Below are 61,204 nucleotides of genomic sequence, written 5' to 3'. Positions count from 1 at the left end.
AATACACATATATTTTATACACGTAGACACATACAAATATATATTTATATAAAAGTATAATATATATATATGGAAACAAAAGATCAAAATCCAATTAATAAACCAACCTTTCAGGTTACTTGTCACCCACATTCTCCATCTGTAGTGTTATTTTAAGTAACCTTATTATCCCAACAGCATGAACTCTAGTGAATACTTAATTCTTCGATAAGCTCACTGTGAAAGTTCTTAACTTCTAACCAGCGGTCAGGAAGCGTCTCTCTTTCCTTTTCTTCCCCGCCACCTCCCCGTGCTGGTGTGTGTAAAAGTTGCCACGTGGTATTGGCTTTCTGATCCCAATATACTATTTACAGGATTCTTGTGATGGAACAAAACCTTCTACAAATAATAATCTATTTTTCTAGATGGCAAACATCTGGGCAGTATAAGTAAATGGGTAATTTATTAGTGTTTGAACAGCTTAAAGGAGGGTAACCAAAGGTAGCCCTGAACAGCTCAGCACTTCTGACGGCCACTTTCCGTCTCATTTGTGGTTTGTGACTGAGCACGGCACCACTCGTAAGCAGGAGAGGAGGCAGGGGTGAAAGGAGGAAGCGGAGTGGACAGAGCAGGCTTCGGCTGTCCCAGTGAAACACCCCTTCTTCCTTCCTGGTGTGTCTGTGAGACTTTGCATACCTGCGATGGGAGTTTGAGGCCAAGTGCTTTGAAGTGCATTGTGTTTTGGTGACGGCTCCGGGGGCTCTAGTGGGCTTATTGCAGTGGCGTGTTGTCATTTGTTTGTTCCACAGTCATAGTGGATCAAACTCAGACTGTGCTATGGGTAGAAATCATTAAACCTTTTGTTCCTCTCTCCCCCCCTTTTTTTCTGAGAAATACTGCTAAGGCCGTAACAGCAGATCGGTGTTCTGTTTGATGAGGGCTGTATTCTTCAGCGCTTTCCATTCACTTTACACTGCAGGCTGTGTGTAAAAAGACAACGCTGCAGGACAGAAGTTCCTTCAAGCTTCACACTCTTCAAGGAAAGATTTTCACGTATTCTGCCAGTTTTATAAACCAATGAAGAAATGCTGGAGAAATTGAGCCACAGGCGTTTTTGTGTCACAGCAACCATTATAGTAGTCTGGGGTAAAATAAAAATCAAGTTCACTCCGAAAGGCCTGTGTGTACTCAGTTAAAAACTTAGACCAGCGTATAATAAATTCTGATTTTTCTTGGCCCATTTCCCAACCTCTCAGCTAGGCCCACAAGCCCATGAACCACTGGTATTTTTGAGGAAAATTGGGAAATGGTCTTTATTAATTTTAATTTAAAATAAAATTTTGTTGTCTTTTTTTGCATGAATCTGATAATGAAGCAGTGCTGTATTTAAAAATTGGAATAAATTAGGTTAGACTAGGTCTTCCCCTATCCAGAGAAGGAAAATGAGGTGCAGTTAGCAGCCTGTTAGCTAACAAGCTAAATATTTAAACATTCAGTAGTATGTGAGGAGAGCAAAGCCTGGTGGTGGTTAACACAAGTTAGGGTACCTTTTCTTGCCTTTTTTTTTTCCCCCTTCCTTTTTAGACATTCTTGTCTACTGAGATTTTTTCCAGTCCCTGCTCTAGATAAGGGAAGCAGCATTTTAACCCTGTGGCACGAGGAGATGCCTTTCGCCCCTTGCGAGGGGAGATTGCCTTGCCCCATCTGCCCTCTCCACAGGGGCACAAAGCCGGGCCTACCTCCAGCCACTTCTTTCCTGTAACCTAGCAGAGGCAGGGCTCATCCCCCAGGTTGGCTTCTGCTCATTGGGGAGCACATTCCAACTTTTAGGATCTCTGGTTTGCCTTAGGCGGAGGTTCCCCTATGCAGCGTTTGTAATGGATATGCTGTTGGGGAGAAAGTAGAGCGAGCTCTTTCTGCTGGCTGGTCTGTCCAAAGTCCATTTATCATCAGTGCCCCGGTCTGGATCTCGCTACACGTGTGAAGGGGAATTGGTTTGAGCATGTGGAGAGCAATGGTGCTGGCTGCGGGGTCCCTTGCAAGCTCATGGTGTAAGGCAGTACTTCTCAGTCCCCTTTAACCACATAGACAAGCTAAGCATGAAAACAAGTTTGTTTTGAAACTGAAAACCTGACAAAGTAAGGGGAGAAAACTTGAAGAGGATAAATGGAAAGTGTTTCCTGGTTTAAAAAAAAAAAGAAAAGAGGGCAAACACGCTGACCCCTTTTCTGTGTCTGATCATCTTCATCTCTTCAGGAAAGATCCTTCTGGCATTGACAGCAAAGGGTCAGTTCGGAAGGTTTCTCACTGCCGTGTGTGAGCATTGTAGAAGGGACCCAGCTTTAATCCTCCTGGTCCTTACTGTAATATAAATGAATCTGTCAATCAGCAACTGTATTTGATGTTCGCATCTTTTCATGCCGGTTGAATTTTACAAGGGCAATCTGCCCTCCTGCATTGTTTGCCATCAGGGGTCTGCAGGAGATTAAATGGCTACATTTACACAATGGAAAAGGATGAGCAAAAGACAATGCTATTAGTGACCTCCTTTTGCTTACTGTCCTGCTCACTGGAAACTCACTCAGAGAGTACTGATGAAGGTTCAAATTCAAGCTGTGGCTGAGAGAAGCGGGTGTGTATGTCCTCCTCCTGTCCGCTGAGCTACTTGGTTATTTGGGGTGGGTGTCTCTTCCTCTCCATACTGGTACATGGCTTATGGAGAATTGCTTGTACTCTGTCTTCCTTTCCGCCAGTGAATACCTTTGATTTATCCAGACAACTTAAAAAAAAAAAAAAGAAGTTTATACAGGTGTGATTCAAAAAAGGCATTGCATCAAGCTGAATGAGATGAGGTTGGGGTATTTTTCGCTGGGTATTTATGGGCTATTTTACTTTCAACTTTATTCCAACAGAAAAATAATTCTTCTAGGATGAAGTGTCTCTCAATTAAACAATATAGTAATCCTGGGATCTGGGATCTGTATTTTATTCTGTTTTCACTCCTCAGTTTTGTATCTGTAGCATCTTTGACTTCACCTGGCTGTTTCCACAGTTACCAATAAAGAGTTAAATTCAAACAAGCAAGCTAGGAGGAGGATGCGTGTGCCAGTCAGGATTCTTAGCTAAATTGCTTTCATACTTTGTTTTTATAATATATTTGCTGCTTAGCCACATTTTGGCCTTTTTCCTTTTTCTAACAAAAATCATTATGTGGGATAGCTAGTAGATAGTTCCTACTTTCACAGTGACAACTCCATGCTAAAAATGTCCCTTGGCATAGGGATCGTTAACTGATGGCAATTTGTCTGCCTTTCTGAGTAGGTTTTTTTTCGGCACCAGCTATAGAATCTATGAAATAGGCTGTGGGGGGAAAAGTGTTTATCTTGTGTTGAAACTGAGGATGGACCAAATGCTTGAGGAAAAGAATGTATCAAATAATGAGCTATAGATAATACTAAATCTTTTCAAGATCCTGGAAGGAGACGTTTAGGCAGAATTGTGCGACAGTCAGCATGAGAAAATTGGCATTTTGTGAAATGCTACCGTAGAATATGTTTCAAACGTCACTATTTATGTATCCATTTATATAGATAGCATCAATTACATATTTTTAAATGTTGATGATGAGTCTAAAAACTACATGGATTACGAACATAAAACTTTCTTTTTCTGTGGCTTGAGCATGGAAAACAAGTCTTTTTTTTCTCAATCTGAAAGCTGTATTTGTTTGCTTAGAAGAATGAAGAATGGTATTTCGTCGGTAATATTCACAAAGATTTATTAATATTTTATTGTGGAGCTTTTAAATAGAGGGCTACACATACTAGTTCTTTTTTTTTCCCCCTGATATCTCTTTTAAAAGAGCATAGCAACACCATGCATTTGCATTTTCTGATCGCTAAAAATCCCCCCTACCACAAATGCGTATGTGAAATTGAGAACCTAATTAAAAGATTAACAGCATGTACAGTACTTTACCCAAAAGGCATGTGTTAATTTGTTAAAACACTAAAGATTTTTATGCTGTCTTTTTTGACGCTATCAAAATATTTTCAGTGGAACTGGTTGAACCTGGTCTCTTTATTATAAATTCTTCTGCAGAGTAAGACGACTTAATTTCATATCTAATTGCATAAGGAATTATAAATTATCTTTTCTAAGAGACCTATGACACTAAAACGCAGAATGAACAAATAAAACTGATTTGTTCTAGTACAAATGAAGATATATGGCAGTATTTTTATTACAGACACCATTTGTTTGGATTGAGTGTCTGAATATTTTACAATAAGATACAAAGTGCTCTTTGTTGAGCAGTCGTTCAAGCAATGCATCTTAAGGTGTTTTACAACTAATTGCCATGAAACGAAGAAACCCAAATCAACAAAAAACAGCCCCACCCACAAAATAAAACCCTATGCAGAATGGGATAAATCTGTTCCAAAGGAAATATGTTTTATGTGCATTCATAGAAGCAGCAGGATCTGCCTCTTGGATCAAACATGGAACTTTTCTTTTGTACCCAGGGGAAAGACCTGTTGATTTCAAAAGCGTGCTTTATCTCAGAAAAAGGTGACTTGCTGTATGTAAAATAGTAGTTTCCAGCTGTGTAAGAGATGCCACGGTCTAGACTAGAGCACACAGGCGAAGGATTACAAGTCTGGTTTCTAGTGGGGAAGCACAATTGATGTATAGGACAGTGTTCTGGAGGTGGGCATTTCCCTGATATAAAGGGAAATGAAGATCCTGCCGTGGCCCCGTTAGTGCCATGTAACCCGAGGGGATGCCATGGTGCTGCAGAGTTAGGATTTCCTTCCCTCCTGGGGACTTCTGGAGGAATCTTGAACAAATCCCCCTTCCTGCCCCTACAGCACATAGGTATTCCCCTTTGCAAACAACTGGGTATTTACCAGTAGAAAGCGATATATTACTTGAAGAATTGAATATTACCCTTATGGCAGAATTTAGTAGGAACTGGCAGTTATTAAAGATTTGTCTTTTGTAACTACTCTCCATGGCATTTTATTCTGTCATTGAAAGTTTAAAGTGGTTTATAGTAAATTTACCATTTTGTACTGAACTGTGTCATTGCTGGTGCCAAGGCTGTTAGAATGTTACTGAACGTCTATTTAACCAGATTAGATTAAACCCTATTACATTATTTAGTGCAAGTTTGTTGTTTGTAAAGGAACAAATTAATATTCTACTGATCTTTCGAGGGTTGAAGTAAAAAATTTATCACAAGGATTAGTTTGGTATTGTATAATAGAGACTTTTAAAATTTATTTATCCAGAAGTACTTCTATTATGAAATTTACTGATACAAAGCTGCTTCTGTAAGCTGATTGGTATTCCCAGCTACTAAAAGACCAGTGCCAAATTGTCTGTATCCCAACGTATGTATGCATTTATGACTTTTTTTAGAAAGGGGCCGAAAGGGTAGTATGTGACTTCATAAAAGCAAGTAGGAAAGAAGTGTAATAATTTTTAGCTAGAAAGCGTCCATGGTCTAGTTTGAGTGATAGGAGTGATGAGAGGAAAACTGCAGCATTTATGGTAAAATGTGTATTGCACTTTAAAAAAACATTTATGCCTGATAATCAAAAGTTATTTCAATAACAAGGTTAAGGAATATTTTTATTATCATAAAAAATGAGATTTTTTTCCCTTACCTTTCTGTAGCTCTGCAGTAAATTTTCATTTTGTAAGGACTTTTTGTACTTTACAATTTTTGAGCCTGTGGGGAGGGAGAAAGCAAAAAAGAAGAGAGACAGCCAAGAGAGCAAGTGTTTCTACGCTGTTTGTAATAGCGATGTCATGTCTCTGTGAGGGACAGCAGTGTGGGGTTGGTTTGGTTTTTTTTTTTGGTAGTGTAGTAAGCACCTGTGTCATCTCACTGAGGTACGGCAACTCCCCTGTCCCACTCTTCTCCTTCCCCTTCTTGTTGAAGCGAGGTTGGGATGGAGTTGCAGGTACAGCTGTAGTACTGACGTGGTACTGTGTGCCCCATGGTCGCAATGTGGATTTTGTGGAAGGAGGGGCTGTTACAGAACACAATTCGCATCAAACATCTTCAAGGCTCCTACTGAATTCTTCTCTTTTTTATCTGTGTCTCTTGTGCATGAACTCTGGTTTTGCATGTAAATGTGAGGGAGATGGAGAAATCTTAGCTGCAGATGGAAAAAAACCCCAGTGTCTTGATATTTTAAAAAATCCAGAATTAGAAGGAGATAAATTTATGTAGCCTTTGCACCATAATAATGTGGAAAGACCTGACACAAAGCCATAAGGCTTTTTTCACAGATTCAGTTGTCTGGAAATTGTGCAATGCTGTTTAAACGGAATGACTTTTAACAGATCGCAATAAATTTAAAAACAAAAAAAAATCATGTTTTCACCAAGGATTACATGATGGCAGTGCTAACTCCCATGTAATTAATAGACAGTGTGTACTTTGTTTTCCTTTGAGTGCTTAGCATTTTGTCTAGATTTTATCTGGCCGTGTATCCAGGAATTGGGTATGGATGCAAGCTGATGTTAACTGAACTGTATTTAGGACTATTAAAACCATTCTATGTGCTGTATGGCAAGATACGTAGCTAAATTTGCATTTGGAGCAATGTAGCTGTTGCATGCATATCCTGTAGTAGACAGGCAGCCCCCAGTCCACGTTTTTAGATACAAAATGTAATTGGTTTATGACAAAATAACTTCTTACATCAACATAGCATTTGTCTTTTACAATTTTCCCAGAGCAGTTGCGAGGTGCAGCTTGTAGCTTCACAGGAAGAAAGATGGAATATGTTCTAATTTTGGCATGGATCGTTGGTCCATTGAGTCAGGTCTTGTGTTGTAGCAACTTCTTTGTAGAGGAAGGCTGGTCCTGGTTTCCTCTGATCTCTGAATGTCTTTTCACATCCAGCTAACTGTGTGATGTAGTATTTAGGGGGAAGAAGATGCTGTCTGATAGAGGGAGTGAGGAGTTTAAATCTGGAAGCAAAAAGAGCCCCTTATTTCCGTGCTTGCTGGAGTAAGTATTTTATATAACATGCTTTATAGAAAAAGGGCTACGTTTGTACAGAAGGAGGTGCCAGAACGCTAATAGAAGTATAGTAGCTCATCTGATGGGTGGGACAGACTTCTGCATGCTATTCTGGAACAAAATTAACCCTGTGTGGGAGTATAATGCCTAGCATTGTTAATTCTTGACATTTTCATTTTCTTCCCCATACTTCTGGGGCTCTTGATGAGAGGAGCTTCAGCTTCTTTTTAAAAATTTGATTTGTAGAGATAAAAAATAAAATCTTAGAGTATTCCAACAGAAGCTTGTGAGCATGATCCTGTCTTTGGCATGAGAACATGGAATAGAAAAGAATCCAAGCATTTTGATTTGCTGGGAACAAAAAGAAGCTGATTGGTAACTTTGGGATACGGTATTGCTCTCTGAAGCACATTACTTTGCGGGTGTGCAGGCATGTGACAGTGTGATGGTACGTGGGTCTGTGTTGGTTTCAAACAAGCCCGGGGCCTCCTGTGGCCCTTTCGTTATTTCTGAGCCTTTGGCGCTGAGTGCCGGTGGGGGATGTGTGGAGATGGGGAAACGAGAGAACTAGATATTAGAATTCAGTAGCAGATTTAAATTAAGCAGAAACCTCAGTATGTTATAAACTTGTAAGGCTATATATACACTATGGCATGTGGCTGGACCATAGTCATGCTCAGCAAACCACTGAATATTATAGGACAGTTCATATGTTTTCTAATTCTTCCCAGAAAAAAGAGGATTTCAGTACTGAGTAATATCTTATTATCCCATTCCTACTATCGGCAGCACAGCAGTTTGAACTTGCAAAAATAGCAGATTAGATATTTCCCTGAAACTACATTTACTATTTAGTGTCTTACTGATGTTCTGGCAGAACAGCGTTGGGATTGACAGAAACTGGGGCTGAAAGTGACTTAAGGGAGCTAATGGAGTTTAGCAAAGGTTATGAAAACGCAGTGCTTTCCATTAGGCATCCTATGAAAGAGAAACGGGAAAGGAAGAGAGATGCCAAAGCAGGAACTATACACTGAACATGGCTTTATGAGCTGGGGGGAGTCTAGGCTGACAATTTCATTTGGGGCTTTGCTTCCTTAGTAGGAAGAGTTAAGAACAGAAGTGAAAAAGCTGGCAGTAGTAGAGATAATGTCCTGACCTCTTGAAACTTAAGTGTAAGGTGCATATCTCAGAGTCAAATATTCCTTGCAATGGTGGAAACTTAAATGCAGTGTTCTGGTACTACTGTAGTAAGGCCAAAAATGTAACTAGAAAGGTTTGTCTCAGTGTAAAGGCTAAGTGAAATGCAAAAGTTAAACGGGCATCCAGATGTAGAGTCCAAAATCTGCACACGCAATGCTATTAATGTTCATAATGGTTGGTGCTGTTAGCTTCAACAGGGGATTCTTTACAAGAAAATTAAGCCATGTTTTAAGTTACAGCAGTGTAAATAAAGTCAAATGCTTCTGAAGTCAGTGGAGTTTTCAGTTTCCAGTGATGCAAATGACAGAAGCTGAAACATGTTTTTTATTTCCAGATGTATCTCAAACTTGTTTTACGTGAAGAAGCAAATAATCTGTTGAGAGGCAGGTTGGGAGCATAGGTAACACAGCTTCAGATACATTTATCTATAGGATCAGTAACCACTGTTGATTGTTTGCAAAGAGCTTGTTTGGGGTGTTCCATCCACGTAATTTTTCAACTCTGTCCTAATACGGAAAAACAAACTCAATACAGCTATTCTGGAGTGAGTTATTTAGCTACAGAAGGGATAGGCCAAAGCCATTTTACTACAGAACATTTTTCTTTATATGAAAGCCATCCATTTGCAGGATATTTTTTGTTTAATAATCTTCAGAGTAATTTGATTATTTTTTATAATACATCATAGAAGCTTGGGTTTAGGTTCTTCCTTGCTTATGTGAATACCTGAGACACAGTGACTTAGACTGGGACAACAAAACAGAAATTACCTGTAGGAATCCTCCTACCTCTGCAGAATCATGGAGAAAGATGACCTGTGTCCGCAGAGGACAGAAGCGTGGGAGCTCTGAGACTGGAAGCGGGGAGGCATGTTTGTCTTAATATATGTAAGATTTGACCCGGTTTCAAGTACTTTTCTTAAGACCGGCGGAAGGAGAAGGCTGCAGAGAGTAGGGAGACACGTGAAGCCTGAGGTTAGGAGCCTTACAGTAGGCTACGGTGTTGCTTTAGTTGTGTGTGTCTGTGTGTGTGTGTTTGACTGAAGGTGGGGATGGCAAATACCCACCTTTTTGGCAAGGACTGAGAAGTTGGTCTTTAGCTTGACGAATATGTATATGTATGAAGGAAGGTTTTAAAAGAAGGGGAAAATATTTGTTAATTTGGACTATTTGTGGTTGAAATATCATAAACACTTGGATGTAATAAGAGAAATACAGTAACTTTTTGTTTTCAGAGAACTTGTTAGAAATATTACTTGAAATTAAGATTCATATATTTTTGCAGAGGAGCTTTCTTTGTGAGGTTTTCGTATAAAAGCAGGATTCCCTGCCTAACTGCATCCATAAATCAAGGTGGTGCCTTCTTTTCTTTGGAACTTGAGGTAAAGAGTTTTGTTTTTAAAGCGTAAGGTGGTTAGTACTTGTCTGTAGACTTTTAAATAGTGCACAAATGCACAAGATTTTTCTTTGATTAACTTTTTTTTTTTCATTTATTAACAAGGTGGTTATGTAGGAACATTCATCAGAAGCTTTAGAAATTGTGGGAGATTTATGATGTCATATGATGTCATTACAGCAATACGCTGCATTGTAAAACTTCAGAGCAACCACTGCTGTACCACCAGGGTGAATAATGAAGCATTCATTCACTCCTACCAAATCCCAACATCAAATATTCCACAGGCTCTCTTAAAACAGAAATTGTGCCTATAGGAACATGTAGTCAGAAGTTACGCTTGGGAGGGTGTGATTGGAGTACCTCAAAAGGAGCAGTAGATAATTCATTTCCCAGAAGTTGTTGTGTTAAGACTGCACAAAAGCTACAGAATCTCTGAGGTAAAAGCTCCTCAGAAGGAAGTGGCTGAAAAAATCTTGGCTAGCTCATGGGGAGCTTGTGAGAACAAGTACTGGAAGCCCAATTCTGCTCTGTTACACCATCCTACGTTTGGACTAGTGCCAAGGACGAGCGCTTTCCCCGCTGCGACTAGACTGGAGGGAGTACAACTCTGAGGGGTCAGAGCAACCAGTGACTCTACTCTAAACCACACATAAAATGAGTTTAGCAATCTTGGACTGTTGAACAATGATTCATTTTATAATATGACCACAAAATGTAGCTGAGTTGGTAATGATTGCTTCAAACAGCTCGAGAAACTGAATGAGCGAGGAGGAGTCGGGATTACCCTTAGCCCTACTAAGTGTCCTTGTTGGGCTGGAGGTCAAGGCTTCCCGGTATAGCTTTTGCCCGGGGCTGCACGGGCAGGCAGGGGAGAGCTCTGCCTGCAATAGAGACAGACAAAGGTCTCATTCTTCGGTGGTAAACGTGCTTTAACAGCCACCACTGTATACTAACACTTAAAATAAAATGAAAGGAAATGTTAAGTCTGCTGCATGTTACTTGTTCAGGATGTTAACAGCTGTATGGCAAATACATCTATAGTATAGGAGGGAGAGGGAGATACAAGGAAACTTTCACAGCCATCCTTTCATATCTGTAATTACATCCAGACTTAGCAGCAGTGTCATTTCATTTTGCAGAGGAGCAGGGCAGCCCTTGAAGTGAGATTTCTTGGTGTTCAGTCCCACACGGTAGAAAAGGTCCATTGTGCTCTGACCTGCTTTAAAACAAACCATACCAAACCATGCATGCATGCTCAGAGAGCCCCCCCCTTTATATAGACAACTACCATTTGTTGCAGGGGTTGCTATGGCAAACTGGGGCAGAAAATCCTATCTTGATGTTAAAGCGAAATACTTAGAAATTGTAAGGAGACAGATTTTGAGAATATAAATTAATTAAATGGCAGTAATTGCATTATTGCACTATCTTGCCAGGGAAATAGCTATTCCTGTGAGAGACTATTACTGTGTTAGGTCTTGGAGCAGAGTGTAATTTTTTGAAAGTGCTTTAGGTTTTCCAAATCTATCTTTCTGCTTTTATTTCATTCTAACTAGTGGTAAACGGCAGCTTACCTCTGCAAAGGTGGTCATCATCCTGCATGCTTGAGTTGTTGAAATTGTAAGAAGACTGAGTAAGCATTTACAGTTTGGGTTTAAATTGACAGAAGTAAATAACTTCAACCTCACCGATCTGGCCCAAGTAGCTGCTTGATAGCTTGCCCTGTTGGGATCAGTGCCTTTGGATCGGGACTGGAAACATTAGGCTTCCTCCAGCTAGGAGTCCTGCAGCCGTCTAATGTGCCTTTTGCTCCTTGACTGCTGGAGGTGCAAAGTGTCAGGCAGGTAGGAGACTTCTATTGTACATTTCTTCATTTGCAAGAAAAAGAACAAACTCAGGGCTGTTTTATGTTGCTTGCCTTATTTTTTTTCCCTTAATGCCTCTGACCTTACTGTAGTTGTGTCCTGCTTCAAATCTCCAATGAAAGGATGAAAAGTACACTTCAGAAACAGAACTGATAAACTGGATGCTGCCTAGCATATTTTTAGTCCAATTAGAAAAGCTGCTTGGAAATATTTTTTGCTTTTAATGCTGAAAACAGGCAGTTCTATATCTTTATATCTATAATAGTTATTCATTAGAGTATTTCCTTATATTTTTAAGTGGGATTATGTTATGGACCTTTGATAATGTTTGGGGAGAAATGAAGACTAAAATGCCCACTTCCCACATTTGAAAGAGAAATTCAGATTTAAAAGGAGAAAGAGATCAAACCACTACGTATAAGGAGAAATGAAAAATGTTTTTTGTAAATATGTTACCTCGGACCTTGAAGAGCCTTTTACTCCGTTGACCCGATGAGTGTAGTCCTTTCTGTAGTCCTTTCTGTACACCTTTAGTGTAGGTGTTCTCCAAGCATACTTTGGTCTTTGCTCAGTTATCTCAGCTGATCAATCAGCCTCTGGTTGGCTGGATGTGGGCACAGGTCAGCGACTCTGCTTTGATTATGCCAATATTGCCAGTCTTATGAATTGACCATCTGCTGTTTGCTTTTGTGTGCACATTAAGAATCGGGCAGCAAGAACATGGCAATAGCCTAGGATTAATACTTACATCAAAGTTCATGAACTCGTGGGTCTTCTCGGTTTCTCCACTGCCTATTTGTTTTCAAGAAGTCATCTTTGGGTGTGCTACTGGTACTGCTTGCTGCAGTTGGTTGTGCTTCTGTCAAATTTCCAGAGTTCATTTTAGTGCATTCAGGGTGTCGTTTTGTACATTCCCCTTGGGTTCCTGAGTAGGCAGTAGGCTGTCCGATGCATCCAAGGAATGGAACGGAATGTAAGAAAGCTTCTGCGTTACGGATTGAATTTGATATGTTTGGGAGAGGGACCAGCAGCTTCCCAAACGGGAATTAAAAAAAAAAAAAAAAAAAAGAGAAATGTAAAAATGTTTATAACTAGCTCAAGTCAGCATCCTCGTGTGGAACTGGCCAAGTCTAATTCAAGATGCTTTTCATGCCACCGTCTTTGCCAGCTACCTCTTAGACTAAGGCATTTGTAGTGATTCAAGAGTTCAACTCGGTGTTAGAAAAAGAAATATTCTTGTGGAATATCATTAAAAGCTGAGCCAAGTTTTTTCTCATTTAATATTACTTACTTGAATCCACTGTCTTTCCTAGTATTTTGTGCAGCTTTATTTTTTCTTGTTACGTTTATCATTATTCAGCTGAGAGGTTTTTCACTGCATTACCTGGGTTAAAATGATCTCATGTTCAAGGCTAAAATTAAGGAGTTTTGAAAACCTGGGTATTCCGGTTGTCACTAGTGGAGAGATTAGGTATAGATGACAGAGTGCTTTGAAAGGGAGCTTTGTATCCACTTATCAGCTTTTCTTATCCTCGTAAAAGTGACAAAGAATCAAATAATTTTAAAAATATAAAAAAGATTAATTGAAAACTACTTTTCCATACATGTTGCAGTCATTCCTTATGGGTAAACATATGCATAAAACATTGTAACTACACCCACAACATTCATTCTTATTAAATGAATATGCTTTTTTATACTAACTCTGCATGGTAAGTGAATAATTTCTATCTTAAATTCTACATTTTTCCTCTGTGGTTACAACCAAAATTATACAGATTGCCTGTGTGGAATTATATCCCGAACTACTTTCCCCCAAGGTATTTTAAAACTTTTTGACTAAATGATGTGCATTATTTTAATTACAGCACATAACAATTATCTAGAAGCTATTGGTTATTATGTCAGTCCGAGCTGCCACTTAAGTCCTTTTCCTCTCACAATTAACAAAATAATAATTGTTTCAAAGGCAGGCAGGGATATGAACCCCAATCAAATCCTAGCAGGCATGTCATTATCGTAGCAGGGAAAAGCAAAGGAGCAGGTCCCTCCCTGGGTGAAAGCATCAGGAAGAAACGGGTGGTTGTATTTGTTTTGGCAGGCTGAAGCTGTCGTGAGCCCGGAGTCCCAGCCAAAACCAAGTGAGCTTTGAGTTGACTTGAGCCATTTCTCAAATGTTTTTGTGAACTCTCGCTTTTTTTTTTCATTCCCCATATTGTTTTAATTATACCTCTCAGTGCTGGGAACATCACACCAGATCTTCCATGTTTCGGGATTATTTGTGAAAGGATTTCTCCTCAGCTAATAGCCATTATTTCAAAAAATCTTCATTGGTTGGGTTAAAATCTGAGCTCAGATGTGTGATCACATAAGGGAAAATTCCGTGGAGACTTGGAGTGGAATGAAGCCCCCTCCTTAATACTTTTGTCTAACATATGTCACTGTATTAAAAATAATTACTTTGGTTCCTTAGAGGGGAAGAGGAAGGTTTTTTTTAAAACTTGGAATTCTATATTGAGTAGGCAAATAAACTCCTGAGATTGCTTTCATTTGAAAAGGATATTTTAAATGGTACCTTTTACTTGAATGTTGGCCAGTTTAATTTAGATTATTGCTTCTGACAATTAACCTCGTGTTGGGCTGCACTTGTCTCATTAGCAATGTGGCGAGTGATGAACTTGGATTCATGAGGGCTCAGGCCTCACCTGGGAGACTCACCCGCCGAGGCTGCGCTGCTGCTCTGACAATTAACAAATCCACGTAAAAGCTGTCCATGGAGGGCTGGGGCTGGGGGATGAAACAAATATATTAGTAGTCTTATCAAATTCATTGAATAGTTTTGCCGGGAAAGAAAGTTAAACAGAGAGGAGGCATGGGCACGGGATTTAAAAATACGTCGTTTCGAGGTGATCTGGTTTTGATATTTTCCTGTTTCAACTTTTTCTAATTCGAGACAGAAATTCTTCTTCGAAATTTATCTGCTTTGAAAACAAGTTTTTACATAAAAGGGGAATAGAGTGATAGGGAGTAAGGATAGGGCTAAATAATTAAAGAATAAAATTCTTAAATTCTGTTTTAATGTAATGCTTCATCTGCCAGGAAATGATCAGTTGATTTGTTTTTCATTTAAGCAAAACCAGTTATGCAAGTTGTGGTTTCATGAACTGATTTCCCCCCCTTTTTCTGATTTTTATCCACTGAAGCAAAATATCTGTTACTTCTACAGTCTACTGATCTGTGTTACACAGGGAATATTCAGGAAAAAATGTCGTCTTTTGGTGGTGATTTTGTGAACAAAAGGATTGAAGATAATTTTCTGCAATAAAAATAATGACCTTACCAACTTTGTATAGTTGAAGGCTTCTAATCTAAACATCGTCAGAGAATGACTACTAGTGTTCAAACCCCCAGATGAAATACAAAGAATTTTCTGGCATTACTAGGAGAAAGAACTGGAAAAAGATTTTTTTTTTCCCCCAAAATTTTCTTCTTCTTATGGTTTTAATTTCTTAGTTATACCAACATGCTGCATACCTGTGTCTAAATGTACGTACATACATACGTATCAACTGTATAGAGTCCAGAATTAATACAGATAGACATATCTTTACATGCAGGAAGGGGGAAAAGTGTTAGTCCCTTAAAGTAAATGTTTTATTTTTTCCTTTTAATTTAAATTCACTTTGCATTTTGTTGTATCAGCCCCCTACAAATACTTTACTGCTTTTGCTGTGAAAATCAGTAAGGGGAGCATGATTTAAACTGACTGATCTGTTCTCTCCCATTATGTGGCTATGCATATAATATTTGCAGCCACTTAAAGGTATTATACATGTTATTTAGAAATAGTTATTCCACTGAATATTTAATAATGTATACATGAAAACTGATCCAGAAGAGACTATATGAAAAAAGATTTACTCTGGCAGTAAAGTGGGTCATTTTAGTGGAAAAATGAAATCTTTTTTTCTCCTCGACTGCAGGGAGAGATGGGTCTGTGCAGCCGGCCAGTTAAATGTGTAACCCAATATGTGCACAGTGAAGAAAGCTAACGCTGAGGTGCGAATGTGACTGGCAGAGATCGCCGTGCCTGCCTGCTGTGTTCCTTTCTCATCTACAAGGGTAGCTTCGCCCTGCCCTGGGAGCTTGCACCTTTGTGTTTTCTGAGCTGCTCTGTACTGCTGCTGTACGGGCTGAGTGAGCGCGCCTGGTGGTGGGTACCCTTGGGCACGGCTCTCGTGGAGCAGGCATCCCTTGCTCATCCCAGTAGACTAGACCCATGGCAGTCTCTAGTGATCTCCTCTTCCTCTTGTTTATAAATTCGGGTAACATGCATGGTAAGAAGATGGGGAAAAAAGTCATGACTCAAACTAAATAGAGTGAAAGTCGTCGTCTTGGGGGTAGGAGGAGGGGATATTAGAGGTTTGTGGTCTGGAGATTTATTCCTGTAGAGCTGGGAGGAGGCTGGCCGTCATTCAGAGACAGGAGCAGCGTGGTGTGGGCGGGAGGAGGAAGGCGACAGTGATGTGGCCCCGGGTGGGTGGGTGAGCAGGCGCTGACCAGCAGAGCTGCTTGCCACAAGGGATTCTCAGCCAGGGTTGAAAGCATCTTATGGACTGCGACAAGTCTGAGCTCTATTTTAGCAGGAAAGAAAACCTATCCATTTACTTGTAAAAATTAACACTATTTTCATTGTACAGGAGACCTAAAGGGCTGGCAACAAGGTTGAGACCATTTTCTGGCTGGGGCAGTTGTTGGTGGAGGGTTCTGCTGTCTCACTGAGGTCGAGGGAGGGTGTGTATCGTTCTTGCCCATCTGCCTGTCAAGTCTATCTGTCTGTCGTGAGATTCAGCACTGCAAATTCCCTTTCCCCTACTGGCAGAAAACACCTCAGCCATGATAATAGCATAATTTCGCAGTTCTACCAAGGTCGCTCTAAAGTTTTAGTTTTGACATTTCATTACATTTGCTAATTTTTTCCTTCAATATAAAAATTACTCAAAAGATGCTTCAGATATGACATTCCTCTTATTTAAACAGGGCACATGCAGGCACATGGACACAGCTAATGGAATACGAAGCCTTTCATACACTACATACCTGGATAAAAGCTGGCTTAAGTCCTTAATGTCTTGGTACCTCCATTTCATTGCTGTTTGTAAAGAGCTTACATTAGCACAGCCTAAAGACAGAGTATTTCCATTATAAACTGTTATCTTAGTTTCTATAAATTAACAGTGTTCTTCAGACATTTCCTGATGAGGGGCCTCCAGATTTTAAGTTCTCTTCTTTGGGCATGCAATGAAAAGCATTTCACCTTAGAGTAGGTAAAGGAGGTAACAGAGAGGCCAGTATCTTGGGCAACTAGCAGTAAAATTACTCCTAATTGTGAAGATTGGGTAGAACTTCATTTTCAGCATGACTTCATTGAACAAATTCTCAAATTTCATGAGAGCAACATGTTTAGTCTAGAACAGTGTATCTAAAGGAAGCCATTTCTCACAACATCTTATAGATTCATCCATAATTTATCCATTTTATTTAAGATTATTCTCCTAGATTACAATTTTAATTGTGTGGCTTTCACCTTTTACATCCACACCACAGTGGTGCCTGGTCACACTGACTGGGACCCTTATTGCATGAGCCCTTCAAATGAGTTATTTTGTGATAAACTGTAAACCAGGGCCATCACCTGGGGAACATAAGAGCTGTTTTAATGCTCCTCTGATTGGATTTTCATCCACCATAAACTCAAACGAGAAATGGAGAAAGGAGGGTATTTCTGAGGCAGTGGATTTTTCCAGGTGGACATGCATTACGATGGGTGTTTCATCCTCACCTAGAGTGCTGCCGATTAAAAAGGCAGGCAGAAAAGCAGAAAAGCCTCTACTCAGAGAGCTACAGACCTGAAGTGCTGGAGCATCCCATGTGGTCGGTGTGCTGCCTCACCTCTTTACTCCATATACTCTTTTTTTTTTCCTTCTTTTTTTTTTAACTGTTTAGGAAAAGAAGAAATTTCAAATGGTTTTGAAGTCTGAATTATTTTAGTATTTTAGGCATCTCAGATTTTTGGGATAATTCTTAGTAATAAAGTTTCTACTTACTCAGAAAGTCTGTATTTCTTTGCAATTTATACCTGTCTTAAGACCCGCAGTACGAAACAACCAATAATACTCCATGTCTCCAAATGAACAACAGACTTTGGGGGAGTAAAATAGACTTTCATTAAGATGCAGATACCCACAGTGCAACCCACGTCCCACCACCTGAGTGAGTGCCAAGAGCAGGGAATAGTTATTGGCTGTGGGAAATGACTGTGTCGGCAGAAACCAGATTGAGGCTTTTTCTCCAGGGTGACCTTTGAAATCAATCAGATTGTGAAAACGATAAACCTCCCAAAGCTGCCTCTTTGTGTTGCGCTTGCTGTGCTGGTAGTGCTCCCTCAGTGCTGAGGTTTACTCTGGTTCCCTGTGCGAGTAAGGAGAGGAGGATACATCTGGATTATTGGAGGGTCGTTCTGCCTATTCTTTCAGGAATGCATGTGCATGCAGTGTCTTCATCTTCCTACATAAGACTTCGGGAAGTACTGTTATTTGTATCTTATTATCTCCTTTACTATGATATTATTAGTTGAAATCCCCAGTCAATTACTGTGTATTTGTGGTACAGAGGAGAACACTGGCAGCAGTATAGGTTGTACCTTATGGTGAAATGCATCTTTGGTAGATTCCAGAGATTTTCCACTATTGTACTATGTTCTGAATAAGGCATCATCCCGATGTATCTTTATTTAACAATATTCCCCAGAACTGTCATCAGGCCTCCAGATTCCCTTTCTGCTTACGCTCATGTAGAAGCTGTGCATATGTGGGCCCGAGACACCTGGGGCTTTGGGAGATGATTAGAAATTACAGTCTTTCCTTCCTTTTTTCTTGAAATATCAACGTCAGGGATTTTCTATCTCTTTGCATTTGAACATGAGGCATAGTTTAGGAAAGAGAAATAAGTGGTGAGAGCACTGAGCTCTGGAGGAATGGAGTTCTACTACAGAAATTGGTTTAGTACAGGAGTGGTGGCATTAAACAACCATTTCTTTCACCAGAAGAGCCATCATTGGGGCTGTTATGATAACATATCTCTTAAGGTGTTTGCAGTGCCACAAGGAAAAAGAGGCCTGAGAGTGCTGGTGTGTTGCCTTCCAGCTTGGTGGGTTGTGAAGCACTGTGAGCTACTTACTGGAGGATGGATGTCAGGAGGTACTAGAGCTCTCCACCATCTCATGAGGGTATTTGCAGTGCCACCAATGCTTGAGACTTTTTTTGAGTCTTGCAGTGTCCGATGGTGTCCGTTAAACTCCTGTACTGGTTTTGTCTGGGATAGAGTTAAATTTTCTTCGTAGCAGCTCCACAGCTTCTCTATCCTGTGATTACACGAGAATCTTAGCTGCTCCATAAAGAAGCAGTAAATTCTGGAAATGCTTCAAAGCATGACGTGCGTACGCTGCAAACCTCCAGATCCAAAAGGTGAATAACTCTTCCCAGTCTTTGCCATGTGCATAGAAAATTATCATTCAAATTAAAAAAAATAGTTCTTTCTGTCTTTCTATCTTTCAATCTTTTGTTCGCAAACTGACTGACGTGAAGATGAAAATGCTAACAGGATCCAAAAAGGATCTGGTGGCTTTGTAAGGAAATAGGTTCAGTTCTAGGAAGATGTGGGCTAAGAAAACATATCTGGGTTCATCTCAGCATAATGTGGGCTCATCAGCGATACAAGGGAAAACTGTTTTTTCTGAGTCTGGTAATAGTTCCTGCTTGCTCTGAGTCATCTCCTCTAGTGGTGAACTACAGTCTTTTTTTTCCTCCTTTGTTTTCTGTTGATAGGAAATGTAGCATAGTTCAGTAACCAGCAAAGCTTTATTTAGCCTTGTCAGAAATGCAGAATTGTTTTGCTCTTCGTTGGAAGAAAAGAGGGAGATGAGGAACCTGAGAATTAGGTTATTGACTGAAATGAGTGTCAGTGAAGGAAAAATTTGTATTTAATTTAATTGAATGAGTGTGAATTTACAATGCTGCCCAAGTTAGGGACTAGGATTATTAAAATGTATTTTGAAAAGAAATATTGCAAACTTAAAGATACTATTCTCTGTCTCTCTCTAGTAGATCAATTTGTAAAGGAAGGGTAAGGTTTGATCCTTGGCCTTTTACCCGTTTGCGAGCTATGGGGGAGACTTGAGCCTAAAACAAACCCTCAGTCTTTGGTCTATTGCATATTCTTAAATATATGTGTGCATGCACATTTACATATGGATAATTTTGCTTCCTTGTGATTTTTTTAATGTAAAAATGCTAGAATACAAGTCTTAACCTCCTTTGTTAACTGCTTCGTGGTTGTCATTAAAGATACTAGGATGAAGACTATGGACATTGCTTTGTCTTGTATGGATTGGATATGCTCTTACAATAATGCAGCTACAGAGAGCAAAGGGCTTCTGAGTCAAATTGCAGAGGTAACAGCAATCATATCTTCACATATTGCATTCATGTTGAATTAGTGGAATTAGTTGTTGTTTGGGGTTTTCAGCAAAGTCCTCAATCCATCTCTTTCCTCAGCAATACATGCTTTTCTATTCTGCTAGTTAGATGCTGCAGTTAGATGCTAGTTAGATGCTACTAGTTCTTCAAATTGTTCATGTTGTTTTTTTTCATGGAAGTCAAGAACTGAATGTCTGGTGGGAGGAAAGAAAAGACAGAAGGCAAGCCAAAAGTAGTAATTTAGTGAAAAAACGTTCTGCTAGTCTTTGTACAGCATAAGGAAACCCCAAAAGACACAAATCTTAAAGAGATTAAGCTGTTAAACTACATAGGCCAGAGTATGAATCTGCATTCAGTTTAGGGGTTTGTTTGTGCAGCACAGCATGCTGTGTGTCCTTATTTTTCTTTGGACTTGAGACCCATGAATTTTCAAATCTACTTGTAGTTGACTCAACACAAAGATAGTTGGCTACTGTATGTCTGCAGTCTGAGCCAGACTTTCTGTGCTCTCTGTAGCTGTGTTACTGTGAGTAGGCAGGATATTCAGATTCATACAAGGCCAAACAATGTCTGTAGGCTTAATTCTAAGCCTATTAGCCTCTACAATGTCCTATTAGCAATGCTCTTTTATAACCTTTAAAATGTGTTTTATGTATTCAGTTGCAATGCCATGTTATTGTGCTTTTTTCCTGCTCAGTGGGCTGCCTTTCCGCGTGAAGCTTATAGGCGAGCATTGAAGCTGGGTGAACTGAAGGAGTCTGGGGCACTGGCATCTTTTTAAAAACAGATACAGATTTTTCCCCAAAGAAAGAAAACATCTTCTGCTTCTCCCTCTCTTCTCCATTTGAAAACATCACAATATAAAATCCAAGAAAGGCTTCTGGAGGGTGGGGACTAAAGGCTGTCCGCTCAGATGCCTTGTCCTCCTTGCTGGAGGACGAGTGAGGCAGGTTGTGTCAGTGGGGTTGGGCTGGCAGGAAGCTGACAGAAGAGGTTGGAAAGCAAATGTTTGTGTAAAGTTCTGGTCCTTTTACTCACGTGCAGCCCCTTGTAGGTCATGAGGTGGCAATACAGTCACCGAATCCAGGATTTGGGACGAGATGATCCAGGCATCATTTATGGCTGTTAAAGAAACGTGAAGTGGAGAAAAGCACCACCTGTTGAGTACACTTGCATTCATGTTTCTTAGCCACTGAGGCAAATACACTAAAGCCCAAATTTTCAGCTGATGTGGAAGCACATTACAGGTCCTCGCTAGCAGTGGCTGCCTGTGCTGGCTCTCCGGGAGGCACTGAATTATAGACAGGAGCCGGGGTCCCGGTGGCAGGCTGGGGGATGGCAGAGAAGCAGCCAGTGTTCTGCCAGGGAGCCTGGGACTCAAAGAGAGGCAGGTGCTGTCCATAGCAAAGGGAACAGCGGTGGTTTTAAGATGGCAAAGCAAACCTCCAGGCATGGCAGCAGCTAAGGAAGTTCTTTGATCAGTGAATAGGCTGAGTTGTGACACTCCTGGTCTGGATTTCAAAGGCATGAGCAGCCACTGCTCCCTGGGAGAGGCACGGCCTTTGCTCCTGTGCAGCTGAGCAAGCTCCAGTGTTCCCAGGATTGAGCTGGGAAGGACCTTACCATAAGAGTAGAAGTTGCCAAAAAGACAGTAATTTTATACAAAAATGGGTAGAGTGCCATGCTTTGGGCTTTACGTGGGGATGATGTTAGTGAAGGAGCGGGTGCTGCAACCCTGTGGGCTACTGAATAATACTGCTGAGAAGAGCAGACCCGGTGTGATGGTGCCTCTCAGGAGAGGACACCCTGGTGGGGGGTAAAGCTGAGCTCCAGGCTGACAGGGTTATGAAGGGCAATGCTAAGAGCTGCTTAGTATCCTGGGTGCAGTAGTCTTTCTGTCATGAGTTTTCATGACTGAAAAGACTTCATGCCATGGAAGTGATGCTTAAAGGAGTGGTTCCTTCTCAGACAAAAGAGAGAAAAAGAGGACTTCTCTCTCTTTATTCATGTATTACTTCTTGCTGTCCAAGGTAAGTGCGGACTTACCCCAAAAATGCCAAAAGAGAGATGTTACGCAGGGCTAAATGTGGTTTTCCTCAATGGAGGTAATAGTTTTAAAAGTGATACAGAAAAACGTAAAAAACACTTTTTTTGTAATATTTTGTACCTCCTGTGCTTCCTCACTCTTCTATTTATTTGTGGTATTCATGTTCTATCATATAATGGTTTTAAAAATAATCCCCTGCAGTAAATAACATCAACCTTTTTGGTTTTTTCCCCTTCTGTTTCCTTACCAATTATTGTCTGTTTTTTCAAACAGAATAGGGGGTTGGAAAATTAAATAAAGACTTCCAAAATAACAAGCTTCAGAAAATTTTATTTAATTTGTGGGTTCGTTCTGTTCTCTCGCTCTCTCCCCCTGTTGGTTTTTTTTTTTTTTTTTTTTTTTTTTTTTTTGTGTTGTTTTTTTTTTCGCTCTCTCCCCCCCTTTGTTTTTTTTTTTTTTTTTTTTTTAGATCTTTATTAATTTAGTCTAGTAACTTAGTGCCTATATTAAATTAATCTAATAAAAGTCAGGGTCCTCACATAACGTTTCCCAAATGTGAAGCAGCATCTATTACATGGGGCACAATCTTTTTACAGTAAAATGTAAACCCGATATGTAGAATTACAAGGCATCAAACTGTTTGGTCTATGTTACTTAAGTCAAATACTTGAGTACAGTCATGCTGGAGGAAAGGAATTGGCAACACTAGTATTCAAAAAATTAAAAACTCAAACCAAGCTTCATATATCAAAGCAATTTTCATCTGTGAAAGTACTCTGAAGTTCAGCAATTAAACCTTGTAACACTAACAGTCTTTCTATTGACAGTTACTTATATCCATGTTTCTATGAACATTTTAATATATAATCATATAAATATCATATATAATGATATAAATACGTAGGCTATATAAAGTCTGCATATTGATACAGATCTGACAGGCTATATATGAGTGTTTAAATTGACCAGCTTGTAGATGCATTGTTGCACCACAAAATTTCATTCTGTAAACCACCATTGGTGCACATAGTTTATGACAGCGTTTTAAAACAGCAATAGCAAAGACCTCCAGCAGCAGCAGTACAAGGGGCTTTGTGCTACCAGAGCTTCGGGTAGCTCGGCCGTGCCTTCCCCTTGGGTGAAGGTCACCCTTTTGTGCAGAGCCCTGAAGTTGCACAAGTCTCACGAGCTCGGGTGGAGTGTTCGTCATTCAGGGAGTGTGGGTGTTCCTGTTGATTTGTGGATGTGTACATCACAGTGTAATCACATAGTTTATTCCTGTTCTCTCACTGAATTATTTATTATGGACTGAAATGAGGAAGGAGGGGGATTCTTTTGTATTGGCATAAACATAGGATTATGTTCATTGTGTGCTTTCAGCCACTAAATCACTGATATGTCAATTGGCATAATACAGTCCTACCTCGCAGGGATGTTACGAAGCTTAATTAATTAATGTTTTTAAAGTGCTTTGGGATCCTCTGATGAAAGGCGCTTTAGAAGTGCAGGGGAGGATTATGCTGATTATTTTTCCCATCTATTACCCCAATATGTCACTGATTGAAATTCAGTAAAATAATATAATGATGAGCAAAGACAGTATAATTTTTTTTAAATTGCCGTAAGAGCTACAAAAGGCAGCTCAATAATATAATACAACAATTAATATAATCAGGGTTTTTTTTAATTGTTCCCATTGCTTTTTTCTCCTTTCTGCTTGGAAAGTCATTCACTTTGCTGGATTAACAATAATAACTACAAATTATGCCTTTATGTTGTTACAAGTTGATGATATGCTACAACCAGGGCACAGGTTAGAAACACAGGCCAAGTTGCTATGTACTGCGGGGTAGTGATTTCCTCCAAACTGATTTATGGATAAATAATTCTATGTACTTACTACATGGAACAGGCAGTTTTTAATTTCTGTAACAAAGCACAGCTGAACAAAGGAAAATTACATGCTATAGCATAGGGACAAGATGCCTCTGAAGAGGATAAACAGATGCAATCAATGTCACAAGAGCCTACCCTTCTTGTAGGGGGGCCCTGTCAGTAGCGGCTGGTAGGTAAATGACTTGATGGTCCTGGAAGCAGGGGTTTTATTCAGTGTTTCACTGAGGTCTTTCGTTTGGAGTTGTAAAAGGAATCAAAAGTGTTTGGATGCTAATGCTAATCTGCAGTTTCTCCTGAGTTTCTGTTGTGTTGATAAGAGCTGCTGTTAAAAAGTAAGTTGTTTAAACAAAATTATTACATTGAACTCGCAGCACGGCAGCGAACGATAGTTGCGTTCTTCACCCAGCCTTGTGTTTGCTGTCGGACACTCTCAGGCTGTGATCCTGGGACACAGGGAAGCGAACACTAGGACATCTAGTACAGCTCTGGGATGGCTACAGCCACGTGAGGCACGGCTCTGGTCCGGGGTAACTCTGCAGAATCAAATTTGCTCAAAACATTTTGAAGAGTTAAATAAAGCCCAGGAGATCTTATGCTGTGTTGGGCACTGCCTATTCCCTCAGCCTCTGAAGCTCACATAAATGCCGTGCTGTTTGCTGTGTCTGACTGTACAGTCACGCGTTCTTTCCTGAGCTGTATGTAACTTGTACTGCTACAGTCTGCAGCAGTGCTGACCCGGCGTTAGTGAACATGGAGCTGTAGTGTAAGAAACAAGCTTTGCGCTTCTCCAGTTTCCAGCCTGACTGTGTCTGTCAATCCACATCCATCAATCCACAAGGAGAGCAATTGTCTGCTTTAAATACCCCACCCTATATGAGTCTCAGCAGGTTACGTTTGCTTATGCTGTAGAAAATGAGAGGTTTTGGTGTGGTGGTGTGTATCAGGGATTCAAATGGTTTGTCTGCTTAGTGTTGACAAGTGCTTTTCAATGTTTGGTAAGGAATCAGTATTCTCTGCTATGCTTCTTTTCCTCTTTAGCCAAATTTCCCTCTCTGGACATATTTGGGCAAGTATTACTCATGATTCGTTTTGTAGCTGTCTCCAGAAAAATGTTGAGGTGGGGGTGGTGATGCTAATAGGAACATCCAAAATGTCCTTCATTTGATCCCGTGACTTAATTTTAACCCTAGCAGATTAGCATTTTAAATAAATTGCATTAATCCTGTGTGACCCTCCTACAGGTATCCATTTAAGATGGAACTCAGGTATGCTCATAATTTGTGAAAGATGAAATCGGGAGTCTAACCATGTGGGAGCAGGGGATAGTTTGTGAAGGGAGGCAGTGACAGCGCGAGGCGTGTTCTGGTCCTGTTTGCTCTGTTTAGCTGCAAAAAGGAATTTGGAAAATGCCCTATTTTAAGAGTTTGATTTTGCAGTAGTGATGTATTGAAATGTCCATGAGATGCCCCAGGAATTCCTGTGGGACTATCCAGATAAAAAGTGAACTGTGCAGGTGACTGGGAGATGCAGGACTCAGACCTCATTCTGTTTATAACCAGGAAGTGTCATAGCTAGACTATCATATATATATTTTCTAAATCCCAGATGTGGCATTCTTAGAACAAGTGTACTGTATGGCTATCTTTCCGTTTGCAAAGACAAATGAGGCTTCTAGCCCATATAGGTAAATAATTTTCTGGGACAGCATAAGCTACATACTAATGAAAAGGGTTTGCCAGCTTAGATGTATTTTTCCAGGAAAGCAGCTTTTTGCCTTTTGCTGTTGTTATGCTCCTGATTAACGTAGTTATTCTAGAAGTCTGCTTTAGCCCCAACCTTGCATCCATTCAGTTCACATCTCACTCGGGTGAAGTCCCAGTAATAATCCCAGTGCTTTGGATGCATCACTCTTTCAGGTGATATTGTAGAATAAAGGTCATGAAGATCCTGTGACAAGTTCTGCTAGATAGAGAGGTCAGCCATGATATAGCTGGTCAAGCCTTCTGTTCAACGTATTGTTCTGCTCTGACTTGCGTAGTTATCACTTTCTTCTCCAAAGGAGCTGCATTTTAAATGAAACTAAACTGAAAGCACTCTGGCAGGGTGGCACATCATTGGCCTAAGTGGAACGACAGCAGTGAATTGCAGTGGTTGTTATGTATGAACCTGGCACTCGAGCTCACAGAAGTTTGCTGCTAGTGTGTTCTTCTGGGAAAAAGGAGTTACGCAAATTTAAAACTAGGTTACTCCATCTTTTTTTCCTTATCTGCGTTTTGATGAAGCTGAAGCTTAAACTTAATAAAAGACCTGTCTGTAGAAGGACGTGCATTCAAGAACCTACAGCCAGCGTGGATAGAAAATCCCTTCTAAAATACGTTTTGAAAAAAAAAATTTTGGAGAAAACTGTTTGGTCTGTTTGTTGTCTTTGTTGACCAACTGTCCTGGGCTGCATTCAACCGTTTCTAGATGAGTTCTCGAGAGCTGTTCCAAAGCTTGGGTGTGTGCAAGCTTTGAAATCTGTTGAACTTTCAGTTCAAAAAACTCTTACAGGAAAAGAGTCCCAAAGGATCATTGATAGAGGAAAGAGAACCAGACTCATTAACAGAAGAGTTTTGTGAACTCATGAAAGATGTGCTTTCGGATTTCCTGAGCAGTCTGATCTGCTGACGTTATCCACACATAATTTTGAGAAGGTCTGGAGCTGACAGAGGAGTGATATTCCTGGAGCAGTAGTATATTCATTAGTAACACAGTGACCTTTGCTCATTCCTGTCCCTACTCCCAAGTCGCAGTTGTGGTGGGATAAAAGCTCAGTCAGGCCAGTTAAAGTGATTTCTTTCAAGGCCTAAGCTGTACCATTTGGAGTCAATGAGAGGAACAGTAAAAAATGTGTGTGTGGAAGTGACTCCTGGCTACCATGCTCTTCTCATCTTGGCGTTGCTGTTACGCTAGAAACACCCAGTCCTGGATGAGAAGGGACCTTTTTAGGGGGAAAATTTTGGTCTACTCAGATTTTACTGAGGAGTCATTCAGAGATGTCTTCCAGTGTGCAGAGAATACGTTCGCTCAACAAGCTGGCATCATCTTCCTAAATGTAGCCCAAGAGTTGCCATAAGTACAGCATCGGTGCCATGAAATAAAACACCTGTGAAGTCTGCTGAGGAGCTGGATGGAAACCATGGCTTCTGGCTATCGTTTGGACCAGCTTAATGTGCTCTGGAAAAAAAAAATTTCACACATCATATCACACCGGCTGAAAAAATAGTGCACATCAGCAGTGCTGTAACACAGAGTAAAGGACTCGCAGCAGGTGTTAACGTGCAGAGGCACCCAGCATTATGGTAACACCTGTGTTTGTCTAAATCCAGCCAAAACAATTTCCTCTCTAGTTGTAGAGGAGGATTTTTTAAAAAAAAAAAAAATCTACCTAACTTCCAGTAGTAGCAGACATTTCCTGTAAAGCGATTTGCGTAGTATTTCCCATGGTGCACTGTGGCTACGCTGTGGTTTTTCTCTTTTAAACTTTTTTAGTTTGGGGACACCTTTGGTAACTTCAGTGACCCCCGACCGTCTCTTTGTCTCTCGCCAGCATTGCCAGGCCCGAGCAGTTGCAGATGGTGTGCTCTCTGAGTGCTTTCCTTAATTGAATGAAAAATAAAGCCTCTTGTAAAATATTACCAATTTAGATGTGACTTATGGGGCACATATGATGCTTATTTTTTCAATTACATGAAAACTTGGCGTGGTTAAACATAGGAAGCCAAGTGTTCTGTGAAGCTGGTATAGATTTCTGGATTTTTAGGTGATTTTGCTTTATTATATAGCAGAAGGGGGTGAAGGAAGTCAGCAGCTAAACTGTGTTTTCCCAGCATGTATTTCACTCAGTGGACCCTTGATGCTCATTTCATGACTAATATATGCTGTACTATATGTATTTCTTGTTGTCACCAGAGATAACATTAAGTAAACTATCCCCTTAAGAAAAACAGCTTTTCTTGGCAAGTGGAATATGACTCAAGGAGCCAGCACCGGAGACATACGGTGCTGTGAATGAGTGCTGTGTGTTACTCTACTGGATCTGAGTCCAGGCACTATTTATACTGCAGCATATTCAGCACCAGATTGTTAAATTTTAATACTGAAACAGTGCATCATTTAAATGTTTTTGTTCTGTTTATGTCCCATTTTCAAGCATTGGATATCAAGCAACACTTACTAACTTTTTGTTTCATTTGGACAAGATCTCCCCTTGCCAAAAGCTTTCTAATCTGCTCTTGAAATATTAGCCTGTCTATACCAGCATGTTATAGTGAAATTTTGTGTCACTGAGGATGAGCTAGGTTGCTTCGAGCTTCTTTCAATATGTGGTGATAGAATACCTTGCAAAGCAATACGTCAATGGTAAACGCAAACATCTAAGTGCTAGAGAAAAGGAGTTGTACTAAAATTATTTCCTCCTCAACCTGTGTAGGAATGGGGAAAAAATACTCCATAGCAGTTATTTCATGGGCTCGTAAGCATTGTGTTCTGTCGTTGTCTCTGTGCAAGAAGCCGTGTTTCGCTGTTTCAGAGGTGGTATTTATTTTATGATTGTGTTTGGGAGATCAGGATAAAAGGCCTTTGCCATTTATTTCAGTTTGATTAGTTCCAGAGCTGGTGAAGAACTGGGAGTAGAAAGTGAGGAGGAGAGAGTTGAAGTTTCTTGGCATCACAGCATCCTTCCAGATAGCCAGAAAGGGTTCTTGGAGCTCCTGTTAAGAAAATAGTTTTCTCATCTATTAGTGTATTTCTGGCAGTAGAGTTTACAGATGATCTTTTTGAAGATCAAAAGGTATATAAGCAGACCTCAAAAGGCGTCAGTTTAAGTGGGAGAAAAGGTGATTGGTGTCTTGTGGGGCCGCGCTGAGAAGAGTTATGTGAGCAGAACAGTGGGGCAATGGGAACACGGTGGAGGAGGGAATAAAAGCAGTAGTTGCAATAGTGCAGAACAAGGCTGAACTGCTTTGCTGTCATGTAAGATGGCACTGTGGCTTTCTTTGTTTGGTGTCTTCCTGGAAGTCATTCCTGGGTATTAGTCATTGTTTTTGGTGTGGGTGGGCCCTCTGCAATTGTCTAAACAGAAATAATACCTCTGCACCAAATGGTTTACCATCCAAGTTTACAGTCTTTGTGACAAGCTCATCCAGAAGAGGTGATGATCCCTATTAAAGAATGAACAGAAGTAGAAATAGGACTTACAGCATTCCCCCCCCGCCCCCAAAATGCTATTTTGGATCTGTGGTCAGCAGCTTGCAGTTGTTTTTTTCGCAAAGAAAAGCAACCGTCTGCATAGTGCAACTTGTAGCTGGGAGTGAACTCTTCCTACTTTGTGGATTTCCAGTGCCATCCATCCACACTGCGAATCGTACCATGCTTAGATTGTAACTGTGTGCTGAAAGCCCACACATAGGAATTTTCCTGTTCAAGTCAAAACCAATGCATTTATTTGCTGAAGGGCTTTGTAGACTGCAAAATCAGAACTATAGAGTATTTAAAGCTTGTTCTAACTTAGAGAACTAGGCTTTAGTGGGATGATGAAAGATGTGAAAGGAGGAAGCCTCCTGTGCTTCCTTGAAGTAATTTAAGAGCCAGGAACATGTCAGCAACTCTCTGTTAAGAATTTAAAATCTATTCCTACTCTTCCCCATTGTTTGCTTCAGGAGTCAGTACAACACATCTTTTTGAGCAAGACTGCAATAAACCTCAAAGCAGATCTTGAATCTCGTGAACAAATAAGCTTATCAAAGGGTTTAGTAAATGGCCAATAAAATATAAAGTATGAATTTTTTGTTTTCTTTTCAGGAATAATCAAGCTTGGGAGGTGGAATCCCCTCCCTCTCAGTTATGTGACTGATGCACCAGATGCGACAGTAGCCGACATGCTACAAGATGTCTATCATGTTGTGACATTGAAAATCCAATTACAAAGGTGGGTGTTTCTGAACATCTGTCCTTCTCTATTCTCTGAGCTGCTCTGTCGATTACAGCGTTACTACAGAGATTAGCACATCCTGTCTTCATTAATTTCTGGTCTTTTGATGAAATGAAAAGAAAAATGAAGAGAAGGGTGGGTCACCTGGCAGCTTTTCGGTGCATGTTCCAACTGATCTTGTATGTTTTCTGAAGTAGCAATATGGTAGCAGAGGGGGGAGGGGCATCAACTCAATCAAGTAAAGATATGGGGCCTTTAAAGGCAGACCTTTCCACAATCCCTAATTTAATGGATTCTCAAGGCCTTATTGTATCAAAAAAATAAACTCCTTGCCTCTTTCTAGGGGCTGCATTGTGAGAATCTAGGTCTTCTACTGCCAGTTGCTGAGATGGGGAGGAGGGGAGCTTGTTGACTTTCCTTTTTTCTCCAGTGGTCTTCCCAGTGAAAAAGCAAGAAGATGAGGAAGGGATGTGTTACTGCAGCTCCATTTGGCATTTGGAAAATATTTTCCTTACCTGAATGCTAGTTCTGATTAGAAAAGCAAAAGCTCCTGATACTTTTACACTTACTTGCCCTCCCTTCCCCCCCCTCCTACTTTTTCTCTCCCTTTCTCTCTATTGGCCTCCAAAAGAGTCCTCAAATAGTTACTGATGTCTGCGTAAGGAGTTGTGGCAGGTCCCTGGCAGTGCATGGCATACTCTAGACCTGCTGGTAAGCCTACATTGCGCAGTCTGCTGTAGCTCTATGGCCAGGACATGTCAGAGGAAAGAGGCAAAAATGACAGCCTGGAATAATTTGCCCACAATTCTTTGAAGCTTGACTTGAACAGAAGAGGGGTCCATCAGGACGTGTGTCTGTGTCCTTTGGTGGCAGGTACATACCCTCCAACTGTTCAGTTCAGTTTGGAATTTGGAAGTAGTTGACATCCCAAACAGCAACATTTCTTTCCTGTTATATCTCTGATGGGGCTTGGGGTTTCCAATTCCCACTAACAGGCATCTCCTTGGTTTTATATACTGTTATCATTTCTCAGCTAGACTGCATCTCCGCAGCATAGTTGTAAAAGAGCAACCCAGAACCTGTTGCCACTATAAAGCTAGAGCGCAGTAACTCATCTCCTCAGAAGTATGAGCTACCAGGAGTCCATGTAGCCTATTGTCAAGTCTGTATTACTGGAGGGTGTCAACCCAAGATCAAGGTCTCATTCTTTATCTTCAAAGTGCTTGAATGCCTGGATGCCGTGTAAATAAAAGATAGCCCATGACTTTGAGATAAAAACGGTCATTGACTACTTGAACTCCTGAAGCACAAATGAACTTTCAACTCTAAGGGTAAAGCCGGGCTGTAGAGGCAGAAGGCAGAACCACCTCAGAGGCTGACTGGAGAGCGTGCACTAAGTTTTTCAGGCATGAATGGCAATGACAAGCTTCTCCCAACTTTCTGATGTGTTTCTTTGGTCTGTCCCCATGTATGTAGACACAGACCATAAGCTTGTTAAATCAGAAGAGGCACAAGTCACGTGAAGACAAAAGCTTCACTACATGTGCAATTCTTGTAGAATGAAAGTGAGGATGAACTACATGTGACAGATGTTGGGCATATGGCTTAATGTGTTTCTGAAAGGCTTTCGGATACTTCAGCGATGAGGGCAGTATAAGAACCGGTATAAAAGAAAATTATTTTTTCAGACTCACTGCTCAAAGCCTTGCCTCCACACAATGCAGGCCCTTACTGTTTAGTGATTTTGTTAGTGATGGAGTGGCATATATGTTTATTTTTGTATCCCAGCAGGAGTATCTTTCTCTGTCTGGAGAGGATGGCTTTATCCAGCCATTTCTGGGCCTTGCTTTGCGCAGTTTCTTTGCTCTCCACCAGGCCCCAGAGGGAATGGTTATGCACACATATAATATCATAGTAGGATTAGCTGCTATTCCTGCCATGTACTGTCATTCTTTTAGTTAAACTACACATCTTCTGGGAGTCAGACTTGGTGGGGAGGGGAAGGAGGGGAGAAACACCTTGATGGACTGGCTAAGCAGGAACCTCCAAGGTTGTGCTCGCTGCTTAAAGGTCTATAGCACTTGTATGCAAAAGCAAGCATCTATGAAGGTGATGATTCTATCTACTTTTTGCTTTCTGTTTTAACAGTTGTTCAAAGTTGGAAGACTTGCCAGCAGAGCAGTGGAACCACGCCACAGTTCGCAATGCCTTAAAGGAACTGCTCAAAGAGATGAATCAGAGCACATTAGCCAAAGAATGCCCTCTCTCACAGGTCAGTGTTTTTAACAGGCTTAGGGAAAGCCAGATTTACAAGATCTAAAGCTCATATTTGTTCAATAAAGGGCTTAGACTAAACAATTCCATAAATACCAAATCAATTTCTTGTTTTCTTTAGAAAGGAGAAATTCTAATTAATATGAGAAAGAGTATCTTTATACCATGTTTTCTTAGTGGGTTGCCAGGTGGAAATTATGAATGAATTGGTTGATTTTTATCCTGCTGTTCAGAGAGATGTAAATTCTTCATTCTGAACCTTTTGCAATAGGACTAATGATCCTCAAATGCAAGATTTGAATTGCTTCTTCCCACTAACAGAGGCCTGCCTCTCCCCCAGATAGCTCTCATCAGCCTCCAACTATGATAAAAAGTATGCTGTTTTAATACTTGTGCCCCAATTTCTAGGAAACAGCAACAAAAAATGTATATGTAATTATGTTAAAAAAAGAACAAAACCTCAGTCTCATTCTCCATGACTGCTTTATAAACAGCAGTGATGGCATGTCTAAGACACTAAGACACAGGTTCCTACAGATATCATGAGTTCTATTTGTACTTCAGATTGTCATAACAAGAGATTAATAAAATTTTCATGACTGAGTCCTCCTTGCCTCTCAGAAAAAACAGAAAAACACTTCACCACCCAGACCAAGTAACTTTGCTAGGAGTGAAAAATACATTGCCTTCTAAAAACTTTATTAGACTCATAGGTAAATCTGTCTATTGTATCTTTAAAAAGTCAAAACATCAGTAATTCCTGCTTGCTAAAAATTCGTTGCTTTGCTAGCCTGTGTCCAACATTTTTTCTTCTGTGGTTGCCTGTCTTGCATTGCACTGTACGCTCATCCTGCAATTCATGATCCAAAGCCTCCATGATCCAAGAGAATTCTTTTTATGTATAACCAGCACAAATTTGCCTCACTGTGTTATGATTACAACTCCAGGGGAAGCACAGAGGTGAGATACAGAGCAGAATTTAGGTCTTTGCAATTGGTAGGAATCATGTTCCTCATCTTCCTTAGCCATGCTGGGTCTGCAGAACTAACAGGGATGGAAAGGCTGTGTAAGGAAAAGCCATGTAACTTGCCTTATTTACTAAAGGAATAGTAGTGACTCTAGATACGCACAGAGCGTAAGTGCGTTGAATATGAAAGTATTTTTCTTTTCACACAGTTTAAGTGTAATTTCTTTAAGTAGAATTATCTGTGGAATCTGGTCAGCTAATGATGATTGTAGCATATGGTTGTCTCTGCCCAGTCTTCTTCAATATCCAGTATAACTAAACGATGCATCATTTCATATGCAGAATTAATTTGTTGTCTGGATCTTTTTCCTGCCACTTCAGTTTCAAAGCCTACCAGGTGGAAATGCTGCAGTTGGTTTACTCCTTCTATAGCCTCAGTCTGAAATATATTTACAAAATTACCGATGGCAGGACTATAGCAGCAGCAGACCTTGCCCCAGTTATTTATTTAGTGGACAAAGCTAAAAGGAGATCCTTCTGTAGAAAATTGAGCTTGCTTACTTTTAAGCACAGGTGTAAGTGACCTTGAGTAGTGACTAATCCTTGAACTGGGACTGCAAGAATGCAGCTTGTATTATTATTGTTATTATTGCCATAAAAAGTTTCAGTCTCTTTTGTTTTGGCTCACAAAATGCAAAAGATACAATGGAAGGTTGTATAGGAGCTGTCTATTACCATCATCTGAATATGCCTCTAATACAATTCCTTCTCCCAAATCAGTTTTAAAAAAATATCGTGCCAAATGTGAAATGTCATTACAACCCCCTTGTGGTTAATATATTATTGACAGCAGCAAATTGCAGAGTGGTCTCTTAGGAGTCAAACTGCAGAGTAAATGCTGCTGGTTATTAATGTGTTCACAGTGCCTCAAGTACGGAAGTGGAGAGGGGCAGCGCGGGGAGCTCTCGCTCCCACCAGCGATGGTGCTCCGTCTCTGGTTCTCAGTGCCCAACTCTCCACGCCGCCCAGATGGGGATTCTGATTGCCGCTAATGGGAAATGTAATCATTCCCTTTGATTTAAAATTGTTCTGTTTTTTTCTGCTAGGTGTATTATGTGGCTGCAGCTTAGCTACCCTTAGCATACAGCTCCTTTTCAAACAAATAAATCCCAGTTAACCAAGTGGCGGGGAAGGAGGGTAGGTGGGGGGAGTGTGTGTGGCAGAAAGAAATCCAATTATTTTGGCATTTCCATCTTTGCGTAGAGACCTCTGTCTTTCCTGTATATTGTGTAACTCATTTCAGCACTGACCATGAGTTTTGTCTCTTTACTGGAGCAAGATTTCTTGGGATGTGAGCACATCCCATATTTTTCTCCTTGAACTTACTGCACTGGATTTTTTTTGTGTGGATATTTCTTAGCTCCTGGTCTAAGTAGTTTTCATTCCACATGGCTGTCATGGCCACACACATACCAAACATATCTGCTACTTCAGATAACCTATTCCTTCTTTAAGGATTTTCCCAGGAATAATACGCATTATTTAGAAATTTGCAATTAGTCAAACTTTTTTTGCCACTCTTCTGAATGGATATTTCCTTTCTGCAGACTTATCAAGATTCCTAGCAGAAATACCCCTAGGATTCCTTTCCATTTAATAGTGAGGATATGTAGTTTGAAAGTTGTTATGGTTCCTTCCCCTGCTCTACTGTCAAGCAGTTGAAGAGAATCTGTCCTGGGATTTTTCACCAATGGTTGATTTACTATTCGATTTTACTATTTAGTTTAAGCTTTGCTTTCTCAAATAAAGATTAATGGGTTAATGTATTTTGTGATATTTAATAGCCTTACAATTTCAGTAATGTCGATTTATTGTAGAACTAGAGGATTTGAGGGGAACAAAAAACGGGGAAAAAACAAATTGTTGTGTAGACAGAGCTAAACAATTTCCCAACCCTAGTGACTGGAAATTTGACTAAAGTGACTCCAAAAAAAGGCAAGTTATCTCAGCTCAACTTTGTTCAAAATCCTTCCTTAGCAGTGGCTATCTCCATGTCAGGCTTTCAGAATACTATTGCTTGTTAAAATGACTTGGAGCAAGGGAGGATTTATGGGGGGGGAATTGCTGCTGACAGCCACAATACTAGGTTTATGTCTCAAAATATTGATTTTAATTAGAAAATTGAATCTCAGTTTTAGAAATTGAAGCTGCCACTTAAAAAGGCTCTTACTTCATAGCCTTCACCTCTACTGCAGTGCACCGTAGTAGCCTTCGAGTGGAAAAGTTAAAGTGAAAAGGCAGAAGAGCCTCTTTACTGAAAGTGAAATTACTTGTTGAAGACTGAAACTAATCTGCACCACCCAGTTATCTTCTCTCAGTTTTGCTCACATTTTTTAAGTCCCCCAAAACTCAAGAGTTCAGGAACAGCTGGAGTCCTGTGATATTGCAGTGAATTGGGTAGAAGGCTGGATAAATCTGGAAGAGGGAGGGGATGTTTTTGTTTTTAAACCATTCTTAAAATTGAGTAAGCCAATGTGTAAGCTTTGTAGCTTTCCAGAGATGGCCAAGATCCCATTTTGCACAAGAGCCTGCAGGAGCTGGTGGGCCAGAGCTTGAACCTACGGTAAATAGCTTGTTTGAGCTGTGAGATCATCCTCGCGCTCTCGTCTCTGTGCAGAAAGGTCATACAACGTGCCAGGGCTTTTTCTGAGCTTTGACGTAAGTGAGGAAGGAGGGCGTAAGGAAGATGTAATTTCTGGAGAAGGTGCATTGGCTCCCATGTGTTAGTGGTGTTAGATTGCATTTCCTTGCTGGAAATTACACGTGCTGGGAATGATTTGACCCTGGAAGAGTTCAAGGGGGGGGGAAAGGAAAGCAAAATGTTGTTGTTAAAAAGATGCCCCTTCTATAGAATCGATGAAGGGAGGGGAAAAAAATAGGAAGAACTACCAGTAACCAGGCTCTTTCCCACCTTATGGGCAGAAGCATCCCAGATATAAAGTATCATTTTTATGGGTATCAGGTGCTGCAAAACAACTCCGCTCCTCTCTGCTTCAGTTGGCTTGTGCTAAGAGTCGCTTAGAGGGAATTCACAAGGAGTAGAGAGGGGTGGTGGTTAAGCAAGTGATATTTCAGTTTTGTGGAGCTTTTTTGTGGTTTTTGGCTGTTCTGCACTGTCGTATGCGTAGTTCCCTTCACTCTGAATGACACTGTTAATTTCTCTTTTGGCTGATTTTTCACACAAGGGCTAATCACACGTTTCTATAAATTATATTAATTTATCTTATTTGCTTAACTGTTGTTCTGCAGCGAGTAGCACGGATGTTCTCCAATTCTTGGCTGTGTGGTCTCGCTGCATTTGGAAGCAGAACAGAGACATCTGAAAAGCATTATTTGGATTATGCATGCTGGAGCATCTAATCTTACCTTTAGGATCTGGTTGCTAAATCATGCTTGTTCTCACCCAGGTGCAGTGAGCGTGTGTTCCCCAGCATGGCACCGCCTGTTGTTATGCAACTAAAGTTTAGATATTGTAATATCACAAGTACAAAGTAAAGTAGAACTGCCCCCCTGGCCTGAGCTGCAGGTCTCAGTCTAGGTTTGTACTGCATCTTTTTTGCTTTATTATGCAAAATAATAATTATTATTTTCTAATTTTAATTATGGCTGGAAATACAGAATGGAGAATGAAACCAATTTTGTGTACTCATCAGACACTTCTTTTGGTTTTAAAGTCGCAAATGGATGATCATTGTGCACTTGCATGTCATTCACTTTCCCTGGAAAAGATTTCTAATTGTGCAAGATATTTTAAAACACTTTTGTCTTTCTTTCTGTACTTCCAGAGTATGATTTCATCCATTGTAAATAGTACATACTATGCCAATGTGTCAGCAACCAAGTGCCAGGAGTTTGGGAGATGGTACAAAAAGTACAAGAAGATTAAAGGTAAATTGATTTTTTTGTGACTTTCCAAGTTCTTGAACTTCTGCTGACAGTTTGAGATTATTTGCTTTAAGTAAAAGTGATAATAAGCTATAATAATATTAGTGAATTTGTCTACAAAGAGGGCACAGTCACAGCACATTTGAAATTAAATCTGATACTTTACAAACAAGGCTGGCGTGAAAACACAGGCCACTTAAAACATGCTTAAAATATCCCATTTAGCTGTGCTGAAAGATCAACTGTGTTTTGAATTAAGCTAAAATGTTTGGGGAAAAAAATGTTTTAGTAGCTCTGGATTTAAAAGTTAAATTGCTATCTAAATTACCTTAGTTGCATTTTATTCATGAAAACTAAAAAACTGTCTAAGTTACATGTGCCCTTGCTCTCTGTTTTCAATGCTACTAAGTGTACTGGCATTCCCGCCATATTTTATCATGTGGAATCTGGATACCAGTGGTGCACTTAATACCTGATTGTTAGGAGACGTTGCTAAATAACAAGGTGCTTCACCCACTGAAGTTAAGATGAAGATAGCCCAATGTTTGTATTTTTTCTACAATGAAATTGTGTTAGTTGGTTAGCAGTGAATGCCTGAGGCATAAAATTATTCTTTGTAAGTTCATCCCACTCTCACCACTGAAATGCCTGATCACCTTCTAATAGTACACAAAGTGTACAAGATGTGACAAGCATCTGTCATGTGTTCTTTTATTCATCCTTTCCTTTGGGAAGGGATTTGCGTGTGTACTGGACCATATTTTTTGGTGGGTTTTTTGTTTTAAAACACACATGTGCTTTGAGCAGGAGTTTGGGGATTGTCAAAAGCTTTTCCACAATACCAACTGGCTCCTCTCTCCCCAAATGTCCATCAGCGTTGGAGATTAGCTTTACCCTGTGATAGGTTTTTTCATAGTTTTTCTCTCTGTTACACCACTGAAGGGAAGATTCATTGTCTGAAAGAAGACATAGGCTATTTTTGTTTTTCTGTCTGTGATCCTTTCAGTGGCCAGGAAAATCATAACAGGATTCACAAGCATTATGCAGAAATAGGGTGATGTCCAGTCCTTCTTGAGAAGCCATTGTATTTGTAGTTGCATGAAGATTAGCATCTTTCAAAAAGAGTCTGCCGTCTTTTTCTCTTAAAAGGCTGGCATACATGAGCTATGAAAGGTTGCTTGTTTAGTTTCCATAGGACAGACTAGAAATCTGCATAATAATACAATAAAGAGTCTGCTGCTTGAGTTAGGAACACATGAAACAAAATTGCATAAAATATCAGAACGAGTTCTGAGGCATCTGGTTTTCCTCTGCACATCTGGCTTGTGCGGAGCATACCTGTAAGATGCTCAGGCCTGGGCTGTGCAGTGATTAGATCTTCACTGGGGGGGGGGGGGGGGGAAAGAAGAATGTTTTATGGTAAAATTATTTGTGTCTAGAAGGAAGATTGTTCAGGCAGAAGTGGTGTAACAATGCAGATGAGGAAAATGAGATGTTGCTTTTCACCTACTAAAATGATTTAAGCTTCAAGTAAAAATGTTGATTGGACATCTCAGTACATAGTTACCCTCGTGCCAAATAAACTGGATAGTTTCTTCTCTCTTTAAATTGGCCTTGTGTGACTCAGAAGCGTTTCTTTTCTCTGAATGGTGTCTCATAATAAAATAATTTTATTCGAAGTGCTCTAACATATCCTTTTGGTTAAAAAACAATCTAAGGAATCAAACAGCTTCAAGGTCATCACCATTCGCTTTTACTTGCCGTTCTAGGAGAACAGAGATGGGCTTTTTTTTTTTTCCTTCTTTTTTCCAAACTGGGCAAGGGTGCCAGTTGCAGAGGCACTGGAAGCCCTTAACTGTAGTGTTCTTAACTGTAGAGATGGCACTACAGCTTCTGAGTGTTTCTAGCACACTGCTGTCTTCCACTTTCTTCCATTCTTAGAGCATTGAATTCTTTAAGCTCTTACTTTTTTTACTTAGTAAGTGCACAGTTAAATTGTTAAGTGCAGTAAAAGCAGAATGAGACCTCAATCAAGAGGTCAAGGATCCAAACCTGAAGAGTTTGCCAGATGACTCTCTATCTGTGCTATTCAAAGAGACACAGCCAGTCGTTGCTGTTTGGAAGTGTATGTGTGTGTTAGTAGGAGGAGAAAAGGAAGGTTAAGGTATGTGTGAAGTAAACACAAGCTGCTATAAAGCAGTTCAAGTAGTGTTGATTCATCAACCATATGAGTGGGAGAGAAAACAAAGAGTCTCTGGCAGGTACAGTGGTGCATGGAGAATAAACAGCCATGCAACTTCAGGGCAGTAATCTAAACCCCCTGGAAAGAGGAAGACTTCTGCACTTCTTTGGGTGGTTTCAATTTCTCATCATCTCTGTTTTCATGACGCTTTGTTTCTTTTCTGTAGCCAGATATTCCTACAGGACAGCTCAGTTAGTACGCAAAATCAGCGACGTGAGTTATGTGCTTCAGTCATCACGTACTCCTTTAGTAATAACTAAATAAAAGGACTTCAGTTTTCCATGAAGGTGGATGGATGATGCAGCAATTAATTTTTCAGGTTGTAATCTGGATAGATTGGGTAAAACTATAATTTAGAGTCTTTGGGACCAGCACCCATATGCATGTGTAACTCTAGAGATGGTTATTAGAAAGTAAAAGCAAAAAACAATTCACATGAGCTGTGGTAAATGCAAAATAGGAAGGGGCTTCAAAATAACTTTATTGACGTTGCAAACTAAATGCAGCCTACAGTGTTAAATGTGTTTCCTATTATCTGCTAATGTCTGTTTTAATAAAACAGTGGGAACTAAATGGTTGCTTCTTAATCAAAACCATGATTTCCTAAACATAAGCTATGTGATTCTGTTACAAATTGCCACATATAGATCTCCTAGGTCAAACTTTTTTCCTTTCTCATAGAAATAAATAAACAGTAAAATAATTATACACTCTGGAAGATCAAAGTAATTACAACTGAAGCCAGGCAAAAACAAAGTTCTCTGGCAAAAAAAAAAAAAAGAAAAGCATCAGGTTGCCGAGTATGTAGTTAATGTTTAAATAAATATAAGAAAGTGAACAATCAATAATTTGATATCATTAGCAACAGATGTAAAAGCTGTACACAAATGGAATTGTATCAAATCTCAAGTAAACATTCTCAGTGTGCATTCTGTTGAACTCACCGAAAAGACAGCTAAACTATTTATGCTTGTAATTTAAAAAAAGTTTTCTGTTAGTTCAGCTCAGCATGGTAATTTTGTCTTGTTTCAAGATGATGCTAGAATAAAATTCTGCTTGAATTTTTTCTCCCGCCCCAGCCCCTTAAGGTTTTAAGACATTCACAGTTTACTCAGCGGCACGAGAGTTAGTATACAGACGGATTCGGGAATTGGCTGGTGTGAGGATGGAGGCTTTTTGTCGCCTCCTGGCTCTGAGCCTACCACTTGGGACACGTGCGAGGACACGAGTGAGTTTATAATTTCAGTCTCCTTGGGATACACGTATATATTTGAAGGAGAGCTTACATTAACACAGTCCTAATGGAAAATGTACAGTAGTTGGGAAACAAAAAGCTTACAGTTCTTCTGTGAACTTTCTCTTCCCCTCATGGACATCTGTAATCATTTGGGGTAGTAATTAAGCTATCTAGTTTGTATTGTAATTTTGTTCAGAGTATGCACCGTGAATGAATTTAATATTACTGCGTGAAGCCTTTTTAAACTCTTTTTATTTACTTTTTTATTTTTCTTCTTTTTGAGGGATGCAAGGCGTTTTAGTACACAGTTGTGCATACATGATGGGGTTTAAGTGTGTTTAAACCAACTTGAATGAAGAATCAGAGTTCCCCCTTTTTAATAAAGGTTACCTATTAGTTGATGACAATTATACAGCAGTGGCTTAGTCCAGTGGTTCTCAAACTGTCTTTCTCCTGCCAGTCCCATGGGGTTACTGCTCTCAATCTGAGAACCGCTCGTCTGGTTTCTCTAGATGCTGAACTTGCTGAAGCTGGGAGAAGGTATTCAACGTTGTTGAAATTCAGGATTTGAATAATTGTTTAAAAGGTTTGCATTGGTTCTTAATTTCATTAACAAGTAGATATACAAATAAAAATAACACTTTGTAAGTAACTATATACATCTATATATGTATGTATGGAGAGAAGTATTTCAGAGCTTTGCCATGCAACTCAGATCATTGTCAGAGATCAAACTTGTACCAGTTACCTACTCATTGCCCAGTGTTTTGGGTTCATAGCATTTAGAATATTTTTTAGCTCTATTTCTCAATAGATATTTCACTTCCAAGTGTCGTGCTTTCTATTTTTATCAGAAGGACTATCACTATATCAGAATTCTTTCACAACTGAAACTCTTAACTGGTGTGAATTTTTTCTTTTTGCCTGATGACACAACTTAGCTCGGTGGGAGGAAGTTAGGAAGACAGAGGGGAGAAATAAATACATTGTGAACTTAAAAATAAAAAGACATATTTTCTTTGTCTGCATATTAAGAACATTTCATCTTTGCTCCTGCCATCAGTGGCTGTCAAAATATAGCTTTCTGTGAGTTTTGAGACTGTGGCTGTCTTAAAGTTTTTGTGAAATGATGAGGCTTTTCAGTTTGAAGGGGGAGGGCTCAGTTATTTCTATTTCAACAGATCAGGAATGTAAGAAAAAGCTTTCATAGCTTCCTTAAATTGAGAATCTGCTTTGGCTGCACTTTGATTTTTCCAGTATTACTGATTTGTTGTTTGTGTGCTGTTTTATTCTTGAAAGTATGTTTGCTTACTTCCCATAGTGGATAGACAGAGCAATCTGTTTTTCTTATAATGGGTTCTAGAGGCTGTTGTAGGTTGAAAAAGGTTAGAAACAGGATTCAGAAAGGCTCCCAGCTTTGTTATTTCCAGGCTGAAGGAACCTAAGATTGTGGCACGGTGATAATGCCAGTGCGAGTCTGGGGAAAATTGTCGTTATGTGCTTTGAGGAATAGTTTTTAATTGTTCCTCTGAAGCAGATGTTGTGGAAGCCTCATGAAAAGGCACACCAGATCTTTCCCAAGCAGTGTTTTTGACTTTTAAAAATACCCTATTTATTGATACATGTGTGTGTATCTCTTTCTCTCTATGTAAATAGAGGGGTTTATATATATGTATGTATGTATATATATGCATATATAGATCTTGACCTTTTGCCTTTTTAACTAACAGATTGAGGCAGAAATGTTAAGTTTTTTAAGAAGAGATCATTTCATGTCTTGTTTGGGTATTAGTCACAGCTCTGGCACTAAACCAGTTAGGGTCATTCAGGTCAGCTCTGTGGCTCTTGACATTACTATAATTTTTCCTTTGCTTACTTTTACACTCCTGACTGTGTATTTATTTCACTAAAAATAGGACTTTCCTCACTTTCTTAAGGAAAAAGGAAAGAAAATAACATCATTCGCAGGCAAGCTTTTCAGCATCTAGATGACATACATTACCTGAAGATCATCTCTGACTTAGAGACATCCTCTTAGTCCGTAGACTGCTGTGCTGTTTTATGAGGAGAGTAGTTCATTGGTTTGCATTGGTCATGAGGAAAAAGTGGCATCTCTCTTTAAATATAAGTTTAAAGTTGTCAAGATTCAGCAAGAGTTATAGACCCCTTGACTACTGTTTTCCACACCCACATTAGCATTTTGTATTTCAGCGTTGTCCCTGATGTTAAGTGCCAGTTTGGGGGATTTGTGCGCATGTATTGTTAAGAAACAATTTACCCACTGCAGTGCGTTCCAGGAGCTTTATGAGTTGTGGCCCTCTTGGCTATTCCTCTCTGTAAAGAGAATTAAAACAGACCCTTCGGGTTGGTTTTTTTTTTACTAAGCTTAACTTTTATCTAAAGAAAATGCATATATGAATTTCAACTTTGCAGAATGCCTTTCATGTCTTCTGGCTGTTTTGGAGCAGTGGCTCTCACTCTTTATAGTACCTGTGTTGTGGCAGAAGGATACGTCCGGTTAGCTGAATGCCATCTCTTGGGCATGCACCTGGCTGGAGCTGCAGCCATTGCTGCTTTAGGGAACGTATGTCAGTACAGTAAAGGTTGGAAACTGTTTTTTTAGTGAAACTGCCTAGCCACTTGCCCTGTGTCTTGTCCCTGCATGGCAGGGATGTTATACCTTTTTTAATTAAGAGATACTCACCAAATCTGCTCAAATAATGTCACCCAACTTTATGGTTTTAAAATGTCTCCCGTTCCAAGTACAGTGCTTTTCTCAGTGAGCACCAGTTGTGTGCTGAGGCTGGGACTTCTGTCCAGCCACTTTTGAATTCTTAGTAAAGAATAAAGAATGGTAGTCTTCATTTTCTAAAAAGCGAACACTTTTTTTTTTTTTTTGAATCTGCAGAATTTCAAAATGAGTTTTCCTTCGTATTTAAAAAAATATTTTTGTGTCTTGCCAAACAGCAATGTGTTAGGTCAAAAGGAAAGGAATTTTTAGAAAGTAAGAGATTAGATTGGAACGGGAAGAAAACCTGAAGCTTAGGTACAGGCATAAGCTTTCCTGGTATGAAAGCTGCAATGTGGCTGTCTGTGATCACATGGATTTCATAGAATACGTAAGTCTCAAGTATCTGATGAGTTTATATGTCTGCCTTAATGATGTTTGTGTTCTGTCTCATTCCTTTCACCATCTCTGACGTTATGAGTCAGGAAGAGATGCATACGTATCTCCTGGAAGGATTGCACAATTGACTGGGTATTCTAGGAGGTTTGCACCTCCCTCTTGAGGTGCCTGCGGAAGGTTAGTACTTAAATAGCAGGACAGACTTCTCTCACAGTAGTTTGACAGGAAGGGATATATTTTTATATCAGATGAGACCATCAGTCCATCTAAACCAGTACTCTCTATGTTTCTCTCAGACAGTTCTGAGTAATGTTTGCCCTGCTTCTCCTTTTCCATTTCACCTGACCAATATTCATGCATTAGACCAGGTGGTCACTGAAGCACCTTTGACGAAATGCTTTTCTCTGCCACATGGATCTGGCATGTCCTGTCTACAAACGATGTTAACGTAATTATGAAGAGCTGAGTTCATACTTGTATGTGCCCTCTTAGACTTGTACAGTAACCCCAAAATAAGATCATGGGTTAAATTCTTCTCTTCTGACAAGCATCTTTGGAAGCAATGCAGTCCAGGGGCAGTCCATGGGAAGAATATGACTTACTATGTTCAGGCGGAACTGACAAAAAACATGTTAGCATCTCTGTGTCCCAAGGGATGACTTGGATCTGGTCTTTAGGACACGGGAAGGAGAAGGTCAGCTGCACAGAGAGGGTCAGCAATGTTAGTACACTCCGTGCAGTTCACCTGAAATTGATGCTGATCAAAGGCCCACTTTTAATGATGGTTCTTCTAAATACAAAAATAGCGATTTGTGCTTTGGTGGGAACTGAACAATTTGCAACACAACGAAGAACAGACAATGGCCTTTCCTGTCTGTTTTCCATTAGGCTTGGATAAAGGCCTTTGCTACCCACAGCCAGCGGCCAAACAATTTCTGTATGTGCTCTATAACTATTTTGAGGTTATTTGCTATCCTGCAGAAGTAGAGGAAGGGAAAGGTTTTAAAAGTTACAACTTCTTATCAAGTCTGCCTCTCCAGTCAACCTGCTTTTTCTCCAGTCCTGACTGCAGGAGCAAATGGCCCAGGCAGAAAGATCAGACAGTGAATGAAGTCAGTGAACGACTTTGGGTAAATACGAAGATTAGATGTTGAATGAAAATGAGACTCCTCAGACCAGCCCTTTGTACTGAAGTGGTTAAGTGGGCTGTGATTAAAAGAAATAAGTAATTATCCTTATTATAGATGAAAAGATACAGAATTACCACTTTAAAAGCACCTCCTGTGCTCTGGAGTGGTTCTGTTATTTTCAAAGTGGTAGTTCATAATTATGTAGCATAAGCAAGAGGGCACCCTCTCGGTGTAGTGCAGCAGCCCTGTCTCTCCAAGGCGGAGGGTGGTACTGTGCCGAAGAGTGCTTTGTCCCCCAGGCAGAGCTCCAAAGTTCAAGTCTTGCTCCAGTGAGTAGAATGGTGCTAAGCCAGGAGAAATTGTGGGAACCTTTCTATCTCAGGCTGAGTGCAGGGCACACTAGAGTTCACAGAACTCTCCCTGCTTGGCCATGACCACTGCTGGTAATGGCTTTCATGATCACCAGGTTTTAAATAATAAATAAAACAAAGAAGCAAACTCTGAAGCACTGGAGAACAGCCCTGGGTGGTGACATCCTGTCACAATTGAAGCATGGCAATTCTGCCGGCTAGTAACTTATTACAAAACGTTTCTTTACCAGCCTCTTCCTACGCTGGGGCAAAGTGCCCGTATGCCTGTGGGACTGAAAAGTTCGGGACTCGCTGGGTCATGGGTGCTGGCGGGTCCTCTGTGTCCCCACTGCAGTGCAGTGCTGGGAGACGCGTAACGCTCTTGCTCTCCCTGCAGCATCCGTTATTGTGCATAGGAATTTGGTTTCCAGTGCTGTCAGTCAATTCAGTGCCGCTCATAAGCCCTAAATGCCCCACAGGCTGTTTGTCAGAATGTTCCTATTAACAGCTCAGTGAAAATAAAGGGTGAGGGGAAGGGAAGGTGGAGAAATAAATCTTATTTTAAATCTTTTGAGCTGATTTTATTTCAAATGGAAAGTTGCATGCGGACCACCCCAAGCTATTGTGCTGTGGACTGCGTCAGCTGCCTGACTGTGCAAGGAAGATTTGGGTAGAGGTTAAGAGCATCGCACAGGGGAAGGGTGCACTGGATTGTTTTTGTGCTGTATCCAGGAAGTTTGTAACTCAGTATGCAGTTGAAATACATTGACACACGTGGTAATCATTATAAGAAGAGAAAGGAACATTGAAATATGACAATTTGCTGCTCCCATTCTGGGGATTATGTTGGTTTCTGACTGTCTTGCAGAGGTAGTGACATGTTGTAGGGAGATACAGGAAAATGAAGGGCAGATGCTATCCTGGAGTGTTTGAGAGCTGCTTGCTGAGCTTAGTGCAGTACCTGTTGTCCAGACACCTTGTATCTGCCTACCTAGTGTATGGCTTCAGAAGGGTGGGTGGCTCTATGGCAGTATATGGCAGTAGCGTTGTACTTGGTTTAAAAGAGCTCTTCAAGCAAAGAGCTGCAGAATCGTATACCAGGCAGTGCGATGAGGGAGAAAAGGGAAACGCTGCCATGTCTTCTGCTGTGGTCACACCACAGATGGAGGTGGGTAACAGCCTCCTGGACCAGCTTTTGTTTAACTAGCACTGGCATCGCTAGCAGAGGAAGTTTGTTAGCAGTACTTGAATGTAGACAGCACATGTCCGTGGAGGCCCTTCCTTCCCAGTTTAAGGTCCTGCTGCTCTGTCTTCACTGCTTTGTATTCCAATATATTCGAGTACCAGCCAGTTCATACAGGACTACAAGAGCTGTAAATGTATCCCCAGTTTGAATGGAGCAATAGCAAATGAGGGAGGGATAAGGGAAAGACTGTAATGGGGTAGGAACATGGAAAATGGAGGAGGCAAATTAGAAAAACCCTGTCTCAGGAAGATCTGAGCCATAACATTGGTGTCACAGCAGCTTTGTGGCTCCTGTATCCCTTTTTTCTTAGAGCATTGCTGGCAAGCTGGCCTGTCTTCTAGGGCAGTGCCAGTCTCCATCTCGGGGTTGTCTCAGGCTCGCTCCTGTCCAGCCCTGCAGAGCCCTACTAATCCATAGTTACCAAAGAACAACAGGGAATCTGATATGAGCAGTGTGTTAGAGAAGGAGAGAGTCTTGAGGAGTTGAGTAATGCACATTTTTTCCATCCAGCGTAACTGTTAATGGTAACCTTTTATTATTGAAGTGGTTGAAGTGACTAGAATCTGGTTTGTTTATTGGGAGTATGTGCATAGCTGTACAGTCTAATGTGATCGAAAAGGGAAACTGATAATAAGGGAAAAATACACTGATGGAAGCAAGTCAGGTGATGTCTCTGTGTAATTGTAATTCCAAGTAGCACTGCAGGGATTAACAGCCTGGCAGCCTTTTCATCTTAAACTTTATTTTTATAGGGGTTTATAACTTGGCACTAAAGTCAGGAGTGGGTGGAAACTTGGCAAATGTGGTTCAGCCCAGAAAGTGAATGTTATTTATATTTATTTCTCACCAAGTTTTCAAAAACACTTGGTTACTGTTTTTGTGTTCTAACAAGTAGTAATTTGTTGGTTTCAGTGACTTATTCTCTGTGTGTTTCTTAAACTATAAAATAGTTCAGAACTTATTTCAGCTCTTCTGAAACTCCTAGTGGAAGGACTCTAGATTTCCAGGGGTGTAAATGAAGACCGAAAATAGTTCTTACTGTATTTGCTTCTAGCAGGATGCTCCAAGTATTTCATGTACACTGAGCAACACCTTTATTGTATTTACGTCAGATTAATTCCTGATTGCCAAGTAGCTACTGCACCTTTGGAATAATTACATTTGGGTTTACTGGCGATTGTGTGTATTTAATGGTGTTACTCAGGTGCGGGCTTACCGCAGAGAGGCTGAGGAGGCAATAGTTAGTATGGCCATGTGGGCTCTGAATCGTCCGTGTTGCAGAACGTGGTCTGGGGCTGTGATAAAGCAGCCCCTCTTCCCTGCTCCCCTGCCCACACATGACATCTCTGTATCGACATCGGGTACGTCCCTGGTATTAACACTGCTCATATTTCATACTTCACATTGATTTCATGTCTGTTTCTAATGCCAGAGACTAGTGGTATAGAGCCTTCTGTACCTGATTTTCAGGGAGGCCTACTGACATCACGAGGAGCGGCATTTGAATAGGGATTTTCAGTATTTTCAGCAAACTGAAATACTGTGTTACGTCTCTGGCAGGCTGTGAGTAATGTAGCAAAATGGTCTTTTGCTGACAATAGTGTTTGTGTATTGCACGTATTGCTTTGCATTGCATAGTTGAAATACACTGTACAAATAAACACTTATTTAGAAAATCAGTTGGGTTGAAACACTGGCTTTTGTGGAGAAATGGAATTAATAATTTTCTTAGAAATGCTTAATTTTTATTTTAAAAGGTTTTTTAAAGCAATTATTTTATAGAAGGTTAAAGATGTTGTGGGTTTTTCCTTTAAAAGAATGGGAAGAGTGAGTTAAAATTTCTTACAAGAAAATCCTGGGTACTAATTCACCTAGTTGTAAAATTCAGTACTTGTGATGTTCTGGAATGACAGCTCTAAAGATAGTAACTGTGTGTGTTTGTGTGCATTCAGGGCATGATTCCCTCCCCAGTGAGAATTCAACCCTCTCCGTCTGAGGTTAACTCTGGAAGGTGAAAAGAGCTGTCTTTCTATTTAGAAGGAAACAGAGAAAGTCATCAGTAAACTGTCATCCTGAGTATTAACTGTGTAAAGCTTCAAACCTTTATATAGATTAAGTTTTTAAAACGAGTTCAAAGCCTTGTACAGTTGTTAATCATTACACAAGTTATAATAGTATTATGGCATTTATGAAATAAATCCTCTCTTGTCACTTGCTGAGAGCAATACAAGGGTGAGGAAGTAGTTTTCTAGTTGTGTGATCTGCGTCCCTGAACACGTTTCTATCAGATCAATATATAAATGCCTATCCAATTGCACGTAGTGAGGCTCATGGAATCTGCAACTTACTGTAAAATTACTTCTGATTACTTAAAATTATCTAAGTAATAGTTATATTTATGTATTTTTTTAAACTTCATTTCTTATTTCAAATACTACTTTCAGAGGAAATTTAGCTTTGTAATATGCGCACTTAGTTTTGCAGTTACATGAAAAGATATTGCAGTATTGCTGACATAAGATATTTAAAAGGGGCAATATGTATCTGTGTATAAAATTACAGTATATGCATTTGGTTTGTAGTGTGTAATTTTTTATAGTAGGGTGTCACTTAAAGATCACGGGTCTTTGTAGTGCTAAACAAAGGGGGTTTTTTAGGAGAGTGAGGCAACTTTCTTTAAAGTGGACATTAAAGCAGAGATGCTTTAAGGTTTCTGGAGAGTGGAGAGGCTTTGGATATAGGAACCATTGCTTTAAATTTTTTCATGTGTGAGTCGCATGCTTTTGTAGCATGCTGTCACACAAGCAGCTTGATTCTGCTGTAGTGCACCTGGTTGAATTGACATTACCAGATAACTTTATCCACACACAACACAAGGCAGAGTTTATGTCGGAAAAGATACAGTTGCTGAGTTTGTAATGAGAAGCTGTTCCATGAGCGGCACAGGAAATGGTCTGGTTTCCATTGGGTTTGTGTGAGTGGATACTAATTTGGGTTTCTTTCCTTCACCTAGATGCCAGCGATTCTGAAATATTCACCCCTTTTAAAAGTTACTCAATTTAGTGACAGATACAAAACTTAGTGACAGTGTAAGTGGAAATGTCCAAGCTCGTTTCTTTAGGAAATGAGGCTGGAGAGGATACCTGCTACCGGTTTGAGAAGGAGGCTTCCTGAGCAGTGGGTGACACCTGAGAAGTCCAAAAGAATGTTAATTATTGTTGTTGCTTTTACTTTGTGCTGCTTTTGCTTATGTTTCTGTGAAGCTTCTATGCAAGTGCAGATTTGCAAACTAAAGCGGGTGCTGTTGTATACAGTCATCTGCAGTAACCCTTACTCTAACAGTCCTCTTGTAAGTGCAAACTGAAATGACAGCAAATTAATTTTTCTCTTTTAAGAGTGGAAAGAGAAAACCTTTCAGACTATTGTGTTCTTGGTCAACGTCCCATGCACTTACCAAATATCAACCAGCTGGCAACCCTGGGAAAAACTAACGAACAGTCTCCTCATGGCCAAATTCACCACAGTACTCCAATCCGAAACCAAGTGCCAACGATGCAGACAATGATAAACCCTGGGCTCCTGTCTCCTCAGCTCAGTCCACAACTGGTGAGGCAGCAGATAGCAATGGCCCATCTGATAAACCAACAGATTGCTGTCAGTCGGCTATTGGCTCACCAGCACCCACAAGCTATCAACCAGCAGTTCTTGAATCATCCACCCATCCCTAGAGCTGTCAAACCAGAGCCATCAAATTCATCGGTGGAAGTCTCTCCAGATATTTACCAGCAAGTCAGAGATGAGCTGAAGAGAGCCAGTGTGTCTCAAGCTGTCTTTGCAAGAGTAGCATTCAACCGCACACAGGTATCAATTTCTATTCTATAACCAAGAAGTGCTGAGGGGGCAAAGTTGTGGCTCTTGTGGGGCTGTATGGTTGTTGCAGATCAAGGCAGGAGGTGTGCCACAGAAACAGGTCAAACCATCCTCTCTTTCTTCCCCTAGTCTCTTTGTCAGGATTGAACAAGACTGTTTCTTCCTGGAACAGCTGTTTGTTTGCATTTGGTCACCTCTGTGCCATTACCTGAGCTTTGTTCTCTAGCGGTAATTCTGCTCATGTGAGTTCTTCCATGAGTTCCTCTCTGTGGTTATAAACTTATACATCTGCCCCTGCCTGATGGCCAGGAAGAGGTAACAAGAGACTGTGAGAGTCAGAGGTGTCTTTGGGCTTCTGTCGTTTTCTCAATTCCTTCCTGTGGTACAACTGATGCCACAACTAGTGCCAGAGGCTACTGCCACAGTTTTAAATGTGCATAGGCCTAAAGACTGACTGCTGGGAAAGATGTCTGCCATTTGCAGCAGATCGTGTTTGCTTTAGAATCATAGAATCATTAAGGTTGGAAAAGACCTCTAAGATCATCGAGTCCAACCGTCAGCCCGACACCACCATGCCCACTAAACCATGTCCCTAAGCGCCTCATCTACACGTCTTTTAAATACTTCCAGGGATGGTGACTTTCATACATCTGACACAGGTTTTCTCACTCGCTTAGTGAAATGCAGATACTGAAATGATTGCATGATAGTGTCAGCTTAAGCCCAGCACCTGGAGTACCCAGGGTCAGCACGTGTTCAGAAAGACAAGCCATTTACATTTATCCTACTGCCAGATACCATTCAAGGCATTCAAAGTATGATCTCTCAATTGTGATACTCTGTAACAAGGCTAAAGAAATGGAAAGTGGCTTCATACTTAATATTGGTATAAATTTCTTTTGTGCAATCAGAGCTGGTCTTTGAGGTAAATTTTACCAGCAAGAGAAAACAAGGGCCGCGTGTCTGTGTCTCCTGGAGGTCTGTCCCTTGCCCCATACAGTGCCTTTGTCTGTTCTTCTGGATTAATGATTTTCTTTGGCGCTGCCATTTTGGAAATGCCATGTTATAAGGGAACTAATTAAAGTATGGAGCACATTTTTATGACTTCCCTTCTTCCATTAAATTCCTAAGATGGCTGCACTCAGAAAAAACATTCACTTCCAATCAACATGACTTTGAATTCTGGGGTTAGCCTTGAGGATATCAAATGAAAACTACATAGGAATGTATGAGTATTTCCTCTTTAAAATGCTGCTTTTAATTTGGAAAAGCTTTTCATCCCTCTGGGATCATAACCCGTTGTATATAAAGCCTGGTATAATCAAGGTAGATGGTATTGACAGAATGACATATTCTGAACTTGAGCGAGAGGTCAGCAGTAACATTGCTGGTGAGGGTTTTGCCACTGTCACTGAACATGAAGCTCTGCTTTAGCCAGATTGGGAGAGCTGGATTGGTAATGCCCAAGTTTGCCATTAAACAAAAACCTCATCCCCCAGTGAGAAAGCTGTCATACAACTCGTATGTTAAATTGACAGTTCTGCTATAGTATTCAAAAGGAGGCAAGGTTTTGATTCTGTGTGTATAGGAAACCCCAGGCCTTGCATATCAGTGACCAGACGTTGCAGATTGACTTTCTAGGATAGCAGGGAAAAGGCAAGCATGTGAGAGAGACCTCTCTGGCCTTTTCCTAGCAGTGGCACAGCTTTGCATCTGCCTGTGGTGTTTATTAGCAGCGACAGTAGAGATTGCGCCACACTCTTGACAGATAATCTGAAATCTGGACTAAATCAGCTGCAGTATGGTTTGGAGGCTTGGGCTGGGGGTGGGTTTGTTGGGTTTTTTTTTTTTCCTTTTTGCACCTCCTGCAGTGTTCTGGCATGGATCTAGTGGTTTTGGGACACTAAACAGGTCTTCGGATGAAATGTGGTTTCTTCCCAACTTAGTGGCTCCTGGCAGTGTGACTGTGGGCCAGTCACACCTGACAGCATTTTCAAATGCCCTTAGGACACCAGGTGTGTAGCCATCCAGGCTGGGCTCACTCATCGGGAGCACAGACCTGAGCGGACATGCCAAGGTAATGTCCTTTGAGAAGGTGCCAAGCATCTTTCCTGGACAGGAATGCACCTGGAAATGGGATGTGATGCTCTGCCCTCCGACCAGTTTACATTTGAGTTCAGTAAATAAAACGGGGTCTGTAATTCAGGGTACTAGTATCACTGGTTTTTTCAGTCCTCCTGTCCTCCTGCTGACATTTATTTTAGGATGCACTAACTTCTCTAGCTTTTCTTTAAAAAAAAAAATCTTCCTGATGTTGATCACTTCATTACAAGATATCAGACACATAATTTCATATAAAAAGAAATAAATTACCTACTACTTAGCCCTCCATCATAAGTAATACGATGTACTATGCAGTCCATGACACTGATTCCAGAACAGGCAAGTCTTAAACATCCATAGAAGATTTGCTCATCTCACGTCACAGCTGTGTTTCATTAGTCTAGAGGACCTTAATATAGAAGACCAGTGGATCTTACATGTAGTGCATCATGACCCTAGGAGCCATCACCATAGCAAGAGAGTGTAGGTACATATTTACGTTTCCCTATCCACAGCTTTTAATTCTGACTCAAATCAATCTCCTCTCGTGTCAGAGACTATTTGAGGTATTAAGAAGGCAGTCAGCCTTGCGCTGCACAGTAGAAGATGTGGGATGTTCCCACACACCCATGGTGGAGAAGCAAACTCTGTAAAAGGCACTTGAAGTGGAAGTTCAAGTCTGCTCTCACCACCTTGTATTCCCCCTGCTGCCTCCAAGGATTCTCTCCTTAGGAGGTGCAGAGACACATGCGTTTCTCCCTGGAAGAGAGAAACATGGGTTTGTGGCATTTCACAGGAAGTGCCAGCCTTAGAAACTGGAGGTCTGTTGTTTCTCATGATGGTACCAAATAATAGATGCTGTATGCCAGCCAGCTAATAATTGTATTAATCACTGCATTATGGGCCACTGCTTAATCTTTCTTCATGGTAGCTCTGTGGTGCACATTAGCCTATAATTAAGTATAGCTTCATGAAATATGTACTGTGAGGCTTGTTTAATAGATAAACTATTCTCTAATTTATTTTAAAGTCCAATGACCTACATACTCAATGCTGAAAAACCCCCTCTTACTAACATTATTTCTCCCCTGGGACCTTCCATCTGAGCAAATCTGCTAAATGAAGTAGAGGAAGCTTTGATCCAAACTAGGCTAAATCCATCAGAACAAATGGCTGACACATGTATGTATGCATGGTGTGTGGGAAGGGGGACGTGAGGAGGGTCAGAAGAAGGAGAGGTGCAAGTGTATGTTTTGTGAAACATCCAAATCTTCCTTTTAAAGTTGGAAATACATAATTTAAGACAACAGTACTTGGTTATACCTGTGGACATGTTGTCTGCAAACACATGTATGAAAACATAGCGCTTCAGGCTCTGTGACAAATCCTGTGCATTTCCTGGGGCACAGCGTTTCCATTGAGGTCCCACTCTGAGATGGGGACTGAATATCAGGCAGCTTCGTACCTGAGTGCAGGCGGGAGAGCTGCACGGGTGTTTGGCTAGGTGCTGGCCCAGGCTGTTAGCCATGAAGAGGGTTTCTTTCAAACAGAAAGTTCCAAAGTGAACATTTTCAGATTTATTTGAAACTGGGTATGAAGAACCCTCACAGTGTGTATGACTGATTTTTAGTAAATGCCTTGGGCTGACCTCTGCCCCTTTTTTCATTTTATCTTTAGAGAGTCAATGTCACAATTTTAATTCACCCTACTGTGGAATCTAAATGCCTGTTTATTCAGCAAACAGGACAGGTAGAAGAGAGTTCTCAGACCCATAGAGACAATATAGTTATTGAAGGTGGTTTTAATGACACCGTTTCCAATGAGTAGGAAATTCCTACACAACCCTCAAAACATTTAAAATGGTGGTACACACTACCATGTTTGTTTAAGCTGGTGTTGCCTACAGCCTGCTCAGCGATTATAAGAATGGTGTACATTGGAAAGACACCCTCTTAGGCTCTATGTAGCCTTCCTTTCTTTTGTGGAAGCTGGCAGCACGGCAGTTTTTAACTCCAGGTATGGTCCTCTCTTGTGGACTGCAGTGAGTCACTATTCAAACTTGTCAAGAAGGTGGTGTAGCCCAAGGAGTGGAGCCGGGGCTGTTCTGCCCTGTTCCAGGAGCCCCGTGGAGACGGGTACGATGCAGGCAGAGAGGACAACACACAAGGGATGTTTATATTCCTGGCCCTACGCTTAGCTGGCCACCATTTCCCTCCCTCCAAGGCAACCAGGGGGGCCACTGGCTCATACAGGGAAGGGAGGATCAAGACAGGGGAGAAAGCTTGCCATGACTAAGGTGGCTAGCAGTATTGCTGGGGCAGAAGGTTCAGTTTCTTGCTTGTGTAACTGCATGGTTTGTGCCCAAGTTCTTCATGTCCAAGATCCTTGGCCTTGGCTGCCTTATGCAGCTCTGCTGGCCTGTGACCCATAAGTTGGAAATTTGCAGGCTCCTTGATCTGAATGTGGTGTTTACTGAAGCAGTTTGTTCCATTTGTTTGGACTGCTGCTATGAATTAATAGCTCGCTTATGGAAAACTATGCATCCTTGCGTGCAAGAGTGTGAGTGGGTTTGCATGGAAGGCAGAGAGCTGCATGAGGCCCATCAAACACTTGAGAGGTACATGGTCATACCTGATATCTTTATTTTAAAATGGAGGGCATTTTCATAAAGCATGTTGACATGCAGTCAAGCTGTAAGCTGAAGTTGCTATTAAAAGTCATTAGCGAAAGCTTTGCTTTCTGTAAGACTTCGGCACTTTTTGATTGTATAAAACCATTCAATCTTGAGAAAAAAATACGGAAAAGTCTGATTAATGCTGCAATTCCACAGGAGAAGCGCAACTGTCAGAGGCAGAGCAGATGCACCTCATACTTGGAATTGCCCTGTGCACATTTTTAAAAGCAGTCAAAGCTTTGAAGAGGCCAGAGTGAAGGAAGTGCCTCCAAGATATAGGCTGCAGAGGATGAGAAGGTTTTAATGCGCAGGGGGAGCAGCTGTCCCTCATTGGTCTCAAACAGTGCAGTAAAATCAAAGGGACGGTCAGTGCAGGCTGGAGTTCTCCAAAAATGCCCACCTGGCTGAAGCATGGACCATCTTTAAATCAAGATAACTTCTAGGTGACTAGCAGCCTCTAAAAGCATGAGCACCCTTCAGGTTGGCCAGCTGAGCTACTGTGAAATGGGAGGCAGGACAAGGGGACTGCTGGCCAAAGCTGTTACCAAGGCTATGGACCTCTTCCTGGAGGAGAATACACACATGGATTTTGGCCATCCTCAGGGCAGAGTCCTTGTGCCATCTCCCTCTCGCACTAGAGCGTCTCCTAATACAACATTTGGGTCGCAACCAAAAAGTGGTAATAACCAAAGCTTGCTTATTGCAGGTTGTAATAAATTGAGAAATGGGCAGGTGGTGATGGTTACAGAAGAAAGAGGACTATTTTAAAGGAAATGCATGAAAATGCTCTCTCGGATTTACCTTGTCCTTCTCTGGAAAAGAGGCGCCGGAGTGATCCGTGCTCTTCAAAATCCTAGCTGGAAAATAGGTCATTTGAATCTTGCATAAGGAAAACGAACATACTCTCCTTCCTCTCCCCGCTTGCTCGGCATCCCTCTTTGCTGCAGGCTCATGGAGTTGCAGTCAGGATGGTTGGTCAGGCTGTTTGTAAGAGCCCAGACAGTCTAAATCACTGGATCAGTGAACTGCTTTCCTCCTCCTTGGGAGTGCCCAGTGGACTGCAAAGCCCATAGACTGAATGAGTGTTTCTGTTTATATCTTTCTTTCTTTTTTAAGCAAGTTTTTTTGCCAATGTTTTGACATAATAGCCAAAACTAGTAAAATGTTTGGGCAAGTGGCCAGTGCTTGTTTTACTGAACAGCCTCAGAAACTAGAAATATCCATGAACCTGAGGCTTTTTGAATGAAACAGTTGTGGTACCAGATACAGATACATGCTTCTAACTCTGTTCCCAAAGAGCACTGCTCCCTCCCTCCCGCCCGGAGTAGCTCCGGGTGAGGAGCGTTTGGCTTTCCAGCCTGCAGATAGGAAGGCAGCGCTTACCCAGCTCGGCTCCTGCCCAGCTTAGCTGGTGCCCAACCGTGCCTCTTTGGGTTAAAGGAAGTAACAGCACAGGGAAGAGGAAACTCTATCAGCCTCGGATGTAGTGAAATTTGTGACAAAATAAAGTAAACTGATCCACCTTGTTCAGGGGATTTGGTCGCACCTTGGCTGCAGGAGTGGGTTGAGGCGTAGGGGAAGGCAGGATCGATGCTGGATGGTGCCCCAGCTTCTGGTGTGACTGTGGGCAAGTCCAGGCTCCTGCAATGAGGAAGGGGGAAATAATGCTTCTGCGGCGTGCAAAGGTGTTGCCAGTGAGGTATAGAGGGGTTGGGGGCTCTGAGAGCAGGAGCGTGGTTGGTAAGGAAGCTCCAAAGAAAGGCTTTGGAGGCAGGCAAGGAGGGAGGTGGGTGGTGACTCCTCATTTATGTCTAATTCTGCTTTCTTTGGCAAAATTCCCCCAAACTGAAGTGGGATCAGAAAAAGGTCCTCTAAGAGGCTTTAAGATTAGAAATATAGTTTGTTGAAATAACTAACTCTTCCACCTCTACTTGCTTGTGAGCCAAATCCTGGACAGAATTCCTTTTGCTAATAATTTTCCCTTTAACTTAAGTGGGAGGAAGACAAGCAGCTTTAATTCTCTGCCTGGTATCTAGTGAGACAGTCATGCTGCATTCATCGCTATGGTGTCTGCCCCATTGTGCACAGACTTTCAATTAGGAAGGGTTCTGGTTTTAGTTTGGGGGGGGATTTTTTTGTTGGTTTTTTTCCCCATAGAAAACTCTCTCTTATTGCATGAAACCCTTTCATGCTGCCTGCTTGTTTTATTCTTGTGTGTAATGTGGCACAAGCAGCGTTCTGTTGTACTCGCAGGAAAGAAGGCAGTCTGTAAGGGAAGTGCTTAATTTAATAAATTGCAGATTTTTGGTACATGGGATATTTGTTCCAACAGTGGGTTTTGCACTGCCCAAAATTTCAGTTTCAATTAACTTAATTGTATTCAATAGGCTGAATGAAAAGATCTTAAGTAGCGTGTGAGTCAGGCTTTCAGAATGTGTGCTTGTAGGAGGCGGCTGCTGCCTGCTCAGCTGATGCACAGGAGTCCTGAGCCTTGGAAGCAAATGTACAGATATACAGAGTGTGCACGAGCTGTGCGTCTTTCTCATTTTCTGGCATATTTCAGTATAAAGGTTTGACATGCATGTCATACAAATGGTGGCATTTTGTGGCTGCAGGTGGTCAGTCTTTCTCTGCCTCCTTTTCCCCATGCACCCACATTCAGCTCCACATGTGCATCCTGTCTTCCCTCATAAAAAGAGATACCATAATAAAAAAGAGGCTTTATTAAACTAATGCAATAAAGGCATTTTCTTTGAGGATTTAAACACTTCATTTTTAATAATAAAAATCAAATTGTCATTGTTGCACCCTGTATAAGTTTTATTCAAATCAGCCTCTAAATGCTTCGTGCCTAAGCATCTCTCTCCTGAGATGTATGTATTTTAGCATTAGTTAAATGAGTTTAAGAACGAGGCTCATACTCTGGCTGTAGGCAGTGAGTCTAGAGATCAGGAGATTGCTTTTAAATGAGGGACTGATGTGATGCATTCAGCTACACTGAAGGGTACTGGGAGACAGCTGGTCTCGCATTTGCACCGATGGAAAACCAGTCAAAGTCCTTTGAGTTCTGAAGTTCATGTGAACTGACATGAACGTGGCACTGCACGTTTTGCCCATTGATACAGAAGAGTTGGTCAGGGAACAGGGTGCAAACACAGCTTTGCCCGATGGAAACTGTGACAGGATGGATATGAAGGTGCTTGCTTTGGCTAACCACTCAAAAATTTCCATTGATTACCTAGAGCAATTTTGCTCAGCAAAATTGGACTGGACACGTTGCTAGGATAAGCATTTCTAAGAGACTTCCAGCACTTCTGCTTTGTATCCTAGCTGGAATTAGGAGGAGGTGCAAGGGAATGGAAACAAAGCAGTGAGCATTTGAAAATGAGCTGGTGTCCTAAGAAGCCTGCAAGTATTTCATATGGAGGTTCTTGTCGCGTGCTGTATACTTAGAGGCAACGAGCAGTATTTTTAGAATTGTTGAATACATCTTATTCAGCCCAAAAGGCAATATTGAAGGTGGGACCTGGAGTAAATGCAGAGAGGCAAAGAGGCGTCATGGTAAAAGCCTGCCTTGACGTGAGAAAAACACAGCAGGTGGAGTTCCTTTATTTCCTTGAAGCGTTATGAGAAGTTAGTGCTTCTGCTGCACCCTGGGCTGACCTGCCTCCTCTAGCTTTCAATTGCAAGTAGCAGTCAGTTTTAAACAGCCATTTTAGCCTGGCAAAATCAAGTTTGTTGTTGTATGCTGAAGGTATGATTTCAGTGTAGTTCAGAAGGAATGAGTAGCTAACCAGGGGTTCCCTGAGACCTGCCTTCCATGCTGGAAATAGGCCTCGTGTGCTGAACTGGGATGCTGAGAGGGGACAGGTTCACATCACTGATCTTTAAGATTCAGATGTTGAATTTGAATAAATCTCTACATTTTGTGATCCTGATGAGAGTCACATCTATACCTGATGGGAAGCAGAATAGCTTTGCTGTTGAGACTGTCAGTTACAAGTACTGGGCTTAAAGTACTTCGAGCTTTAAGTACTATAGGAGCAGTATTTTTCTAGTATTTCAGCATTTTCTCTGTTGTTTTTGGCAATAGCTGAAGTATGGAAAGGCACAAATAAACCGAAAGTATGAAAAAAGTGTTTATGCTCTTTTAGTCTTTCACATATATATATAAAATCTCCTTACAAACAACATAAAAACTGAGGTTTAGCACATTAGTTGAGTTTATTTAAGTTTTTGCCTTGGCCAGCGTTTTGATTGTCCAAAGCCTGTTTTGAACCTTTTTAACCTTAGTGCCTGCTCTCGTAGACGCATTGCTTAGGTCTGTACGAGGGGGAGCAGAGCTCCCATCCGAGTCATCGGACCTGACGCGTGTGAGGTCCTGGCCAGTGCTCGCGAGTCTCCTGCTGCCTGATGGCCCTCATCCTCCGCCGTCCCCAGGACATCAGTGTCTGGGCTGCACTCCAGCATGACCTCCTCACCCCCATCCAGATTGCTTTTGAAAAGCTCTGGTTGCAAAACTGTCCTGCGTTCGGTCACTGGTAGTGCAGTCTGCTGTCCCACTGAGATCTCATTTACACACTTTCCAGGCCTGAGCCACAGCCCTTCGGGAAGAAGGCAGAAAGGCTTCGCTCTCCTTCTGTGGGCTTTGGTCAAGCCTTTGGGTTGCCTTGGTGGCTGGTCAGTTGGTCCTTTGGATGTAGGAGTCGGTTTGAATAACATTCGCTCTACATTGTACTGCATCGTCTTTTAGAAGTTGGTTAAAAAAAGATTTCTTGTCAATGAGGTTTGTTCGTCCTGGAAATTCTGTAGTTAATAAAAATAAAAGAAATGAGTTCACAAACAGGGTTTCATAGAATGAGTGCAAAGCAAACCCCCAAGACAGTGACTTTGCTGGCTTGGTTTTGAAGGACTAGATTTCGTCTAGTTTGAAAAAACACTGTCAAAATTACTCCTACCTTAAATAGCTCCATTGGCTTTTTTATTTTGATTGGACATTTGCTTCTTTTTCCACCTCTGGTTATTATTTTTTTTAAGTCAATTATGGATCCAGTGTGTAATTTAAAAAATGGTGCAAGTTCCAAGTGTAAACCAAACCGTGCCTGGGCAGAGTCCTTGTCTCGGGGTGAGCGCACACCTCGTTCATGAACACGGCCTGTGTGAACATTAAACTTTCCATCAGTTGCCTCTTCAGCAACTGCCTTAAAAATGATGCACAGGAGTGGAAAAGCAAAGACATTATCAAGCTACATATCCTAAAATGTATCCTGAGAGCTGTGTTCGGTATAGAAGATCTGTTTGGCTATTTAAAATGAGTTTGAGACTTTCTAGTCCCCGAGGATCTTCTTTTAGGATTGCAGAGTTGGTTACTCTGCAAACTGCCAATTTTTAAAATTTTTTTTTTAATATGTGAGATGTAAGTAAGTTGGAATGAGCTAGTTTAGCCAATGGAATTTTATAACAAATGTACAAATGCTGTGGGTTTCCCTCCCTCACCCCCTCCAGCAGAAACATAATTTGCAGAAATGAAAACAGTCCCTGGCTGGTTTTAGGGTTTTCTCAAAAATAGAAACAGTAGGGTTTGTCTGGCTGGGCCAGTTTCCTCACCACACACCTGGTGTATATCACTTTAAAAAATACATTATGCCTCATTAAATTACAATTAAATGAAATCATGATCATTTGTTTTTCTGGAAGGAAGATGTTTTGCATATTGAAAGCCTAATTTGTTGCAGGTGACAAAAAGGCTGAACAGATTATTTAATATCACTTTATTTTTTATAATGTTGCTCACTGGTTAGTTTGTGTATACTTCAGTAGCTCAGAATTATATTATTGTAAACGTTATTGCTCTCAAGATACTTTATTTTATTGTTTTTCCTATCACTCAGCTTTTTAGCCGCTGTTGTTTACCAGCGTTGTTTATCTTCAGTTGCAGGAGGACATGAGATTTTTCCCTCTGAGTCAGTTTTCTTATTATCTGTCCTGCTGTTTACATGGTTCCTAAGCTGCCAAAGCACTTGGAGGAGCTGCAGAAAAACCCTCTTTGCAACCAGGTTTTCTACCTGCGGGCCTGGAGCGGGGCATGGGGGGAGCGGGGCATG

General features: G+C 40.9%; 1 protein-coding gene across 1 annotated transcript; it reads left to right on the top strand.

Annotated features, from left to right (window-relative positions):
- The first annotated feature begins 29,809 nt into the window (after positions 1-29,809).
- LOC104079351 (DNA-binding protein SATB2-like) lies at positions 29,810-50,349 on the top strand. The gene is made up of 5 exons (XM_009581365.1): positions 29,810-29,932; positions 32,084-32,207; positions 37,022-37,124; positions 49,548-49,554; positions 49,849-50,349. The coding sequence occupies exons 1-5, from the start codon at positions 29,883-29,885 to the stop codon at positions 50,333-50,335; spliced, it is 771 nt and encodes a 256-aa protein (XP_009579660.1). The 5' UTR covers positions 29,810-29,882; the 3' UTR covers positions 50,336-50,349.
- Positions 50,350-61,204: the final 10,855 nt, after the last annotated feature.

The sequence above is a fragment of the Fulmarus glacialis genome, unplaced genomic scaffold, assembly GCF_000690835.1.
Source record: "Fulmarus glacialis isolate BGI_N327 unplaced genomic scaffold, ASM69083v1 scaffold39547, whole genome shotgun sequence".
In the NCBI taxonomy this organism is placed as follows: Eukaryota; Metazoa; Chordata; class Aves; order Procellariiformes; family Procellariidae; genus Fulmarus; species Fulmarus glacialis.
This window is presented reverse-complemented; position numbering and strand designations above follow the sequence as displayed.

Excerpts from the sequence above, each read along its gene's own strand:
- LOC104079351 (XM_009581365.1), top strand. The coding sequence starts at position 29,883 with ATGCTACAAGATGTCTATCATGTTGTGACATTGAAAATCCAATTACAA. Across the intron at positions 29,933-32,083 it reads TTGAAAATCCAATTACAAAG|TTGTTCAAAGTTGGAAGACT; the intron begins GTGGGTGTTTCT and ends CTGTTTTAACAG. Across the intron at positions 32,208-37,021 it reads AAGAATGCCCTCTCTCACAG|AGTATGATTTCATCCATTGT; the intron begins GTCAGTGTTTTT and ends CTGTACTTCCAG.